This window comes from Ammospiza nelsoni, chromosome 1, assembly GCF_027579445.1.
Source record: "Ammospiza nelsoni isolate bAmmNel1 chromosome 1, bAmmNel1.pri, whole genome shotgun sequence".
Taxonomy (NCBI): Eukaryota; Metazoa; Chordata; class Aves; order Passeriformes; family Passerellidae; genus Ammospiza; species Ammospiza nelsoni.
The window spans coordinates 8,370,601-8,441,610 of record NC_080633.1 but is presented as its reverse complement, the minus strand read 5'-3'; the positions used below and the strand labels follow the sequence as shown (position 1 = coordinate 8,441,610).

At 42.4% G+C, this 71,010-nt stretch overlaps 2 protein-coding genes and 1 long non-coding RNA gene across 3 annotated transcripts; 1 reads left to right on the top strand and 2 right to left on the bottom strand.

Moving 5' to 3' along the window:
* Positions 1–2,263: 2,263 nt before the first annotated feature.
* On the bottom strand, positions 2,264–4,281 carry HTR5A (5-hydroxytryptamine receptor 5A). The gene is made up of 2 exons (XM_059486270.1): positions 3,541–4,281; positions 2,264–2,593 (listed from the first exon to the last, which is right to left on the bottom strand). The coding sequence occupies exons 1-2, from the start codon at positions 4,279–4,281 to the stop codon at positions 2,264–2,266; spliced, it is 1,071 nt and encodes a 356-aa protein (XP_059342253.1).
* A 20,203-nt stretch (positions 4,282–24,484) lies between these two features.
* On the top strand, positions 24,485–55,548 carry PAXIP1 (PAX interacting protein 1). The gene is made up of 21 exons (XM_059474624.1): positions 24,485–24,583; positions 29,491–29,625; positions 31,470–31,513; positions 34,041–34,104; positions 34,445–34,558; positions 36,404–37,051; positions 39,772–40,495; positions 41,312–41,406; positions 42,350–42,445; positions 42,762–42,899; positions 44,228–44,349; positions 45,308–45,492; positions 45,616–45,659; positions 48,034–48,101; positions 48,467–48,569; positions 50,746–50,914; positions 52,464–52,564; positions 53,721–53,855; positions 53,939–54,014; positions 54,521–54,585; positions 55,066–55,548. Exons 1-21 carry the CDS (start codon positions 24,494–24,496, stop codon positions 55,075–55,077), a joined length of 3,228 nt encoding a protein of 1,075 aa, XP_059330607.1. The 5' UTR covers positions 24,485–24,493; the 3' UTR covers positions 55,078–55,548.
* Positions 55,549–56,502: 954 nt separating this feature from the next.
* Positions 56,503–58,760, bottom strand: LOC132083300 (uncharacterized). The gene is made up of 2 exons (XR_009419913.1): positions 58,654–58,760; positions 56,503–57,537 (listed from the first exon to the last, which is right to left on the bottom strand). It is a non-coding gene; the product is annotated as an uncharacterized LOC132083300 (long non-coding RNA).
* Between the last annotated feature and the right edge of the window lie 12,250 nt (positions 58,761–71,010).

Genomic DNA, 71,010 nt, shown 5'->3' with positions numbered 1-71,010 from the left:
TAAGAAGTAGTCTACTTTCAGGCACCACCAAGCTTAGCTGAAGTTCTTGAAGGCTTAAACAAGGAAGCATTTTTTCAAAGTCATTTTTGGCTAGACAGCCCTGTCACAACAAAAGCAGCAATTCCCAAACAGAACAACACAGCATCAGTGATGGACTGTCCAGAGAAAGCAGCACAGCCTTTATATAGTCAGTAAAAAAAAAGCAGTTCAAGAGTTTATTACAATTTTTGATACATCAGAGATGTCACTAATAATATTTTAATATATAAACAAAGAAAGAAAATGCTCTTTACTAGTTGGAAAGATTGGCCCACGCTTAGGGGGCAGGTCAGAGCCTCTTTCATGGGAGTTAGAAGATTACTCCCATCCCATCCATCTTCTCCTTGAATTAATTAACATTAAAAATATGTTTTTACAAGACAAGACATGCCACGTAAAAATCTGATTCACCAAAAAAATTCTCCTTTGCTTTCAATGAGGGCAGGGTTTTACCCAATATTTCTAACAGACTTTTATAAGATGGTGTTAAGGAAGATGTCAAGGGCTATCCTATTTCTCTTCTTGCCAAAAGGCAGGATCAACACTGTCCATGTCAGTGCTGATGGCTGTTTGTCTAACTGGTCCTGAAAGGGCTGCAACACTTTAATAGCACCTTGACCTCTGCTTCCATTTTCACCTGTCCAGACACAACAGAAGAAAAAGGGCTTTTATTTCCAACTCTGCCAGGATTTTGTCTGGTTTAAAGGACCAGCAACAATTTCAACATCTGATGTCTCATGATCTACTACAGATAGAAATTAATACTACCCAACCCTAGGGAGCTTTACCATCTTTCATTGACATCTTTCCCTTTTATCTCTTCTTGATATACCCAACATGAAATCAGGTCTTTCAGATTTCCATCTTGTATTTTTTCCACTGTTTTAATTGTGGTCTTATTTCAGTGGCTGTCCCAGAACCAATTTAATACTAAAGCTTTCCTTTATCTGCAGACCCATCAGTCCTTCAGTAGGGCAGTATAAAGTGTGTAATAATAATTCTAGGAGTGAAATGCCAAGTATTATAATTAAGTTGGCAATGTGGAAAGGCAGGGAGGCCACAGAGCAGTAACAGCCACGTGGGATGGAGCCTTAGAGGGGCAGGCAGAGAAGGACAGGTGGGCAAAAAAATAAATATTCAAGCCTGGTCCTTGCAGGAGAAAAGCTCCATGGTTTGATTATGCTTCCAGAAAGAAATGTCACCTGCCATTAACTGCCCTTTGCTTGCAACCCAGTGCTCATGGAAATAAAGTGGGGTTTTTGCTTTGGTTTCAAGTTCTGGATTGCATTCAGAAATAGTAAAACACAACTCCTCATTGAAAGGCAACTCGAAATACACCCCTTGCATCCCCTGAAACTACATGAAATCTGCCCACAGCTGCTCAAAATACATTAATGTTTTAAAATGGGAAACAACAGGCAGGAAGATTAGCATTTACAGCTGGTATTTCTGAACATAAAGGTCTGAGGCAGATGCTCGCATGTAGCAGCTGGGGAAGGAGAGGTGAGTTTCCCATGCATTCTCTCTCATTCCAGGGTACACCATGCATTAAGCTTTCACAATTAGTTTGTTTTTATAAAAACAACAACAACCCTGCTACATAGAATCCAAAAGCAAAGAGACACAATTTGTTCTTCCCAAAGTATGTGAGAAAAAGCTTGGTACTTGTAGTCTGCACTTAACCCTTACCAAGGGTTTTATTTCCCAAAAAAACCAACCACTTTGCAGTCTTTACCAGTGAAAGACAAGACAAACCATGTTTTCAGCCAAGCCATAAAATGTGTACTCTCATATGTAATCACAAAACCTCCTGATGTTATAGGGTCCCAGCTTTGCACACGGGACAAAGGTGATTAAATGCTGGGAGATTCCAGCAGTGGCCAAACCAAAGTTTCTTTGCCATTGGACTCTTCTGCACCTTTGGTGCCACCAAACAGAGCATCACTGGGGAGGCAGGAGGAACACAGCAGGGCACTGGAGCGAGGATGCCAGGCTGCTGGCAGGAGAAGCCCTTACATGCTACTTGCAGGAAGAACAGCAGCTGAGAGGCTGGGATGGAGAGCCTGCCTAGGGACTGGGACTGGGTCTGGGACACACGACCCGTGGCGATGCATTTTTGGCATCACCTCAGTACCTGTGGCTTTGAACTTCCTCAGGAATTTGGTCAGAATCATTGACACTTAAAATCAGCTTCCTGGGGCAGCAGGAAAGATTTTTCTGCTCACTACTGCCTAAAGAATAGGTTCCTGAAGGCGTTGTTGTAGTTTTTGTTGAAAGCAGTGTAGATGAGTGGATTAAAAAAGGAATTTGAGTAGCCCAGCCATAGAAAAATGCTCTTCCAAACGGGTGGGATGTCACATGAGCAGAGCGGGTTGATGAGCTCTGTGATGAAGAAGGGGATCCAGCAGAGCACGAAGACCCCAATAAGGATGCCCACCATGAGGGCAGCTTTCTTTTCCTTCTGCTCTCTCCACGTGTCTCCCTCCGTCTGGAACGTCACCGTGGCGTGACGGACAGTGAAGACCATCTGTGGCTGCTGGGCAGCTTCCTTCACCTGCCAAACACAAACACGAGTTGCACCACGTGTACCCCAGTCAGGGGAGCCCACACAGCAGGCACAGAGCCCAGCAGTGCAAGCAAGGCCAGAGCTCCAGGGAAACACAGACAATGCAGGTCACACTCTAACTGAGGGCAAGGTGGCTGTGTAACCTCTTCTGGGTGATGGAGACTATTTAAGTGAGATTAGAAACTAGAGTACTGAGGGCACGTGGGGTTACTCACAGTGCAGCACAATAACATTACTTCCCTGCTTACAATCTGATCAGCAGAACAGGCACACACCCACATGCCGTGCACAGAAGTCTGCTTACTTCCTCTAAATCCATTGAGTTTAAGAGTTCTTGGTAGGAGAGGAAAGAAAATTAGCACACATTTGCTTCCTCTCTGCAAGAAATCTTTACAGTGCAGAGTCACCGTGCCTGGGATGAACTGACACGATGCAGTCATGATTAGGAAAGATTTCCAAGGACATTCTGCTCAAGTGCTTGCTGTCTGGGTAAATTCACAGAGTCCCCAAAGCCCCAGCTAGTTGCCAGGGTATTGTCCCCAGCGGACACAGCTGCCCATCCATCCACTGTCCCCTTGCTTCCCCAGGGGAGGGACAGTGACCCCTTACTCATGCTGGTGAGCACTGATTCAGCATTCCATGGGGGGACATCTGTGAGTCACCGCTCGCCCACGTGGAGCTCAGGCTTGCAGTATGTCCCAAAGTTGTTCCAGCTACACCTTGAGTGCTCACACACAGCTGGGGGCTCAGATGGAGCCAACAGACTGGGTTTGCAAGCTTTGCAGTCTGCCTTCCCTTGGAAGCCTCCAGGCTCCACAGGGCTTTGGTGGATCACTGTTCACTTGCACACTTCTGGTTTAAGTTTGCCCCACTTCTACAAAGGGTTGCCGGCTGTTAGTGCTTGACCTGAGCAAAACACAACCAAGCTGACCTACCTCCAGTGCTTCTGGGGTCACGGGGGTGATGGAGTTGCTCTTGCGAGATCCGACTCGAAACTTGGCAGCCCTGTAGATTTTCCAGTACACAAAGAGCACCACGCAGAGGGGCAGGTAGAAAGCCCCAAAGGTGGAGAAGATGGTGTAGGAAGGCTCCCGGCTGACTTGGCACTCTTCGCTGTCCTCTGAGTAAGTCTCTCCCCAGCCAAAGAGCAGCGGGGCCAGAGAGATGAAGGCGGAGAGCGCCCAGGTGAGAGCGATCATGATGTTGGAGATGCGGCGCCGGGTGCGCAGCGTGTACTCCAGGTGCCGGGTGATGGACCAGTAGCGGTCCAGGGCGATGGCCGTGACATTCCAGATGCTGGCAGTGCAGCACAGCACATCGAAGGAGATCCACACCTGGCACAGCGACCGGCCCAGCCGCCACCGCCGCCCGGACAACTCGTGCACCAAGCTGAGGGGCATGACGAGGGCTGCCACCATCACGTCGGAGACGGCCATGGAGGCCACCAGGTTGTGGGGCACCCGGTGGAAGCTGCGCACGCGGAGGATGGTGGCCAGGACCAGCCCGTTCCAGAGGAACGTGGCCACCACCAGCATGGCCAACAGGCTGAGGACCAACACGCTGAAGACGGAGAGGTGGGGGGCCTGGCCGCCCTCGGGGCCGCCGGAGGACGCGCTCCTGTTGCCGCTGTCCGGCGTCGTATCGGCGAGGCAGCTGATGTTGAGCGGGCGCTCCATGCCGGGGCTGCGGGCTGCTCCGGGCTGCGGCGGCGGCGGCGGGAGGCGCTGCCTGCACCGGCAGCGGGGGAAGCGCCGCCCTAGCGCGGGCGCGGGGGGTCCCCGGCCGCCCCGAGCGCCGCCGGCCGCGGGGGCTCCGGGCTGGCGGCCGCCGGGAGCTTCATCCCCGGCACGGAGAGCCCTGCGCCAGCCGCGGCTGACGGCACCCCCGGCCCGGCCCGGCCCGGCGGCGAGAGGCGGCGGCTCCGCGGGCGCGGGGCTGCGCGGCTGGAGCGGAGCTGTGCTGGAGCGGAGCGGCTGGAGCGGAGCGGCTGGAGCGGAGCTGTGCTGGAGCGGAGCTGTGCTGGAGCGGAGCTGTGCTGGAGCGGAGCGGGGCGGCGCTGGCGGCGGAGCGGCCGGAGCGGGGCGGAGGAGCCTCGGGCGGCCCCTGCGGAGGAGCCGCGCCGCGGGCTGGCGGGGCCGGGCCGGGCGGGCAGGTGAGTGCGGGAGCGGCCGCGGAGGGAGAGGGAGAGGTGCTGCTGCTTAGTCATGTCCGTGCGCGGCTCGGAACCGGCACCGGGCCGAGCGGGAGGGCAGAGCCGAGCCGCCGGTCCCTGCCCCGGCCGGCTGTCCCTGCCCGGTACGTGCCGCCCCTGCCCCTAGCGCAGCCCGCTGTCCTTGCCCTGCACCGTGCGGGAATCAGCCCCGGCTTTGTCTCCCCTCCGGGCGTATTCCGTGCCAGCCGCACAAAGTTAGCATCCCTGTGAGATTGTCCCTGGGCTCCTCTAAAAATGTGTTAGTGAGGCGCCGGGGGAATTTCCTTGCCCCCAGATAGGCTCCAGTCTGCGCCCAGGAAAGCTGTTAGTAACGCTGGTTATTCTGCGTAGGGTCAATGTGGCAGGGGATTATTTCTTTGAGAACTTCTGTGCTGGCATTTCCTAACTTGTTAGCAATTGTCGGGGCTTTTATTAGAGATAATAATACACTTGACTGCTCTTATTAATTGTCTATTTAATAACATCAGCTATTAATGAAATGCTTGAGCATTTCCTATGGTTTTTAGCACACTGATTGTGATGAGTAGTGAGATTCTGGGCTTCCTAGCAGAAGTCAGAATTTAACCCCAGCGAGCAGGATTCCCTGTGCCCCAGCTCCATGCAGGGATGCCAGCTCCAGCCCACAAGCCTTGGATGGCATCCAGGCAGGGCAGTGCTGGTGCTGGCACTCTGCTCCTCCAGACAATCCTGGGATAACAGGTCCAAAGAACTTTTGGGTCAGACAGGTGAGGTGAGAAGCTGGCAGGCACTAACGTGGGGCTCACAGCTTGCATCTCATGGGGGAGAGGGAAGGAAGGAAGGGCATCTGTGTTCAGATCAGGTGACAATGACATTTGCTGGTGAACTGCAGTTTGAGAGAGAGAGATGGGGGTAAGACACAAACAGAGATGTTCAGGGGTACCCCATGCATCCCATGCTTGTGGTATACAGAGGGTAAGCTGAACTGGTGCTTCCTTCTGCCTCTCCTGAATCTCTCTGGAATTTTTAATGAAAACAGCAAGTAACAATAACAAAGAGTAATGAACAAGATGTTTTCCACTGCTGCTGCTCGTTCCTCCGTGCTACCAAGGGAAATGCAAAGCAGCATATCCAAAACAGGTCCAGGACCTTGTTTTGGTGGGATGGGATCTTCCCCATAAGAATTTATTCAGTGCTGTGCTACCCATTCTCAGAACCAGGGATCCTATTGTAGTACTGGAACAAATGCAGCCTTAGAGACTATATCATCTTTTGGAAATAAACTGCCATCTTTTGGGGGGGAGAAATTATTATTTTATCTTTTATACACAAGAACGCTGACAATTTTGGAATGAGTAGGTTTTTTATTTGCAACTCAAAGGACAAATAGGGTTTGCAGCCTTTCATAAAGTCTCTTGATTTAAAATTCCTGGTTTGTAAGGTGCAAAACATCATTGATTGTCATTATATTGATCAAAACACTTAGCAGCTCCAAGGCTGAGAGCTTTTTGTTGTGTGGGCTCTTCCTAGAAAAAAAACCTATGACCCAGAATTAATAGAATCAACCACAAATAATAAAATGTGTGCTCCTGAAAATAGATTATTATTTTTTGTTTCAGGAACAAATAGACAAAAATTACATTTAAAGGGAAATGAAAATAAAATGTATTAAATCTAAAGAAGTAAAACTAGATTATGTTCTCATGAAAATTCATTAATACTTTCATTATTTTACTTACTCAACTTTAAAAAAAAATATTTTTTTATATATTCCAAAATTTAGTTGGAGCTGAATGGCTCAGTTGAAGGAAATACAGAATATAGACAAATATATATATATATATTTATGTGTAAGTATGTATATGGAAAATATACATATTTTCCATATACATGTGTAAGTGTGTATATGGAAAAGCAAAGGTCTGCACCTGGAATGGAACAGAGCTAAATAAGACTACAGGCTGGGGACTGACTGGGCAGACAACTTTGAGGACCTGATGAGTCTCCTGGACACATCCTGGAGCAGGAGCATCCTGGCCTATATGAGCAAGGTTGTGTCCATGAGGTTTGGGGTTATAACCATTTCCCTCTATCCAACAAACCCTGGAATTTTTTGTCCTATTTGCGGTTCCTCACCAGGAGAAGTCCAGTCAAAGGTAATCAAGGTGAGGAGCAGACTCATGTGTGATGTGTAAAGACAAAAAGAACTGAGTTTACCACTCCTAAAAACAGAAGTTTAAGGGGAAAATCTTACCGCTGTCTCCAGTTACCTCAGGGGTGGGCATAGAAGGGGTAAAAGCAAACTCTCCTTAGAGGTGCACAGCGATCGGAGGGGATGCAATGAGTGAGAGTCACAACAGCAGCTGCTGACTTGGGGCTGTTGGTTGGTGAGGAGCTCAGCATGAGCTGGGAATGTGCACAGGCCACCCAGAAAGCCACCTGTGCCCTGGGCTGCACCACAGGCAGCTGAGCAGCAGCTGGAGGGAGGGAATTCTGCCCCTCTGCTCCACCTGCAGTGCTGCATCCAGCTCTGGGGCTCCCAGTGTGGGAAGGACATGGAGCTGTGGGAGGAGTCCAGGGGAGGGCCAGGAAGATTTTCCAGGCACTGCAGCATCTCTGCTGTGAAGGCAGGCTGCGAGAGTTAGGGTTGTTCAGCCTCTGGGGAGGCCATATGGCACCTTGCAGGACCTAAAGGGGCTACAAGAGAGCTGGAAAGAGACTTTTTAAAAGGGCATGAACAAGAGGTCAGAGCATTAGGATGATGGAGGGTAGGTTCAAATTGGATTAGGCTAGCATTAAATTGGAAGGAATTCATTCCTGTGAGGGTGGTGAGTCACTGGAACAGGTTGCTCAGAGAAGTTGTGGATGGTCCATGCCTGAAAGTGTTCAGGGACAGGTTGGATGGGGCTCTGGTCTGGTGGAAAGTGTCCCTGCCCATGGCAGAGTGGTTGGAACTAGATGATGTCTCAGGTTCCTTTCTGCCTAAACCATTCTGTGATTCTACATTCCAATTATAAATTAAGAAATAAATATTCACTTGGGGAGTGGTCTGAAATCAGTTAAAGCAGCTGCGAAATCTCCAACTTTAGCAATGTCCAATATTCCAGTGGACATCACTGTGAACGACCTGATCTGACTTTGGAGTTATCCCTCTTCAGTGGAGTTATCCCCTCTTCAGATCAGGTTGGATCTCCAGAGGTCCCTTCCAACCTGCCTCATTCCACAATTCTGATCCTGCATTTTTTAGGTGTTTTGGCTGAAAGCACCATATTCAGGAGGTGACTAAATATTGTTGTTTTTAAGGACAAAATGCTGTTTACTTTACACAGATTATTAAGACCATTCATTTTCTCAAACTGTTGATATTACGCGAGCAGAAGGCCAAGATCTTTAGTGAGTGGATAATGCTTGTGGAACGATCACATCTGTGAAAGTCTCTGAGAAAAAGATCTATGTTACAAAGTCAGGGTTATCTCACATCTTCACTGATGGAGCCAGAGGAACTAAGTGACAGGACTTCCCTGGGTTTAGCAGCATCCACTCCAATAAAGACATTAAATGACGCTTGCTACTAAATGCCACTTACTGGAGGTACCTTCCAATTCAAAATATGTATCAGACAGTTGGAGGTTAGGAGGGAATTCACAATGTAATCTGTGCCACTGCCTAAATGCACATCCAAGTATTAGCTGCTCCTGAGCAAAGGGTGAATGGATTTCTGTTGTTAATCTCTATGGAGATCTTTTGAACCTCTGCCCTTATAACTGGCAGCAAAGGGAGAGGAGAAGGCTCAGGAGTTTTTGCTGGGCATGCTCAATGAATCAAAGAGAATTTCAGTCTCCAGGGTAGGTGGAGCTGCTAGGTTACACAAGGATTAAAGGAACACATATTCTCACTGTGTGTACACAGCACTACTGAAAGCTGTGCTCAGTTCCAGCCAGACTGCTCAGTAAGTGTGCATCCTGTCACAGCAATTCCTAAACCTCAGGTATTCTCCACTTGAATTTCATTTCACTTTCAACCAGCCTCAGTCCTGCTTCACACCACATCCAGCCATGCTTTTTGAACACCCTGGCAGACCACCCACTCCTCTCCTGTTGCAAAATGGTCAAACATGATCACAGTGAGAATGCACAGACTGTGAGGCTGTTCTCATACCCTCAGAGCCCATCCTCAGCTCTGATGTCACTCTAGTCTTCTCAAAGCAAGAGCTGAGAATCATAGAATGGTTTGGGTCAGAAGGGACATTAAAGATCATCTATTTCCAACCAAGGTTCAAAGCATCAGAGCTCAGGCTATTGATCATCATGATGCTTCATAGCTCATGGAAGCATTTCCACAGCCAAGCAGCTGGCTGCTCTGGGTAGGTTTCTGGGTAGGTTTCTCTCTTAGGTTTCTGGTGCTGCAGCTGGTTAACAATCACATATTTACTGGAGCTTGGACTTACTTGAGGTTTTCTCACATGCCAGCCAAGGGCCACAGTTGGAATCACCCTTTCTCTCTACTTACTTCAAAGTGGAGCAATTCTCTGACTGAGAAGCAGAGATGAATCCTGTTGTGTGTTACTAGGAGACTCAGTGGGATTGTGGGAGTACCTTGGAGCAAGAACAAGAGGCACCTGAGTGCCCCACAGTGTCCCACTGAGTGACCTGTTTACCAACCTGTTTACCTGTTACCTGTTTGGGTTCTCTTGGTTTGAATGCTTATGAAGAACTTTGAGAAGTCTTTCTGTCTGGGGAAAGAAATTAAAACAATGAGTTGGAATCCTGTTGGATTTTTGTTTGTACGACTGGAAAACTATTACTCAGTCAGGTCTAATCCAGTTTAGGACAAAATTTCCTTTAGGGAGCCACCAACTGAATGACTGTCATCCCTTGAAGCCACTTGCTCCCCTCCCAAGTGAGGAAGAGAACTGGGGGGGGGAAAAAGTGGACCTCATGGATTGAAATAAGAACAGTTTAATAACTGAAACAGCAATAATAATGATACTGCTGCTAGTACTAATGAAAAAAGAGAGGAAGAGGGGAATGAAATCCAAGAGACACACGAGATGCACAACACAATTGCTCAACACCTGCTGATGGATGCCCAGCCCTGAGCAGCAGTCAGTGCCCTCAGCCAACTCCCCCCAGTCTATACACTGGGCACAATGTCCTGTGGTGGGGAATGTCCCTCTGGCCAGCTGGGGTCAGCTGTCCTGGCTGTCCTTGTCCTGCCTGTCCTGGCCGTGCTCCCTCCCAGCTCCTTGTGCACCTGTTTGATGGCAGAGCACAGGAAGCTGAAAACTCCTTGACTTAGGGTAAGCACTGCTTAGCAACAACTAAAACATCAGTGTGTTACCAACATTTCATCCTAAATTCAAAACACAGCCCTGTACCAGCTACTAAAAAGAAAATTACTGTGTCGAGTCACAACCAGGACAATGATTTCAGTGACATAACTAAGGTGTTGTTTAATTCTGCAACAGGAACAAAGCAGAACAAGAACCAAAGCTGTTCAACAGAGCAGCCTCTTGCCTTGCCTAGAGCATGGTCCTCTCTGTGTAAAGTCAGTGGTGTCTCAGTGCTTGTGTATTTTGCATGTGGCCACAATTCCTTTGGCCTAGAGGCAGGATGGGCTCTGGTACCCTGCACTGGGTGTATGTCTCAGTAAATGGACTGCCAGGAGTGCTCATCTGTCCTCTGCCTAGCATGAATTAACTCCTGCTGGAATTAAACCCTCTGTTCTTGCATAGTGAGGAAACATGTTCATGGTCACAGGGCCAGCTGGAATGCGACTCAATAAAGTCTGAGGGCAACTCCCCCATCATTCCCTGCCACAGTTAAAAGTTCCATTCTGGGTAAAGAAACTAAATGTAAATAATTTTATCTCTTCTTTCATACCTTAAGGGGCAACATTAATCATCTGTGCAATTTCAGGGGAGTCAGCAGAGTTATGCTAGGCATCACATGGGCTTTTAGTCAAAGGTGCTTTGCAGTGAGCAGTTATGACAGTAATGCAATAACTTGGAGCCTGCCCCGGGGGCTCCTGCCCTCATATGGCATCTGCAGTTTTCATTTATTACTCTGGTGGTAGAAATACTTCACACATACATACACCAGCACCTGTGATCTCTGTTACCATGGTCAGTCCCTGAGAAGTAAGTCTCCCCATTGACTCTGATAGACTTGGTGTCTACAGGTGCCTTACAAACCACCACAGAAAATTATCCATATTTCTGATTAAAAAGAAAAAAGCAGTTTAAAAATACTAAAATATATTATGCTTCTGGGAGTACAGGGTATCCTGCAGTTCTGTGAATCATCTAGAATAGCAGGGCCATAGAAAAATAAGAAAATGTGTGTGGGAAGACTAGGTAAATCTAACTTAATACATGAGCTTTGGCAATCAAAGCTGCCAATGCAAGCTGTCAGGACTCTGCCAGGGAGACAGATGGCACGATGACAGCAAATGGATGGGTCTCTAAAACTCAATTACCATTTCAGTTCAGACCCTTTTTCCATATGCCAAGTTGTGGAAGAGCTTTGTTTATCTTGAGCTTTATGCATTGTGACAGATAATTTGCATAGGTGTGAAGCTATAGGGAAGGCTGTTACAGTGTGAGGCTGAACATGAGTTTTTCTGTTTGGTGCTTTCCAGGTTACCTTTCTGCTGCCTTGCAGGTGGCAGGTTTCTGAACCTTTATTTACATAAATCCATCCATAGTCTAGAAATGTTCTTTTGAGTTAAGAGGCAAAACGTTTTAGGATCTGTTTACCACAACAAGAATATAAATCACTCTCAACAGTTTTCTGAGCCAGAAGTTCTTCACCTCTTTTTCATATACCTGCTTTCATCCCCATTACATTCCCTTTGACTCCTTGTCAGTGTGTTTCCATGCCCACTGGGCCGCCCACTTCCATTGGCTGCAGTGCCTTATTCCCAAACCTCCTCTCACTTTAACATCCAGGACTAGTTCTGTTATTGTAATTAGTTGGTGATAGGTGCAAAAATTAAACCACTGATGCCATCTTCAAGGGATGTCTTTTCTCCCACTCCAACAGCCTGATTTCCTTATAGGCCTTTGCTTGCTACCTTCTTCCCTGGAGATCTCTGAGCAGCCACAGCCACATCCCTACCTGTGAAAGGAAGCACTGGCACAATTGTACAGCTTTCTCAGCTAGGGTACCATCTCAGTCTCAGATTCATAGTCACATTATGCTTCCTTCCAGCTCTGGAATACTTTCTTCCCCCTGGTTATTCAGTGTAGCTGGATGTTTCTGTGCCCCAGCCTACCCAGGTCATGCAGGTCACCAGAATGGGTCTTAATTTAAGGAAGGTAAATTCCCAGTATTTTCAAGCCATACAACATGGCAGGTCATTAGAGAAAATACAAAAGCTGTGGAATTTTGCTTATTTGTATTTCATATCTGTGTTGCTGGGCAAGTGAGAGGTTCATACAAATGAGAGGAACTATTTACAAGTTTGAAAAAGTCAAATGGCAGGTTGTGACCACATACTTTCTGTCTGCAGCTAAAATGAGTCTGCTCCCATGTTTCTGCAAGAAAACTACTTGCAGATGTCTTCTGCAGGCTGATAAAGAGCTTGCCCCTGGATCATGGGCATGACAGCAAACTTTCCCAGCTATTTGAACAAAGACAACCATTTTTAGGGGTCCCCAAACATCATTTCTCTTGTAGAATTTGAAAGTATCATGTTAGAAATATCTTGTTTTGGTCCCTACTACCACAGCAAGCACCTGATCAAGCAATCTACTTGCTACTGCCATAAAATTTTCTGAGCCCTTGGGATGGAAGGGGTTGTATAAATGTGTCTAAATGTCTCTGTTTTTCCCAAGGTTTTTTATTAGTAGCATCATTATTTTTAACAACCAGTATTCGCTGCTATAACAGCAAAATGTTGCCAGACCTTTTTAATTGTCTAGCACTGCATTTTATTAAAAACACCAGATTTTTCTTCTGGCTGCTGATCTGTGATTCAAGGTTGGTAGATTGTGGCTCAGAGGTGGTGGCCCAGTGGTGTGTGAGCTGCAGCATCTCCCTGTGCTTCATGCTCAGCTCCCACTTTGGGGACATTTTGTGTGACACTGGGAACATGCTCACACAAGAGCTGCTGATGGGAAAACCTATGCAGCAGGAGGGGCTGAGGCCAGCATCTCTGAGCCACCCTGGGGTACAGCTGTGTGCCCTCCTGTGCCTTGTCACATGCTGAAGCCACCAGGCTGCTGGCATCTGCCACCAGTGAGTTTCTCCTTTCCTTTCAGAGCCATTCTCTCCCTTTCTTTGGGTTCCTCCAGGCAGATGCAATGGATGATGTAATTCTTGTCCCTGCAGAGACTGACCTGAGGCAAAGGACCGGCTTGGACTTGGTCAGCTGGTGGCTCCTGTAAGCTCATCTTTTGTAGTTAATTTTCCCACCTCTTCTCTGGTTATTTTCTGCTTTTAGATTTTGTCTGAAGCTTTTTTTTTTCCCTGATTTTGTCAGGATTTTGGTGTAAATTAAGTAAAAAATCTTCCATGTTGACACTGCTGAATTATTCAGGGTCTGATATGAGCATACTTAATGGTGTGTCTTCATTAAAGGCATCTGCACAGAAGGTGGCTTTGTGTAGTTAAAATCTTGTCTTAATTTGGAAAGACAGGTGTCTGCTAAGGAAGGCAGGAGCCTCCCCTAAAATGGAAAAAATGTAAAAGCTCTCCCTCAGAATTGTTATAAATTTGAAATTAGGGGGGCTCTCAGGCAAAAATATGGGAGTAGGAATAACAGTTCATTATTAGGGAAGAAAATAAAAAGATAAAATAAACAATGCAGTACACTAGAACAACACTGCCAGAGTCAGAACACAACCTGACACGCTGTGGGTCAGGGTGTTGGCAGCAGTCCCATTGGAATTGTGGCTGCAGCCCTCCTGCAGTGTCAGGGGTGGTTCTGCTGGAGCAGGGATCCTGTAGAAGGATGTATTCTTCCTCTGAAGATCCAGTGGGAGAAGAGACAGCTGCTGTTCCTCTGGGGAATCCAGTGGAGAAGCCGTGCTGGTGTTCCAGAATCTCCAGATTATATCCAGGTAGCAATGCTTGGCTCCTCCCTCTGGGCAAAGCATCTCCCAATGGGACGCTGTAGTTCTTATCAGCCATGCAGTGACATTCAATGGCCTGTTATCAGCAGATGTCCCCTCCCGAGGGAGGATTGGGTGTGGAAGAGATAAGGAAAACTGCCCAGTGAACAGAAGACAACTGCCATAGAGATGGCAAATAGAATACAATTTGCTTGGCAATCCAGGACAAATCTGAATTTCATTTTGGAAATAAATCACTGGTTTTTGAAAGGACTCCTCATCTGACCTGATACAACTTCAGAACTTTCTGGGTAGGCTCTCAATGTCTTTCCTCCTCTCCACATTTCAGCATCTTCACTGTATGCTCCTGTGTCTCCATTCTTCTCTGTTTTCCTGACCACTATAGTAGTTAATGTAAGCAACTTTTACTACATCATCACTAGCAACTGATTTGGCTAGGGTTATAAATGCAACTGCATAACCATAACCAAGAATTCAGTGGAATAAAACCCCAAACCCCACCAACATTTGCATGTTTTAAAGCCTTCCATCCAATGTTCACACATATGACATCCCCTGTCCCTTGCTTTGACTCCTAGCTGTAGTCCCAGTCTTGCAGAGCTGCCCACACAGACATGTGCTTCCCATCCCTCCAGTTTTGGTGTCACTCCAGCCAGTCTGGCTGTGGGTACTCGGTCCTTCTCCTGCCACTTTCCCTTCTGCAGCTTGATGGGAGGCTGCAAGTGGAGTCCTGGGCTTGAGTTGCACAAAGACAAATGGTCTCTCCACAGTGCCTGTTCTTCATTTCAAGAAGGTTTTCTGTTTTCATGACAGCTGTGACTGTAAGGAACCATAAATCCTGGTGTCCTTGTCCCAGGTAATCCCTCCTGCCCAGAGAGACACCTTTCCCACTAAACACCACATTACAGCCTCAGATTAATGACAGGTGTTACAAAAGAGCACCACAGGCCATGGAGAGCCACGGCAGCTTCCTAAGGGTGCATCTTGCAAACAATTACCAACAAACAACCAGCTGGACTGTTCTGCAGAGTGAGGTTTACTGTACAGGCTGAGGCTGTGCAAACAGAGTTAGCCATCCATATGCCTAGCATTTATAATAAAAATTTATGGCAGCTGCTTTCTGTGAATGTCAGTGAAATAGGTGAGGAAATAGATTTTTGGAAGCAATCTATGGCTCTAGGTGAATCTCTCCCATTCATTTCAAGGAGAATTATTATTCTGAAATGTAATAAGATTTTTTTTTCTATATTAAACTGAGATGTCTAAAATGTAGATATCTAAATCCTGTGGACTGCTTAGTAAATCTCAGAAAGACATCCCTATCTGAAACAAGCTTTCTTTTCTTTAGCTGAATAATAATACTCCTCTACTATCTCTTATATCCTTTATCATTTCAAGTGAAGAGAGACATGCTTTTGCTGTACAAAAGCAAGACCACTCTCCAAGGTATGTTCAGTAAGCAATCAAGGCAGCCTATTATGAGAAATTACCCTCCACAAATGTAGATACAGTAAAAGATGACATATATCCTTCTGTTCTTGTCAGCTTAAAATGCAAAGAGGGTTAGACCCACCTCTCTGCATGTCTCTCTTCCTTTTTTTGCACTGAGCCACAGCAGGGGTCAGCCCACAGAACCAGAAAGGCAATGTAACCTTCTGATATTTACCAAGTGGATTATTTATGACTCTGTGAGTTGGCTCCAGCACGCAGGAGAGTCATGTGAAGCTGGGCCCTTCTGGGAGAGCAGATCTTCTCGTGACCTGTGGTGGACCTAAATATTTGCATTGATTAGATCCCACTTTGATGCTGTTATTTCATCATTATGAGCACGGTGTGACTCATAAATTATGAGCTTGTACTATACAGCACAGGATGTGCAGGGCACCACAGCTTGAGGTGGGCATGTCAGCCTTTGGAACGTGGCCAGTGGATCCTTTTTAAGCTGAACTTACTTCAGGAACTCATCCTGATTCATGAGTGTTTCATTTCAAGTATGTGCTTTAGTCCTATCCAAACGAGCAGAGTTTGAGGATATGCTTAAAGCTAAGAATGGGATCTTGAAGTATCCCTGACTCAAAGGCAAAGCTTGGGAAAATTTTCACAAAGTTTGAAGGCAAAAAGATTGGACTGTAGAGAAATGTAACTACAGGGAAGCCCCCTCCCTTTTAGGGGGGGGGATACATTTCCTTTTAGGAAAAAAGTGTAGAAATGTATCCACTTCTCTGAAAGCAGACATTAAGGAAAATACTGTACTACACATTTAGAATGAATTAAATCAATTGACAGCTATCCAGCCACAGAGAAAAAATAATGTAATTGTAACTGAGCAGCCAAAATGGTTCTGCCTAATAGTTAAACATCAGTGAGCTCCACTGTGTCTAATAAAATGCAGATCTCATTATCTGTTTGTTATGTGCATCGAGAGATAACTGTTCAAGTTGAAAAGTATAAAAATTTGATTTAATTCAGTGACATTTTGGATACAAGAGGGTCAGGTTGGTCTTATAAGAAATAACAGCTTGGGGCATATGGAAGGGAGTGTAACTGAAGATAAGGCTCTAGCAAGATGAGTGGAAAATGTAATGAGAGTTCAAGGATACATTAAACAAATGCACCCTGGCCCTCACACAGTAATCACCTACGTGTGCCATAAGGCAAGCAGCAAATGTAATTGACTCCCTGAAGGAAGATCATTACAGCTTTAGTGCTTGCTGCCTCATGCCACGATTTTTACTTCCATTTGCAGCACTGAGAATTCAGATATGGGAAGTCCTGGGATCCTGAGGGGTTATGTAGGGAATAGAGCCAGCTCTAAATAAACCCAGAGACCTTTTGGTGGCTTTTTCAAAGGTTAAGCAGATGTCTGTATCTGCCACAATGTCAAAGATTAAAAATGACCAACACTGACATGAATGTGGCTGAAGCCTCAGTGATGAAAGAGGTCCTTTGAGGAGGAGGATGGTCCTTAAAGCAAATGAGAGAAGTAACAAGTTTGGCTGAAATAGGCCAAAATAAAAAGAAACCACTTTGTAGCCTGGTATCTTGAAGGGGTTCAGTGTGATCACAGTTTCTTGTGTGTGGTGTGGCACTTGTCCTGCTTTCCCAATTCCTGGGCATTTAACCATTTCATTTTAACCATAACCAGATCTGACTGGGCTGTAGGGGTATCAGGGACATGGCAGAGGTGAAAGACCTCACCAGACACTGAAGGAGCCACACAGTGAACTTAAACCTTCCTTGGCCTCAGCCAGTTCCCAGAGGAGCTAGACCTGGGGACATAAATGGATTGTAGGCTTTCCTGGTTCAGAGATCTATCTGCTCCTATTGAGGGAGCTCTAGCATATCACAGAGATACCTTTCAACTAACCAAAACATTTGGAGGCTTACAGAGTCTTTATTTCCCTGAAAGCTTCCTGTGAGCCAAAAAAGAGGATTAGAGCCTGAACTGGTCTAAGAGTACAAGCAGTTTACCTGCATTTGTCCTCAGCTTAGGCTCTAATGAGAAAGTCCTGACAGTGACACGTGTTTGTCTGAATCCCAACTCCTGCTTAGTACTCAATAGCTGAAATCAATATAATAGACATATTCTAGATATCAAATCAATAACTTTTTTTTTTTGCATTTAAGAGTGGGAGACAATTAAGTAACAAATGCCTCATTTCATAATGTTTCCCGCTCTGTTATTAATTAAGGTGGAACCAAGGTCCTGTTAAGATTGATCAGTTAAAAGCAGCAGTGGATTCATCTCTTGATGTCTTCAGATTAGGACTCAATATTACCTTAGCTCAGAGAAGGAGTATTTGGGGTGAAATTTAAGGGCAAATTATAAGGAAAACTGACTGGAAGAACTACTGCTTTCTTCTGGCCTTGAGGCCATTATAAGAATGCTGTCAAAACACATTTTTCAAGACTGTCAGTTTAAGTTCTTCATTTCATTCGAAAATACGTGAGAAACAGAAATCAGGTTCCTTCTACAGAAAAGGAATGTGGGATTTCAATCCAGCAGCAATAATACTTGTCTGCATAGTGCAGTCACATCCATGTCTAAGCACTGAGAGCTTCCCAAAGCTGCAGCCACAAACATGTGACAAATACATTCAGTTTCTCTGTTTGTTCTGTATCACAGGCAGATAATTTGCCTACCTGTGTCTGCATTTAAAGATGTGCAGGCACCTGTCTTTCAGCCACGCTGAAAATGCTTCTCTAAGCGTCAGCATTTGGGAAGGCCATAAAGCAGAAATGTGCTCCCAAGCAGGGGCTGCTTTTAGGGACAAACAATGGGATGATCAATTCTGCTCCCAGTGCTCCATGTGGAAGGTTAATCTGAATGGCCTTCTGGCCTTACACTCAGTAATTGGAGGAACTGCTCAGAAGATGATGCAGTTGCTGTGAAAATACTTCAGCAATGAAATATTTTTCAATAGGTTTTAGCACTAAGACCCATGGCTACATATGAATTTCCCTGGTGGCACAGGTGGGCTGGTGGAGCTGCTGCCCTGTGTCTCTGCTCCAGAAGGGGAACCCTGAGTCACTGCCTGCTCCCAGCCAGCACTGGGTTAACTGAGGCAGGAGAACCTGAGTAAAACCAGCCACTTTTAATGGGCTGTGCCCAGAAAAACCAGCACAGGTCACCCCCGAGACACTGGAGCTTCTGTGTGAGCACAGTGATGCATCCTCAGGCAAGGGTCTTCTGCCATTCCTCCTTCTGGATGTAAAGGGAATATTTAACTATCTGGACAACATACAGAAAGAGAGAGATGGGATGTCAGTGTTTTATCAGTGCTAATTTATGGTTTTCACTCTACTCAGAAGCACAAAGCCATAAATGAATCCTGGAGATCATCTCAGAGCAGTTCCCAGGCTCACTCTTCACACTGTTCTGTAATATGCTCTGCAATGCCACCAACTTTAGTTGGCTTTTTCTGCATTTATGCATTAATAATGTAAAAATAAACACAAGTGTTAGTGTTATTTGAATAACAACAACAACAATAACAAAAAAAAGGATTTGGCACAAATAATGCCAAATTTGCTCATTTCTAGAAAAATTCATTTTGGTTACTTTGTGTTTCATTAGCTTTTTTCAAGCCTGCATGACTGAAAGCCCAGGCTCAAAGGAAAATTTGCATTCTCTATTGTTTTGCTGATACTAATTTACCCCAATGGAAGGCCTGTAAATGATGTTAATCTTGACAAGCTACAAATAAGGGCTACAGGGATAATTACCCACCATATTTCTCAAATTCAGAAAATGCACAGAAATTGGTAGGTACCTTAGTTGGAGCAGAAACAAGGACTTCTCTTGAGGTGCAAAGAATGGAGTCTATAAATTATACTATCACATTTTATTTGTGGCAAATGTATTTGTTCTTTCCCAGAGCACTGGGAAGACTTGCATTCTTCTTTGCTGGTGCAATACAATCAGGTCCAAAATTCATTAAGAAAGTGTTATAATGCTTTATATATGTATTTTAATCTTATATATAAATAAATATATATAATATTTATATGTATTATTATTATATATTATATATTATATATTATATATTATATATTATATATTTTTAATATATCTAAAAGTATGTATGTAATTTTATGTATTAATTATATGTAATTTATATAGAGGTGATTATTGGCAGTCTGAGGGAAAGACAGAAAGAATTTATTTCTAAAGTTGAATGAACCTTTCACATTCCTTAGCAGGTAACACAAAGGAGTATATCCCCTCTTTTACCACTATGTCTCACTTCTGGCAAAAAATATCCTTTCATTAAGATGTGCTAATCAAAACATTTTCCCCCCTGCTCCTTTATGCTCAGTTATAGTAAAGGTAGAACTTGCTACTTGGCACTTGCAAAAAAAAAAAAAAAGTATTATATTAAAAAGGAAAGCTGTCAAGCAAATGACAAGGGATTCTCAGTGCAGTTCTGGAATTAGAGGAGAATCAAAAATGAAACTACCAGTTCCAAGGGAGCCTTTTAGGATTCAGTGTTGCTGTACAGATAATAAGAAAGTTTTTAATTATAAATCATATTTGCCATTGCAAGTAGTCCCACTGAAGGAAGGAGGAAAAATGCATAGACAGCTCAAGCCAAAACAGAGCCCTCTGTGTACCTGTTTTGCACATTTTGATTCTGATTAAAAAGCAGATCTTATTCACGTTAGGAAATGGGAATGGAGATGATGCAGGCAGCATGTCTTTTGGGTTTTCAACAACTTTCCAGGCACACTGAGAAACTAACATCAGCTTCTGTAAAACACTGGGTACTTTGTGAAGATATATTTTGTTGGAAAAGTAACATCTAGAGAGCCAGCTGCTACCAAACAAGTATGTATTATTAACAAAGGACTCAGAAAGCCTTCTGCTCACAAGGGTAAAACATATATACAATTTAATCTAAGCTTCAAATTTAATTAACTACAAATAAAAAACCAAGCTGTTGTTTTTTCACAAGCAATTACACCTGAATATGATACTGTAGGTGCATATGAATTTTTCATATAATCATTTGTGCACACAAGTAAGGCATTTATGTAAGCACGCACAAATCTTGTCAGCTTGGTGGGCTTTCACCTTGTGCAAGCAACACCCAGTACAAAATTTAGATCACAGTTCTTCTGGAAACAGGCTCATGAAGTTCTCTGTACAGAGCTCTCATAGTTAAGAGATCAGAGGAGTGTTTCTGGCAGAGATGATGTGCTGTTCACATGGTTGTGGACTCTGGTGATGACAAACACTGTGCATGGCCAGGGTCACATCAGCAGGGACAGCTCCAGTGGCCTCACCCTGCTCTCCCTCTGGGGACACTTTGAGGCTGTGTGTGGTACCCTGGTTTGGGTTCCCATCTCCCTGTCTGCCCTGTGCTCCTCTGGCTTGTGGAGGTGGATCTTTGGTGGGCTGATGGTCCCTGGGATGGGCTGGAAGCAGCTTCAGAGGAGCTGGGCTCCCCCTGCTTCCATTTGTCACTGTGTCACTTGGCTCAGGCAGATGAGCTTTACCTCAAATCCATCTGAGGCTAAATACAGGTGAGCACTTTGCTCTACACCTGAGATCAGCCCACTGATCTGACTTATTTCTGTCTGCTGACATGTGAGCAGAAGCCAGAATTTATTTCTGGCAAATTCAGGGGATATTTTTCTTCTTCAATAACAAATTTATCATGTTCAAAACCACACTTTTTCCATCTCGGTTTTTCCTCGTATGGTCTGGAAACAAGATCACACACATGATGCAAAACTGGAACTATTCATTTTTGTTAGAAATAATCTAATCACTAGAATTAAAAAAAATTCTTGACAGGTGACTCATGAAATCCATAAAGAAGTAAAAAATATGTTCATTAATCTAATTCCTCTGCTTATTTAGAAGGTACTTAAGGGAAAAACTTGTGACTCATGGGAGCAGTCTTTTCTCCTGGGAGTGGTCATTTTGAAGACAAAAAAAAAATGTGAATAAAGAAAGAAAGCTATTTCTGTGTGAGAAGATTAGCAGCACTGCTGATAATACAACAACCTGTCTGTGCAATCCAGTAGTGAGATCTACAAAATTTTTTTCTGGGGCCATTAGAACTGTTTAAAGTGCTTTAAGGCAGGTTTTGTGTAGAGTTGTTGCAGTGCATTGTTTCATGGCACATAATGGGAACTCTATTATGTGTGTTTTGACTGTGCTGCACAGCTGGGCACCTGCCTGGCATCTGCTCCAGTTGGGCTGGATTTTCCTCCTGCTCTCACCTGCTTTTCCTGGGGCTTTGTCCAGAAGCTGCTTCATTTGGGTCAGGGAGGTTGAGATGGTTTCATTCTTCAATTTCCTATAGAAAGCTCTGTGGTTAAAGAACACCCAGAGGATTTAGGCATCCCGTCGCCATCCCTACCTTGTGCCTCTGCAAATTTACTTTTACTCCATTCAGGAAGAGGAGGACAGACCCAAAAGTCCATGTCCCACACCCCAGGTCAGGGTAACAACAACCTTCTCTTTGCTATACAGGACCAAATTTATAAAACAGTTTTCTTCTGGTAAACCTATTACAGTTAATTCTTAGCCTTTCTCTTTTTTCACATTTCATTATACTTCCATGCTGTGGATGGAACCACACTTTATTCTTGGATTTTTATCATAATTAGTTAAAACAATTTACCCTTAAGGATAATTACAATTACTCTCATGCATGGTTACTTTTTATTTGTAAAAAATTGATTTTGCAGTGAATTTCAATGATTTGATACAGTATTCTGACATTATATTTCTATAGAATTTTCAAATTGTTGTGATTTAAAACAGAAAATTCATCTCATATTCTTCTGATTTGACTAGCTGAACAAATGGGAGATCCAAGATGCAATAGCTGCAACTCCAGCTGAAAGTTTGGGAAGGAGCAATGAAATGAAAAATATGTGCAAGTTGTTTGCATTATGTTTTTGTTCAGTATTAGCATAACTCTTGTTTTGAAATGCTTGTGATCTTGGAGTTGTACAAAGAACCAAAAATTATGTGACTCTGGAAAAAAAATCCCAAGAATTAAAAAAAAAATATAGGCAGAGAAGGGAAATTAAGAGGACAAACCTTTGGAGGACAAAACTTTGGTTTTCTTTGTGTGGAGCTGGAATATGTGATAGTGTAGGGGCTTAAATATAAGGAAAGCATTCCTGTTGGAAAGGGCAATTTCTCAGTGATCACACAGAGAAAGATGAATCTAAGTAATGAATGGCATCAGGAAGAGGAAAGAACTCAGAGAAGAATGTGGAATAGAAACCTGAGAGATAGCTATATTTATCAAAGAAAAGAAGTGAAACTTACCAGTGCTGGAAGATGCAGATGATTACAGAGGCAATGAAATCCAACAGGAAAGGAAGCTCAGGAAGCAGTGGTGGTAATGAAATCTGATAGATCAAGAAGAATAGAAAATGTATTTTGCTGCAGGTGAAGGAACATTTTGGTCAAAGTAGTTCAGTTTGGTGTGAAGAAGTCAAAATGGATCAAAGATGGAATTGGAAAGAGTGAAAAGTATGGAACTAAGAAAGCAAAGGCTGGACATGGCAGCCTGGAGAGTGGCTATAAAGGAAACAGAGCTCAAAGAAATCTTTTCAAAGATAGTCCAGGAAACACATGGCACAGAAGAAAATTTCCCTGAACAAGGATTATGAGAAAAGATAGTGAGATGAGAATATGAATTGTTGAAAGAAAGAGCTAAATGGATTTAAAAGCAGATGGTTATTTCTACTTTTTTTTCCTGCCCCACAACAAAACAGTGCAGCATGTAAAAGTTAAGGACTTTTTAGTTTGATTTTCACTTTAAAATGTAAATTTCATTGGGAGGGTGGGCAAAACAGTAAAACTTTCAACCAAATGTCCTTTCTGGAGTGGAAAAAGAACAGGTGATATGTTGGGTATTTCTTGCATAGCTGGAGTAGAAAGGAGACAATGTCATGGGGAGATCCAGGGGACCTGGGTGAAGCCTTTACCCAGTAAAATTTTATCCAGTAAATAAAGTAAATAAATGACTTGTAAAACAATTTATAGTTTCTACCATAGTTTCAAGAATAACATAGGTAAGAAAAGAAAGTGAGACAGGCCTTGCAGGCAGGAGGGAAATAGTTGGTGTCCTGTATTTTTATTTCACTAAGTCTTGCAATGCCATCTCTTAACATTGCTCTAAGTATGAGAGGGAATCGTTGTCCACATCAAAGTATTATGAGGATGTTCAAAACTTTTGAAAACAGAATGCTTATTATATAGATACTATTATATTATCTAGTATTTGTATTTTAAGCATCCTTGTCAATGCAGCAATGCTTAAAATATACAACATGAAGCAGGCTCTGAAAGTGCTCGTTTCTTTCTGGTGACTCTAACCTATAGAAAGTGATAATTATTGTTTTCTGTTATCTGAAATGGGTAGGCAAGATACATCCCCCTCTAGGTGGGAATGCCTGTCAATGCATGCTTTCCAGTTTCTGAGGGAAAATACTTTATTTCGGTGGGGCTCGATGACCTTTTAGGTCTTTTCCCACTTTAGCGGTTGTATGCAATGATTTCGGGAGCAGTCGGTGCGCTCACTGAAGAGCTGGTTGTTGGAATACACACCACAGCCATCGGCTGCCGCTGCCGGCTGCGCGGCCCCGCCGCCATCGCCCGCGTCCCCTCACGGCGGGGCCGAGGGGCGGGGCCTGAGGGGGCGGGGCCTGGGCGACCCGAGGGGCGGGGCCAGGGGCGGTTGCCTTCCCTCCCCCGGCAATGGGCGGGGCCGGGTATCCCCGCTGCCCGCCTCTGTCGTTCGGGGCGAGTCCATTGCGTCCCGCGCGGGGGGAAGCTCCGGATCCGGATGCTGTCTGCCGGTCCGGTTCGGGGAAAGAGGGAGGAGCGGGGATAGCGCCTGTGGATCAGAGGCGGGCGCGGCCTTGCAGCAGCCGTGGTGGCTGATCGGGCGGGGGGAGCCGCTTTGTGGGGGCGGCTCTCCCCTCCCCCTTCCACCCCCCCTACGTCCCGGCGGGGGATGGTGTGTCCCGCAGCGCGCGCCTTGCTCGCGCGGTTCGGCGGCTCTGCGGGGGGAGGGGGACGGGAGAGACCCGGGCCCCGGTGGGTTTTGCAGCGAGCGCGGGGGAATAGCGGGCAGGGGGGGAGCGCCCGCTGCTGCCGTCCGGGACCATGTTGGCGGACGACGAGGAGGAGCTGAAAGTCCCGGAGGAGATGTTCAAAGACGTCAAGTTCTTCGTGGTGGGAGACATCGACCCCAAGGTACCGGGTCATCCCTTCAGACCATTCCCGCCTTCCCCTCCGTCTCCCCCCATCCCGACGGGGGGGGGGGCACTGTGGAATCGTCCGGCTGCCGCGCGCGGGCTCGAGGCTCGCGCCGCCTCACGGGGAAAGGGCGGGAGTGGGGGCAGCGCGCGCCGGAGGGACCGTGAGGGATGGCCGGGGGGGAGGGGAGGCGGCCGGTCCCGATCCCGGCACCGATCCCGGCACCGATCCCGGCTGAGCCCGCGGGAAGCGCCGCCGCCGCCGCCATGGGAGCCGCGGCCCCGCCGCGCAGGCCCCGCCGGAGCCGCCTGAGCGGAGGAGGAGCGGGCGGAGGGACTTCCTGTGCCGGGCCGGGCCGGGCGGGCAGCGGGGGCAGCGGCCGCCGCTCCTCCCGACTGGAGCGTTCCGCAGGCCCGGCCCCTCCCTGTGCCCGGTTCCGTGCGGGTACGCGGGGACAGGCCATGGGGAAGGCTCGTCACGGGGGGCCGGACTGGCTCTTCCCTCCCGCCCAGACCTTCCCGCCTTGGCGCGGCCCCGGGCACGGCCCTGGTACCGCCCCGGGCCGCCCGGCGCGGTGCTGCTGTAGCTTAGGCCGGGGGCCGCCCGCCCCTCTGCCTTCGCCCTGGGTAATGCAGGTGGCCTGGCCGTAACACTCGTGGTGGGCGAAGGTGGTTGAAACAAAGTTTTTGTGCCGTGTCCAATTAGGCAGGTGTTTGAAGTGCACCCTACGGAGCTTTAGGACAGCGGCTTCCTGCGAGCCGGTTACTGCATGCTTCACGCTGAAGTTAAAGTCTTTGCCTCTCTGGTATTTGCTGCAGTAAAGTCTCAGTTCAGCGTTGGGTTCCTTTAGCATCCTGTCCTGGAACTCACTGAGCTTCGGATGCCTGTAAGTGACCTGGAGACACAGGCACTGGCCTGTTCAGTTGGTTTTCATTCCTATTGTGCTAAAAGAAATACAGTCTGGGAAGAATACAGCTACAGATCAGGATGAAAACTTCTTTAGACAGTCTCTAGATATAAAATTTAGTTCTTAAGCCGTTAAGTCTTTACACATAAAATTTTTAACAGTGGCTTAGCACTCAGATAACAGATTCCTGTACTTACCAAAAAACTCTACAGCAGCAACGTTAGTCTGTGTATGAGGACAAGTGCAAAATTCCTGTAGCACTCTGGCACATCATTTGTCATAAGAGCAGTGTCCTGCAAAGCCTGCTCTTAGTTGTGTGTTGACATGGGAGGACAATGAGCAGATTTCCCATAGAGCAAGAAGTCAAGCATTCTCTTAAACTGGTTTTCTGTCTCATGTTAGATTTTATTCTTCTTTGCAGTCATTGTCATAGGGCTTTGATTCAGTGCATTGAATTTTCCTGTGCCTGGCTTGTGAGGCAGAGGTGTCAGTGTGAGGAGGTGAGCTGGGCTGGGCTGAGCTCAGGGCCAGCTCCTGGGAGAACCCTCTGTACCAGCTCAAGCCCAGCTGGCAGCTGAGCACAACACAGCTGCTCTCTCACCCCCACCCTGTGCAGTGTAATGGGAAGGAGATTCAAAAATTAAACTTACAGGCTGAGATATAAAAACAGTAATAATTGAAAACCAGGTAAGGTACAATGTTAATGGTAAATAATAATGGTGAGAAAAAGGGAAAGAAAGGAAACCCCAAGCAAGTGATGTGCAGTACAGTTGCTCACTGTGCACTGACAGATGCCAGACTTCATTCCTGACTCCAGATCAATCCTTTTTAGGGGTAACTCCTCCAGTTTATATCCTGGGCATGACCTGCTTTGGTGTGGAATATCCCTTTGGCCAGTTTGGGTCACCTGTCAGGGCTGTGCTCCCTCCCAGCCTTTTTTGTTCCTCCTCACTGGCAGAGCATGACACAGAGAAATAGTCCTTGATTTAGGATAAACACTGCTTAGCAAAAGCCAAAACATCAGTGTGTTATCAATATTATTCCCACTCTGAATCCAAAACACAGACCTGTAGCAGCTACTGAGAATAATTCTTTTCCTTGCTGAGAGCAGGACACCCTCCTGTGAGCATCCTCTGGTACCCTGGGGCACCTGAGTGTGAGGAATATTTATCATTTATGTGTTTTGAGCCAAGACAGAATGCAGGAATTGTAAATCAAACTCAAACAGTTGAGTGAAATTTGTCCCATGACTGATATAAGAATACAAAAATCTTTGGCACTTTTTACTGCTTCATATACCAGTGGATGCCAACTTGATTTTTTCCTCCTTCATCTTCTGGGGAGGAGCACACTTTGATCAGCTTAAGTTTCTAAATGGCTTCACAGAAAACCAGTTACTGTAATAAATATTAAAACAGACCTAGCACAAGTGAGTATGCTAATCAAAACAAATCCAAGAGCAAGAGGAAAAAAAGTTTTTTTTTTTCAGGTGAATAACTGCATACCTGCTGCAGTTATTAAACTCTGCCTCTTAGAGCATGTGCAGCATTCATTGGAAGGGAAGCAAAAGTCTGGAATTGTGCTGAGGTGTTCTCTGGCAAATGAGGGAGAGCTGGGCTGGCTCTCAACTTCACATCCATTCCATTCCATTCCATTGGGTGCATTTTGCTCCCCACACCTTACTGAGGGTGAGCAGTAGATGTCAGCTTCTCTTTTTGTTTTAATAAATGCTCTTCCTGCTTTCCTCAAACGTAAAATCCCAAACCAATGTTTTGGAAACACCAGTTAAAATCAATATTTCCTTCAGAAAGAGATAAAAAGTAATGCAATGCAGCACAAGGTCTTTGAACAGGATATTTGGGATTTGGTTATCTTGTTTAATTTATTTTTATATGCCCATTGTCTTAATTTTGAACTATTCCTCTTGCTTCTTCCAACACAGATTTTAGTGGGAGAGACCAAGATAAAAATTTAATTCTTCCCTTCCCCTCCCAAAAAAAAATTAATTTAATGGGTATAAACCAATACTTAAATGCAGGATTTTTACAGTGTTCATATTAAGGCATTTCAGCATTATGTTTTCTAGTTACAGGTTCATATTTTCTGGTTATATGGTTGCTATCAATGTGAGTTCTTTAATTGTGCCAATACAACTTTCCAATGCAGGCACTACTTAATCTGAAGAAGTTATGTATTCTGAGAGGAGTTCTGAAGTTGATGTGAGCTAAATTAGCCTGAGTCTTTTTTTCATGACACATAAAATAATCAAATGCATTATTATCTATCATATTTACAGTGTTTAAACTACATGAAATCAGTGTAACTTTTAGTGTAAGGAGATGCTTTGCACAAGTTCTGTAATGCAACATTGTTTTGATATAAAAAACTCATACTTTTGGCACATTATTCATAGCTGCTTTGTGATGCTGTCAGATTTGGGTTCTCAGTTTTCATGACGTTCACTCCTTTTTTAGCCTTCCCCTAAATGAGCAGTTGAATGGGATTGTAACTCAGGGGGAGCTGTGTGAGACAGGGAGCTCATGTGCTGAGACTCTTCTTAAATGCCTTCTGTTTTCAAAGTGTTATTTGGATTTAGCTTCTCCCTTTGGAGTGATACTTCTTTATGGATTTCATGAAGGAAGGTGTATCATGTTTTAGGGGATTGGTGTGCAAAATGGAAACATTCACTCCTGTTTCTGGCACTGGTGAGAAGGACAGCAAGCTCATGATCAATTTTCTTGGTTATTTTAGAGCATTTCTTTTGGTAATATTCATCCATTGCAGAAAAAAAAAGTTGACTTTTGTTTTCTTTAATGGAGTTTTAAAGTCAGGTACTTCTGTCAGGAAGTGCCAAAATTGCCTCCTCAGTAAGTGGTGATTTTTCTACCCCTGTTTTTCTACTTGGCAGAAATGCTTTATAAAATAGCTTGATGCTGTGTTTTGAGAGTCTCTTTTTCAATGCTTCTTTGTCCTGGTGAGTGAACAGGGTAGGGAATAATTGCTTAAGGACCAATTAATTTATTTATACTTTGTTTGGTGAATGCATTGCCTTGCTCTGTGCTGTTCACTGCTGTGGGCAGAGCTCTGTTTTGAAGGGAATGTCCAGGAGGTTTGCAGGGACAGGCATCTGTCCCTGGCAGGTTTTGGGAGATGAACATCACACCAGTTTTGTTTTAAATCAAAGGGCAATGAAACAATGATCTTAAATGGCATTTTTAACTTTTGAACTCTTTTAGACTATAATGTTTTAAATAATTTTTCTCTTCCTCCCCTCTACACCCCACTACCTCTGTTACCTTCTTAGTTTAAATGAAAGTCCTGGTTTTGGGGGTGCAGGGCTCATCACACAGATATTACAGCAGAGCTGAGAGAATGCTGAACTCCTGAAGCACCACCTGCTATTTGGTTCTTGCAAATTGTGAGTGAGCTGAGCTTTGGTAGCAGGGAGGTGTTTTCCATTCTCAGGGCACAGCAGTGGAGTGAAGCACTTCAGTTCCAGCTCCTCAAGGTACTAATTTAGGGGAGCATGAGTCCTACTTGTTATTTTTCTTCTGTATTTCACAAAATCACTTAGTCCTTAGAATTCAGCTTCTTACTGTAAAGTATATTCAAGCACTTCCAGAGCTACCCTAAGCAAAAACAAACACTTAAGAGACCTTTCCTTCCCTGCATGAAGGAAAATTTTTTTAATATATTTTTTGAGGAATACATGTTTTGGAAAAAACTTTCAATTCCCCAATTCCTTCCCCATCATCAATATTTTGAAAAGTAGCTCTTCAGATGCAGTGATGAAAATGTAGTAAGGATGTAAACCTTTGGCAGTCAGGTTTTAAATGTGTTTGGCAATTTCAGGAGAAGTTCTGGCACCTACAGGAGGACAGCCAAGAGAGAAGGTCATATCCATCCATCCAGTGTCAGTGTCTTCTGGCAGGAATGTTTTTCTCAAATAAAAGTTGCTAAAAATTGCTGACTTCTCCCTGTCCTCTTTTGGATTTAGGTTATCCAACTTCTGAAAGCTGGGAAAGCAAAGGAAGTTTCTTACAATGCACTGGCCTCACATATTATTTCAGAAGATGGGGACAATCCAGAAGTTGGAGAATCTCGAGAAGTTTTTGATCTCCCTGTGGTAAAGGTGAGTGACTCATCCATGATATTGTCAAAGTACTGACATAGATCCTTCATTCTTATAACAAAATATTCATCTTTTCTTGAAAAATCTTACATTCTTGTGACACAAACTTTTATCCTGACTTGCAGATTCTGTTACAGTTCTGTTCTCTCCTTGTGCTTGTTGCTCTGTATCTATCAGTGGTGTTGGGTAATTTTTAGTGCTCTGATTTGGATTTTTTTCAGATTTTTTTTTCAGTCATCTGTGAGATGATGTCCTGTTCTACTTTAGAAGTATTTCTGAAGGAAAGGTTCTTAAAAGCTTTTGGCAGTAGAAAACAATTTAGAATAAGTAGTAGCTGAGGAAGGTTTTTTTAAAAACACATAAAATTGGCTAAGTGCAAAATAATTTTGTTCATTCTGCATATATGTACTGTGCTAATTATGGACTATAGAAACTTGTAGAAAATTAGGGGGTTTATTCCTCCTTAGTTTTTTTATGGATTTTTTAGTATTTTTTCCTTTCTTACACTGGAATTACCAGTATTTTGTTACTACTTTCCAATAGCAGGTATTTGTCAGTGAAAAATTATGGGCTTCATCTTTGAATATGTGAACTTGTCACTCTGAAAGTCATGAGAGAGATTGGAAGAAATAACACTGGAATTTCACTGCTGATACCTTTGAGTCCATGATTTTGGGTTATTTTTTCCATACAGGTGCAGGTGGCAGTAGAGAATTTTGATAGGTTTTGTCATGAGAGCTCACCTGACAGTGCAGAACTGTGAATTAACTCCAAAAAACGAAAGGTGCTTGGATAGGAACCTTTATGGTTACACTGGGTGTACTGGTTAATTTGTAGTTCTTTTTTCTGAAGTGGTTTTTGGTGTAATTTTAATTTCATAAGCCAGGAAACTGCTGCCATTTTCATGAGAAGGAAGGACATCAACATTGTAGAGAGCACTTCCTGCTCTCTAATGCCACTTAAATAATTTAATTTGCTTCATAACTGCCAACTCATTTGCTGGAGGAGAGCAAATCTTTCACTAATGTCACTTGGCTTGACCTGAAAACATCACAACATGATCTGTAATCAAGAAGATCAGACTAAGTATTAAAGGGACTGGAAGTCAGAGGCAGAAGTAGCTGGTTATAGGGAAAAAGGAAGATTAAAAACTTAAGGGAAGAAAACATCTTAATTTTTTTTCCAGAGGTGTTAGAAGTGTTTTTAGCTCTTTTTTGTATTATGCCTTATAGGGGAAGGAGAATAACCAGAACTGGACCACCATAAACACAGTTTCCACAATATATTCTTTTGTTTGTCTTTTGAGGAAAAGTAATTCCATTCTGAATGTGATGTCACTCTTTGCCCATTCTTCCTTACGTGCTGCACTGGGACCAGTGTCCTACATCTCCTCCACTCAGTGCCACCTCCCTGTGTCCCTTTGGGCCCTCCTGTCCCAGAATACTGTCAGAGAGGTATCACTGCTCAGCAGCCAGCATTGTTCTGTCTTTAGAAAACTCATTCTGTGTAAGGCTGTGGTTCTGCACTCCTTGCTGATGAGTGTAGAGTGGGATTGTCTGAATTATTTTTTCTTGCAAGTAAGAACTGCAAAAAGGGGGAGGATGAATAAATAATGGAAATGGCATGAGAGAAGGGGTTGCTGCACAACCTGTCTTTATGTGAATTCTTGCAAATAAATGAAAAGTATTTGCAGACTAAGTGCAATGTCTGTGAAACACTTAGACTTCCAAAGCTAGGACATGTATATTAAAACTAGCCAAAGCATGAACTTGGAAGGTAATTCATATTTTGTGCATGTAGAGCAAGGATTTTAATGTCTAAAACCAGGTTTTTGTTTTTTTCAGCCTTCCTGGGTGATCTTGTCTGTTCGCTGTGGAGCTCTCCTGCCGTATCCTTTTTCTGTAGAAAACATGTTAAAGTGGATACCAGTGAAGGATTCAAGTCTGTTTCAAATAGGTTCTGCTTAAACTTCTAAAATGGTGCTTTGCCTGCCAAGCTTGCAGTGTGCTGGGAGCTTCTTTGTGCTCAGTTTTCCTGTCCTTTTGCCTATTTTGTGCTTCATAGGCACTTACAGGACAGCTGTTATCAAATGGAAAACAAGAGCTGGTAAGTGCTAGAATCCAGGTGTTCATACTGGGAATTCAGGCCTTAATGTGCTTCAGAGATTCAGAATTCCTGTTTTATACCCAATAGTTTAAAGTGTGTGCCTTTGCAACTTGCTGTGTTTCTGTGATGTCTAGGCTAGTGATTTTGGTCATTTGTGTGTGGACATAATAAATGTGTTTGTTGTGCTTTCATCATCAAGGGTGAGTGTTTAGTTGCTTATGGTACATGTCTCTAAACCTTCTCCCTGTCCATGAGGAGTGTTCACAAAAAAAAAAAGCTTGGAATTAGCTAGATTTTCAGATTTAAGTAACCTAACGTTGATGTTAGCTTTATTGATGTTCTTTCACATGAAGAAGTTGCACTATTAAAAATTTGTTTTCCACCTGCAACCAGTTTTTTTTAAAACGATACTCTAAGAGCTGATGTTATTGGATACCCAGAAGAGAAATAAACAGATGAGACAATGGAATGGTGCAGTCCATAATTAAATTGTAGCTATAAATGTGGGAATGTAGCTCTCAATGGCTATTGCTCAGGAAGTCTTTATTGTGGGAACATTGGAATGGCCAAATGAAAAGACCAGGTCTCAGTAGTGACTTGTGCTTCAGCTGCATGGGAGAAGGAAGTTTTGCACACTTGTGAGCAATAAATGTGTCCTTGGACCTTTGACTTCCTAGCACTTCATGTCCTTAGAACATGGTGGGTTTAGGTTTTACTCTGAGACTTATTGTGCTCACTAAAATGTGTTGTTAAGTCTTTACTTCGTTTTAGCCTGTTTCAGTCTCTTTATGACTTCTAGTGCAGTGACATCTGGCCTTTCATGAAGGATTTAGGCACTGCCATAATGAAACAAATACAGTCATTAATAGGAATAGCTTAGCTTTTCTAGCTGAATGCTTTTGTTTGAGATTCTGCATTTTTGTCTTTAGTTCATGTTTTAGTTTGATAATGGTCAAAGTGGTCATTGAATTTTTGAAGAAGCAAGTCCTAGGAACATCTTGTGTCAGTTAGACATATGGATCTAATAAGAGCTTTAAGGATTTTATGTTGCCTTACCAATTCTGGTGCTTATTTGATGGGCATTTTCCTGTCAGTTGCTAAAGGTAAAGTTTAATATAGAAAGATTTAATTCATTGTAAAAGCACAGTAATTTTTTTTCTATTTTAGTGGAAGTTGTTTTCACCAGAGGGAACTTAAGATGGCAGAATGTTCTCCTGTGCTCTGCTCACTGATGTGTGCAAAGTCTGACTAACCTGCAGTGGAAGGGAAGGGGCAGAAAAATGAAGCAGACTCTGAAGAAGGAAAGAGTTTCATGTGTGAAAACTGTGGCTATAATGCCTTAAAGAGGGCTGGCAATTTCTTTTGCAGCAAAAGCAAGAGTGAGGAGGGTGTGTTTTTCAATGGTCTTGTATAGATTAAAAAGAATCAGAGCACTTCTGAGCTTTTGTTGATGGCAGGAAGAAAAGTGAGTTTTGCTGTATTCCCTCTGTTTTATTTTATTGTTATGCTGCTTGTAACTTTTAAAAACGAGTCTCTTTCACTCCTGTTCTTTAGAGAGTGCAAGCTCCAGGCAAACTGCTGGACCTCTTAAAAGTTAAATACTGACTGTCTCTGCTTTATGTGCTAGCAGTAGGTACTCAGGCAGGGAGTAGACACACGTGCACTTTTGAAAGATCCAGTACTGAATTTCTGCCTTGGATGAAATGGAGAACAATTCAGGATGTTCATCAGGCTTGAACTTCTTGAGGTATTCTGGGTTTTGGCAGTAATTTATTCTGAAGTTTTAAAGTGCTCTCAGCTTTGTCATCAGCTTGCTGTGTGCTGTCTCTTCTGGCCCTCAAAATGTGAGTGTTGCTGGTGCATCTGTCAGCATCAGAGGGAAAATAATTTTGTTTCATTTAAAAAACCTCTGTCTGCATGTGACACAATGTACACCCGTTTCTGTAGTCATTTTTTTGTGACAAATGTGCATGGATCTCAAACACAAGATGATATGAAAGTGTGGGAAATAGGGGCAAGTTGCAGAAGTCTGACAGTCCATATGTCTTTCCCAGGTTAGTTCTGGTTTAGAATGTTGCCAGAATTGATCATAGGATTGATGGTGTTCTGATCCAGTTTGTACATCAGGTTTTTTTCTTGATGCATAAACTTTTATTGCAAATAGACAATGTGCTTTCAAAGATGAAAGTTTTGGAATGGTCAGGTACTTGGTATGATCTGAGAAGTACTGCATAGACTGTTTCATTTCCTTCTGATGTCCCTCAGGAAACTTGTCTGATTATTTTGCATCCTTGACACCTGCTTTCCAGTGTAAATGGCTTTTCTCCAGAATCATGTCAGATCTTTTTTGGAGTCACTGCTTGTCTCTCTCAGGTAAGAAGTGAACCATATTTCAGTCTACTCCAGTGTGCATTATATGTGGGATGTTTGCTTTTTTTGAGGAGAGATACCAGTCTTTCTGTTGTACTATGACTTTTTTTCCCTCTTTGTTTCCTCTGTCTCTGCAGGTTAAAAATTACTCTTTAGTGGTTTTTCTTGTGTGTCTTTGTCACCCTTTTTTTCCCTTTATTACTTTCTTGCTAATTTGGTATTTAAAAGTGATAGGTAATACATTAGCCAGCCTTGTAAATAGTGTGCTGTGGATTACTAAAATTCTTGCAGCTGAAGCCAGCTGGGTGCACAGAGCTAAAAGGCTTTTCCACTTTCCTTTTAGGTTTCATCTGAAGACCGAAGTACGCTGTGGGCTTTGATTACTTTTTATGGAGGGAATTGCCAGCTGAGCCTCAATAAGAAATGTACTCACTTGATTGTGCCTGAGCCAAAGGGGGTAAGAGTTTATTACATGTACAGTTTTTGTTGTAGCTCTCATTTGCTTTCAAGTAGTCAAAAATTTTCCATCTGCCTGAAGTTAGAATTCTTAGCACTGTTGATTAACAACTAAATTCAGCAAAATTAGGCATTGCAGCTATTCAGTTTGCACTTATTTTCTGCATGGCTTTAAGCCTGATTAATTTAAAGGATGTCCAATTTCACACTGGTATTTGAATTCCAGTTTGAATAAAGAATTTTATTCTGTATCTTGTTTGTCTTAGCCTAATTTTGATATGTCACAGTCATTAGTGATTGTGATTATATTATAAATCCACAGATACAGAATCAGTGAAGAAAAACAAGGGACAAAATTGAAATATTGAGGAATAAAACATGGGCTGGCACTGGGAGAAGAGAAAGTGTGGCCATGGGAAATGAGTGCTTTTCCTTCTTTAAAATATAGGAAGCTTTGTAGGGCTTGGTTCTTTTTGCTGAATATGTGTGTGTGTTGTTTTTTTTTTTAATTAGGTGCTTGATATTTCTTCTGTGGACTGTTTAGAAGGGTGTATTGAAGACCATTCTAGTTGTCCCTTTCATCACAATAAAATATAAAGCTTGGGCAAAACTTTATTGCCTAAAATTTTGTTTGTAAGAATCAATGAAATGCCTTCATAGTAGCTTACTTAAAAGCTTAAATAAGAAGCTTTTTAGAACAAAGGATGTTGTCTTTAGCTTGCCAGTCAAGAAACTTAAAGAGGTTTTAGCATTCTCTGTCTGTAGGATACAAATATTTTAATGCACACAATCATGGAATGGGAACAATTTTATGGGATTATTACTTTCTGCTTCCAGTCCTGCTGCTCTGATACACTACAAGGGAAACTGCAGCAGTTTGTAACAAGAACATCTCTTTCACTATGAAAACTTACATGATTGCTCTGAGAGGATTACAGGATGAGAAAACAAGATTGTTAATAATTCTTACCAGAATGAAAGAATAAAATCTTGTGTTGCCAAATAAACTGGATTATAACTCCAATCTCTTTATTGTGCATGAATGACACTTTCATTGTAGGAAATAATTTCAGAGAATCACTATATCAATTTACTCTGAATGTGCTTGTTGTTAATTTATGTTGTTTGACATAAAAGCTCAGTCATTTCTAAATATTAGATCCTGAAATAAGTTTCAAATTTTTGAAAGAAAGTTTTTCTGTACTGTTTTGATGTATGTGAGGGGTTTCCATTAAAGAGGATATTCAAATAAATAGGACACTGATTCTGTGTCTATTCTATTTATTAGGAAAGGAAACAGTGAAACTTTAAGATTTAAGATATATTCCTGCTGAAGTGCTTTTTTTTTAGTGATCACCTTTTAAATTTTTGTCTCTATTCTGAGATTCTGACTTTTTCCCCAAATGCTCTTTCGTAGTGGGACTGGGGTTTTTTTTACTTTTTTTTTTTTTTAATAGTGGATAAAACATAAACTGTATTGTGACTTGCCATTAATGTCCTCCTAAAATCACATGCATTTTAGTATTGACCATGATGTTCCTTGCTGCTGGGTTGGAATATTTTGATGATTGGGTTAGAGAAGAATTTTGCAAGTGAAGACATTCATCATTTGCAGTTGTGCCTTCTGAGTCCTTTATAGTGTAAATGTGGAGAATTTGTTTTTTTTCATTTTAATCTCTTGGAACTTGTGGTTCTGCACAGTGTAAGTCCTGTTGGATCTGGGCAAGATTACTCTCTGGTATTGGACAGTGTCCTTGTAATCTCCTTCTCCATTCTCTAGCCCTGATCTCAGAGAACTTATTTGTGATTGTTTTTGTCTTTAAATAACTTTTTTTTTCCTCCTCAGGAAAAATATGAATGTGCTTATAAACGGGACAGCATTAAAATTGTGACCCCAGACTGGGTACTGGATTCTATAGCTGATAAGAGTAAAAAAGAAGAGACTCCTTATCATCCTCGTTTAATTATATACGAGGAGGAAGAGGAGGAGGAGGAGGAGGAAGAGGAGGAAGAAGCAGAAAATGAAGAACAAGATTCACAAAATGAGGCTAGTACTGATGAAAAGTTATCAAGCCCAGCATCTTCTCGAGAAGGATCACCTTTGGGTGATCAAGCTTTTTCACCAAAATCTACTCCTGCTGATAAGGCAAAAGGGGAACTGATGTTCGATGATTCTTCCGATTCCTCTCCAGAGAAGCAAGAAAGGAATTTGAACTGGACCCCAGCTGAAGTCCCACAGGCATCTGCAGCAAAGCGTAGGTTGCCTCAAGGGAAGGACTCCGGGTTGATTAATTTGTGTGCCAATGTCCCACCAGTGCCAGGTAACATTTTGCCTCCTGATATGAGAGGCAACCTCATGGCTTCAGTGCAAGGTGCCCAAAGTTCTGACCGCCAGGAAATGATGGCCACGTGGAGTCCAGCCGTGCGGACGTTAAGGAATATTACTAATAGTGCTGATATTCAGCAGATTAATAGACCATCAAATGTAGCACATGTAAGTGTTGGATTTTTAATTTATAAGCTATTGGACTTTTTCTTAGGAGCTATAGTGTCCAAGAACTTCAGTTTTCTTTTGCTGTTCTTGAAATACCCAAAGTTAATGCTTCCCCTTATTACTTAAAATTGTAGCCAAATTCGTAATTTCCTTGTAATAAGTAACTTAATTTCTACCAAGTTCACAGAATGCATTTGGCAAAAACATATACACAGCTTTACTCTTTCATAACTGCAGCATGGTTTAGGTTTGCAGTAAGGACTTCTTGGTAAGAGAGGGAAAAACATGAATTTAGAATTATTTTGCTAGTTCAAGAAACCTGGTTTCCTGTCCTTCTAGATTCTCAGTCACTGCAAGGAATTATTTATGCCATAGACACATGAAATTGTGGAATTGATTGTTCCCACAGCAGATTCAGTTCTATACTGCATTGTTCTGCTGGGCATTGTTAGGTTGTTATATAGTGTGCATATTATGATGGAGAGGTCCTAACTTACACTTCCTTATGCCACTTGTGTAGTTGAAATAATTGCTGCTCTTGTGTTGAATGTTTTTCTACAAGATAATAAAAAGCAAGTGAGCATGCTGCACCTGCAGCATTGAAATGCTTAGATGTTTGTGGGAAGGGAGCATGAGTAAAGGAGGCCCTGGTAAATGTTAGACATTTCTTTCATTTAAATAATTGCATTGGTGCCTTTCTTCATGTTCATCTGATGGTAAAACTTTGAAAGGTGCCAGAGCAGTATAGAGGCTTCCAGCCAGTACTTACACAGTGTGGAGTCACTCAGAAATGTTGATTCTGTGCTGATTATATGACATATTAATACAAAATGGAAATACAGGCTTTATTTGAAATCTGATTAGATTCCTCTTCTCAGTGCCTTGAATTGTTTAAGGGCTGAGACTTCTGGGCAAGGCCTGAGCAGAGCTGCCAACCATTTGCTCAGTTGGCCAGCACATCCTCTCCAGCCCAGTCACTGTGCCATCAAATACAGCAGTGGTGTCTCTGTGGAAGTATTTCTCTGTCAGCAATATTTGCAGAGCTACAGGGCACTGGTGCTTGTGTGCTTTGGCTTGTCTCTGTTCACCCAAAGTCTGCTGGAGCAGGGGCTGGATGATGATGTGTGAGGGCTGTACCAAGCACCCTCTCAGGCTGCTGGGCCAGCTCCAAGGTTCTGCATCTTAGAATTGTGAATCTGCTTCCTGGAGGGAGGAATACCTGTTCTACCTTTTCCTCTATAACTTCTCTCTTTCTGCCCTGAATGAGAGCAAGTCTCAGTGAACATTACTGGGAAGTTAGTGTTTAGTTTGAATCTCAGATTTCTGCCAAGTAGCAAAATCTGTCATCATCAGGTGTTTACAGATACAGTTACTTTCTGAATGTAGCCATAGAATGCTTTTGAAGGTTTTAGCCCTTTATTTTGAAATACATGTCTAGAAGCTTCTGTCATTTTGGCTTTTGCTACTTATTGTGGGGAGAAGCTCCTCACACCGAGCCATGGAAACATTTTTTGTGTGTGTTATTTTTAGTTATTGAATGTTTCTACTGTGGTGCTGCCAAGACATGAGCGATGGGTGGTGCATTGATAATCATGGCTGCACATGGGATGCAATACCAACCACATCGGAATTATTTATTGACACCTGAGGTGTTTTGATGAGCATTGTGCAAACACTTGAGCCACCTCTGATGGAGAGTTGATGAATGGCTGAGAGGATACAGTAATTGGCTGTGTGCTCTGGTGATGGGCTTTGATTCCTCTCACACACGTTGCTGAAGGTGACGCTGTGTGTGTTGAAGTAGTGAGGCTGAAGGAAACAAGCTTTGCAGGGTTCATCAAAGCTGATTTCATGTTTAAAAGACTTTATAAATGGCAAGTCTAGAATTTCCTCTTGCTCCTTCTCATTTGTAATAGGTAGTTTATATTAAATATTTTAATAAATATGTAGAACTCATCCTAATCTATTAGAACTTTGCCTAATTTTCCCTTTTCTGATGCATAAAAATTCGCTGCTTAACTTATTTCTGCTTAGTATGAAATGATTTTTCTCTTAACAGTGGGTTATACATTTAAAAATAAAATTAAATTCTGGATTACTTCAGTACTCTATAAACCTAAAATCTAGAATTCTTAAGTAGGGAGGTTAGGTTGTTTTGGTTTTTTTCCCCAAGAAACCCTTAGTGCTCAGCAGATCAATGTTTCTTTGCTTTTTGGTATTGAGATTAAAACACAAGCTGTATTTTTCTGAATTGGTTCAAAACAGCACTAATTAATGAAGGTTTCGAACAGCACTAATTAATTAAGGTATCATTAGCAATTTTTAAGTGAAAATAGGACTATGGAACTAAGCTCTGAATTTAATGGGCCAGCGGGATTTTAAAATTAATATTGCAGTTGATCAATGTAATTATTAATATAGTGTTAATAGTCATAATGCTGTTTGAAAAATATTAATAATACAAGGATGGGCTTTAATCTTAAATTTAACTAAAATGTGCATTGCTGTTTATTAGGAGTCACATGCAGCTCCACTCTTCTCTTTGTGTAAGTCCTGTCTTTTCATTTTGCTATTAGGCACTTAAAGATTTTGTTTAGCTCACAAGGTATTTAGGTGTAGGGTTCTTTTCTTTTAGGAATTGTATTTTCCCAGTAGTTCTTTAAATATTTTTAAAACCGAATGACAACCAAAAGGTCACAAAAATAATCTTTGTTTTCTAGATATTACAATCACTTTCAGCACCTACAAAAAGTTTAGAACAACAAGTAAATCATAGCCAACAGGGACATCCAAATGTGGTGCTGTTTAGTCAAGTGAAACTAACACCAGAGACACATTTATTGCAGCAGTCACATCAAGCACAGCAGCAACAGCACCATCCTCTTTTACACCTTCAACCTCAGCAACTTATGCAGCTCCAGCAGCAGCAGCAGCAACAGCCCCAGATCTCCCAGCAGCCTTTCCAACAGCAGCAGCCTCACCAGTTTCCCCAGCAGCAGCAGCAGCAGCAGCAAGTCCATCAGCAGCTCCAGTTCTCCCAGCAGCAGCTCCAGTTCCCGCAGCAGCCGCTCCACGCGCAGCAGCAGCTGCACCGCCCTCCGCAGCAGCTCCAGTTCCAGCAGCAGCATGTGCTGCAACAGCAGCTGCAACAGCTGCAGCAGCAACAGCAACAGCTGCAACAGCTGCAGCAGCAGAACCTGCAACAGCAGCAGCTGCAACAGCAACAGCTGCAACATCAGCAGCAGCAGCTGCAGCAGCAGCACTTACAGCGACTGCACCAGCAGCACCAGCAGCAGCAAATGCAGAATCAGGCAGCGCAGCACTTAACTCAGACACCTCAAGCACTACAGCTTCCAGTTGCAGCCCAGCAGCCACAACACCACCAGCAGCAACAGCAGCAACTGCAGCAGCAGCCGCTTTTTGGGCACGATCCAGCAGTGGAGAGTTAGTAATCATTGCCTTCTGATCCTGGAAAAAAGTAGCTAATGATATGAAGTGGGGTATAATATCAGAAAGTAACGCTGTGTTTACAGGATGGGATTGTAAGAAATGCCACTCCTGGCTCAGAACTGTTTTTTCTGATTTTTAGGCAAATACTTATATAACATCACATATAATATTAAAAAATATAATATTATTATAATTAAAATATTATAATAATACTTATTTTTATTCAAATAATAGCTAATGATGATTCAGCAATCTGAAAAGCATGAGAGTACTGAGAACATTCTCTTTGCAAATATACAGTTGATACCACAACCACACAACCTATACTTTCAGAACAGTGTTAGTAAATGCATAGGACAATTGTTTCAAAACTTTCCCTTGGAAGAGGGGGAGGGGGAAGCTTTCAAACAGCTACAGAAATACCAGTAAATTATTGAAGATTCAGTTTTGGAAAATTGTTACACCTTGCTTTGAATTAATAGTAGAACTGAAAGCTTTATGATTGTTTTGGCTGTTCATAGCTGATCTCTATAAAAGATGAAGTAGTTTTATCTTTTCTCTCTGGTGACCCTTTAGCTCCTCTTCATCCAGGAAAAAAAAAATACTCTTAACAAAATCAGACTGTGGGTTGAGCTGTGCCTTAAAGGCTTTCAGCTTTGGAATTTTGGATCCTACTTTTTCCAAGGAACTTAAAAAGAGGTTTATAACCTGGTAATAGGAGGAGGTCAGTGTAGCAAATGTATTTTGAGATGAATTCTTCAGACTTTGAAGTTTTTAATTGTTTGTTCTTTATGTGCCAAACTATTGCAGTTCCAGAAGAGTATTTCCTACTGGGCTGTGTCTTTGCAATTGCTGATTACCCAGAGCAGATGCCTGACAAGCAGCTGCTAGCGACCTGGAAACGGGTAAGATTGTGCATAATATAATATAACATAATGTCATAGTCCCTAAATTCTAAAAGAGAACATTGGAAGTACTTCTGTTCTCTCTTCTTTAGGCATCCTTTTGTGTAATTCTTCTGTTACAAACTAAAAAAAATATTCAACTGCTGCTGCCCAGAAAAAGTAATAGAAATACTTTAGGTGTGCAGCCTGGTTGAATTAAGTCTTCAATCAGAACATGATCTAAATAAGTTGCAGCCTTAATTATTTCCCAGTTATTTATGCTTTAATCAGGGAGCTGTAGTACAGCAAATGTAATATAGCATCGCTGTCTAGCTTTAACTTGATTGTATAAAACCATTCTTTTTTGCATATAATTTTGGCATTTAGTAGCCTGTGAGGTATCCACCTGAGTGAATAAGATGGAAGAATAGAGTGTTTCTATTTTTTTGCCAACTTCTATTTTTCAGAAAAATCTGATTGTATCCTTTCCTAAATAAGAGGACTTTGATGTTCTTCAGAAACCTCTGATGGATTTTATAGTTGAATTTTCCCTACAATTTTGCATAATCAAGTAAGCTGTTGACATTTTTAACAGCACTTGTGTTTATTGCTGAGATAGAATTGAATAGTTCATGAAAATTGTTTAATAGTTATACTGCAAAACATAAAAAACATGAGAAGGGTTGTTTTTGTTTATATATCTTTATTTTGTTTATTTTTTTCCATTTCTTCTAAAAAATAGACGTTTTGTTCAGTGAAAAGCCGCATATTTAATTTTCTGTTTTGTTTTCAAAATTGTTCTAAAGCTAGATAACAAACCTAGTTTTGGGGGGTAACTCTTCAGTGAAGTGATGCTAATGAAGGCAGTGTCCTAAAGGGTGGACTTTCATTTCAGACTTTTTGTTTCTTAATGTCATGTAAAAATAGTTATATCCTAGAAGTTCTGCACTTGCTCTCTTACCAGATCATCCAAGCACACGGGGGGACAGTGGACCCAACCCTCACGAGCAGATGTACTCACCTTCTGTGTGAAAGCCAAGTCAGTAACATGTATGCTCAGGTGAGCCAGCTGGGAACCTGCTGGGTCCATGCTTTCATTTTATCATGGAAAGGCAGGCCTTTGCACTGTGTGCTTCAGGCTTAGACAGCAAATATAAAGTTTCTCATTGTGTTTTTATGATTTGTGGTTTTTTGGGTACAAACTTTCATAGTGTGTGTAGTAGACGTGTTCCAGAGAGCACTAAGGAAGATGCTATGAGAAACAGGCATCTAAAATGTAGAGAAAAACAAAATCTAAGTTTTGATTTGTAGAAAAAGTATAAAAAGAAAAAGCATGTATTTTGGGTTTTAAAAGCTGTTTGTGCCTGTGTTCCTAGGCTTTAAGAGAAAGGAAGAGATGTATTACAGCACACTGGCTGAATGCAATCTTTAAGAAGAAGAAGATGGTCCCGCCTCATCGAGCCCTTCATTTTCCAGTGGCATTTCCACCAGGAGGAAAGCCATGTTCTCAACATGTAAGAAGGAAAAGCTTACTTTGAAAGAATGCTTGCTTCATTCCATGAGCAGCATTAAAACAGAGCCAGAAAGTGCTTTACACATTTCTTTTGCCTTGGAAGAAAAGCTTCTGTTAATCCTAAGGTGCTGTGTTGATGTGGTGGTGCTGCCAGGTGTTTGGCAGTGCTTTGCAAGTCTCCCTGAGTTCAGAGTGGTGAGAGTAACACCTGCCTTTGTGAGTTACTCTCAGACACTGAGGGGCAGAGATTGCCTGACTTACACACAGCAAGGTAGCAGCAATCCAGGCTGCACATTTATAGCAGTAGCACATTGAGCAGCATGTGCTTCCTCACCATAACCCAGGATTTTGAGAGGATTTTTAAATGTTTTTCTTAGTCAGTGCTTAGCAAATACCTAAAAAGGAAGCCTGTGCTGCTAATCAGAGGATAGGAGGTCACAGTTCCATTGCCTGTGCAATGAGGAGCTGTGAAAGTGGAATTTTGTGGAATTGGAAAACTTCAGTTCATTGAGAGGCATCTTGGAATGTGCTATGCTGTATTAACCAAGGTGCCAGAGTATGTCTTGGCACTGGATTTCTTTGTGCTGGATGCAGACATATGGGATGATGGCCTTGCTAATAGCCTGTCCTGACTGGCATAAAAAGAAATACAGATTTGGGAAAATTAGAGTATAACAACATGTGTGTCTACTCAGTGGTTAGTAGTAAATGTTATATGCAATGTAATAAACACAGTTTTAAACAGAAGTACTGTAGCCTTTCCCTAAAGAAAAGGTGAAAATGGCAAAACCAAAAACCTGTCAGGATTAAAGATAATAATGGAAGATATGGAATTACAGTTCACCACCTATGATCAGCTAGCAGAGTTTATTTGGCTAAATTGCAGAGTAGAGCACAGTTTTCAGATTTTTAGAGTAGACCAAGTAAGTAAGTGTTTTTCCATATTAATGCAAGTAAGCATTTTTTTGTGTGTGCCTCTATGTAAATTGCAGCAGAAGGAAGATGGCAGACATGTGAGAAGCAAATTAGCTCTGAGCTCTTCCATAATAATGCTGTGGTCTGTGCAAATAAGAAAAAGCTGACCAGAAGAGTGAAAATTATTCTTTTTAAGTCAGAGCTGTTGCTAGAAGCCTCAAATTTTTCTGTATAAACAAATGACTTTTAAATTGTACTGTTTGTATCCTACAAGCCACGCTTTAATCGAGTGCTTTATACACCATGCTGTGCATTTCATTGTAATGTAAAAAGTCATGGAAACATATTTTTCATGGGAGTGTTTTATAAGTGCCATCAATGTTCAGTTACTTAAAACTGTCTTTCTGCCTGCAGATAATCTCAGTGACAGGATTTGTTGACAGTGACAGAGATGACCTCAAGCTCATGGCCTACCTGGCAGGTGCCAAATACACGGGCTACCTGTGTCGCAGCAATACAGTTCTCATCTGCAAAGAGTAAGTGCTGCACTCCCCAGTCCCTGCTTTACAGTCCTTGCTTTCTCAGCAGCCTCTTGCCAGGTGGTGCCTCTCTGAATGTGAGGTGTCACTGACATATTTTATAGAAATCCTTTTGCTAGGATTTTTCTACTGAGAAGCTTCAGAAAAGTAATGTAAACAATAATTATCTGATGGCTGTGGAATGTGGTGTGGATATGGTTTACCAACAGGTGCATCTTTGGTTGTATGTGAATTGTTTTTAATTCATGGCCAATGACAGCCAGCTGTGTTGGACTCCCTGAGTCTGTCACAAGATTTTGTTATTCATTCCTGTCTAGCTTTCTGATGTCTCCTTTCTTTAGCACAGTTTTAATATGTAATTTTCTTTTAATATAATATATATCATAAGATAATAAATCAACCTTCTGAAACATGGAATCAAGTTTCTCATCTCTTCCCTCATCCTGGGGACCTTCAAACACCACCACAGTGAGGTGCTACGTGTGCTCATTATAAGAGTGTTAATTGTAATCAGTTCTGCAGTTTGTTAACAATAAACTTAGTGGTGTTATTTCTTGAACTAATTTACAGCATATATTAAGTGATAATTTGGCCTTCTGAACACAGATGAAACGGAAGTAATTTCTGGCATTCCTATTTTATAATGTTCCTAAGTGATGCTGACTCTTACATCATCCATAAATAAAATACCTTTTTTAATAATTGTTCTAAAACATTGGAGGAGGGAAAGTTTAAATCCAGGTCTAAAGTTTCCATTTTCAGCAGAAGTTCTCCCCTGACTGACTTGTTCTGACACATACAACAAAACCATTTTTTGGAGTATCTCCTCTGTCACAGTTAAAACAAACAATAGACTGATAAAAACCACCGATATTTTCGTTTTATTATTAAAAATTCCTACTTTTACCAATTTCTTTGCAATACAAATTCCTTTTCTCCTTCTCTGCCCACCAAGGGCCAGCGGGCTGAAGTACGAGAAGGCCAAGGAGTGGCGGATCCCGTGCGTGAACGCACAGTGGCTCTGTGACATCCTGCTGGGCAACTTCGAGGCGCTGCGGCAGATCCAGCACAGCCGCTACACCGTCTTCAACCTCCAGGACCCCCTCTCCCCCAGCCAGCACCTGGTGCTCAACCTGCTGGGTAAGAGTCACAGAACCCTGTGTTCTGCAGCGTTTTATGTGCCTGTTCCATCAGCAGGAGTGTTTGCTCTGGTGTAAATAATTGGGCAGTGTTGTCATTTTTGTTCTGTTCTCCATTCCCTAGATGCTTGGAGAGTCCCATTAAAGGTGTCACCAGAACTTCTAATGGTATGTTGAATTATTGTATATATACAGCTGTTTTGATAAGATCACTCCTTGCCTGTGCTGAAGCTCCTGGTTGTACCTTTTTTTTTTTTTTTTAGGAATCTGAGAATAATCTTTTGCAAAATTAAGGAATTTTAGTGAGATACACAAAATTAAGTTACAGTTGACACACCTTGGGCTAGATGTTTCACTCTTCAATTTCTACATCAGACCTTAATACTTTTTAAATCAGTACCTAACACTCTGCATGTGAGACCACATAAGGGTTTTTAAGATAGAACACCCCAAATCAGTAAGAATTTTGTTAGAGTATTGGCTGAATTTTAAGTATGCTACATAATGTAAGTTAAGGGTGCTACTACATCATATCATCTCTCTGATATATAGTAAGAATTAAAACCATGGGCATATATACCAAGTATTTTAAAATTTAAAAATATATCATGCATACTAATAAGTGTAGTTGATAACCCTGAAATGTCAGCAGGAATGAACAGTGGAAAATTGAAAAACATACAAGAGAAGTAAATTTTTGTTGTGAAGGGTATTCTGTGAACCGTGCAAAATGTGAGTTTTCTGCATATTCAGATTAAGTTGCAGCTTTCCTGTGAGCTCTTACACCTATCTCATGTTTTTGTGTTGTAAATTTTCTTCCCATTTCCGATTTATACTCAATTTTTCACAGTATGTCTTGATGTAGGCAAATTTGTACTACAGGGGACTCTCAGATGGCATTTTATAATTCACAAAAACGCTTTGCCTCACCTCTTGTGTTTGGATCATTTGTATCTCAGTCAGTTTGTAAACTCTTCAGAAAAGAGCTGCTCAGTAACTCTCAAAATGTAATTTGTAGCAATGTTTTAAATGGGGATTCTGGGCACTATAGCTTGAATACCTTTCAGCTCTAGCAATAAGCACTACTGTTTTCCTGACCCTAAGTTTGAAACATTCTTCTTACAGACCTTGTGGATTTGTTTCATGGGCCTGTAGAAAACTGTCATTTAGAAAACTAAATGCTTGTAAAAGTTCGTGGTCTTCATATTTTCCTGAAGATGGAAAACATTCTGCTGTTACAAAAGAAAAAAAGTCCTTGAGAAGGTTCAGTAACCAGTATTAGGATTTAAAATAGCTTTTAACTAACTCAGTTTTGGTTTTCTTACCACCCCTCTTTGCATTCACATAGCAGTTGAGCTCATCTTAAAACTGGATACATTCTTTGTGTGGGTCAGTCACAGCAGATTTTTGTCCATGTTTTGTCTTGTGTAGCAAATGGAGACCTCAGAGATCTGATGGGTGATTTAGTACCTTCCCTTCTGTATTTTTATGGGGACCCTTCTGGCCCATGTGAGGTGGGAGTTTTGTGATTCAGATTGAAAGGAGCTTCTGGGCACAATCTAGTCCAGCTGCCCTCTGGGTGCCCACACAGGAATGTGGTTTGGTAATAGAAAATGCTGGGCATGTGGAAGTGTCAGGGAGGACAAGGTACTTCACTCCTTCACAGGAGACATTTCTATTTGTCTTGGGGTTTGGGGTCCTCTTCTGAGGACAGCTGTCTTGTCAGATGCTGTTGATGCCATCTACCTCTTGCATTTTCATAGTTGAAATGTCTATCAAAATGTGAATATGTGCACTTTTCTTTCCAGCTGCTCGTGCTATGGGCTGACTAGCATAAAAATGCCAGGCCTGAGAGCAGGGAACAAACCCCTGTGGCTTGTTCCTCCCAGAGGAACATTCTCACAGCAAGGCTGGTACAATGCTGCCTGTCTTTCTGGTCATGTGCCTCTTAGCATTCTTCATTAAATTTCAGGTATTGAAGGTTAAAAAGAAATAGATGTCACACACTCCTCCACCTGAGAGCTGTGGTTTCAAGTTACTCAGACCAAGGAGAACCTAAAAGCTACATTTGATCACCCCTGGGCACATGCTCTGGGGGCTGATCTAGTACTGAGGAGATGGCACTTTCTCTCCAGCTTCTGTTTATGTAGTTAAGGAACTTGAGTTTATAACAGTATTTCCTGGGATATTACCATTCCATGAAATTTAGCACCAGAAAGAATATTGTATTTTTCATGTACTTAACAAATGGGCAGGCTTTAGTCTCTTTCTCATTTAATTAATTGGCTTTTCCATTGATAATTAGCAGTGTTATTTAAAGGAAGAAAATCCCACAATATTTTATTTGGTGTGCACTTTCAGAGTTACCCAAGTTTGTGGAGAAGCTTTGGCTCAATCTCAGCATTGCTGTTGGCCCTGTTGTGTCAGTATTGGGTACCCCATATACAGCAGCAGGGTGTAATTTTTATTTGTGATTAATTCTGGACAGAAGTAATTTTCCCTGTTTAATTCAGATCTAAACATGTGACTGGTCTGATTTCAGGGAGTGAGGTTGCCTTTGAAACCAAAGCAGAATGAAGCCAGTCTTCAGCCGTCTTCCAAAAGAGCGAGGTGAGAACAGTGAGCACTCAATGCCCCTTTATTGTCTGTTCCTCAGAAGTGTCAGCTGCACATCAGCCTGCACCATCCTGTGCCCTGCTCACTGAAATTACTCTCAGTGGGCTTTGGATGTTGCCTGTTCCTCAGCTGGCAGGGCAAAACAATAACTGGGAGAGTTGGGAGAGTGCAGAAAGAGAATATTTCATGTTCTCTGCATGGTGATTTTTTCTTTCAGAAAAAGTTATGCCTAATTCTTATTCATCTGGGTCATTCCATTGGTAAAACTTGCAAAAGTGTGCTTGTCTAAATTTCAAAATTACAATTCTACAGCCTTGTGCCCAAACATCACATTGTGCTGTATTTCCCATTTTCTGTAGGATTGAAGACCTGCCTCCACCTACTAAGAAACTCACCCCTGAGCTGACACCAATGGTGCTCTTCACAGGATTTGAACCTATGCAAGTGCAACAGTACATTAAGGTGACTTTCAGGCTTATCTCTTGTGAGCTACATTGAAACATCTGACAGTTTTTTATGGATGTTGAATTTTTGCTAAGACTTTTGATAAGCATATACCTAGTGGATAAAAACCAGTACTTCCCAGCCCTGAGGTTAGGGTAGGTTTATGTGAAATGATTTTTATTTGGTAGCTGTTCTCCTTTAATTAACTACTTTACACTACTGTACGACTTGCTTTTTCTGTCTGTAGGACTGCTTTAAAAAACAAGAATGCCCTTTACACATTTGTTTTTAAATCAGCAAATTTCATGACCAAATTTAGGTGAGAAAAATAGTGATAGTTGTACTGGAAAAGACCCAGGATTCTTCTAGTGGGGTTGCTGTCTGTAGTACCAAATGCTTCAAAGACAGCTGATGACAAAGCTTACGGCAGGTGTGAGATAAGTTCCTGGGGAGGTTTTGTTCTGTTCCCTAATAAAGCTCTGCTAAAACTTTAAAGTAAATTATTTATAACATTCAGATAGTGAGAAGTAACTGAGGCTTAGTTTGGGTTACTACATTTCTTAGAAATGTATATTTTGATGTCCTCAAAAATATAAAATATTTTCTTCATTATACCTATACTTGGTTTTAAAGTGGTTCAGCTTCAGAGGTCATTTTTCCCTTGCAGTGTGTGCATTTGAAGCTTGATATTGAATATTTTGGGACATAAAATGTTTTTCAGTGTATCCCATAAAGTTCCAGTATCAATTTCTTGTTCCTGTCTTGTTGGTTCCAGGTTAATTATCTAGAGAATCTGTTTTGGTAACAGCTATGGCTCAGAAATTTAAAAAAAATCAACTTCAGCCTCAAAGCTTGTGAAGTTCAATGTAAACCTGTCAGCACTGATGCTAGGAAAACCATGCAGAGTTTGGGTACCTAACTGGGGCTGGGTACTCCTCATCTTACCGAGATGGAGGAGTAATCTTTGTGCCTGTATGGCCAAAGGGTCCCTTCTACATCAGGGTGGAAGCCTTGCAAGGTCTGCACTCATGAGTGTGAGTGCTTGAGGTGAACATAGAAAAGCAGCCTTTGCCTTTCAGGGGTACAATGTCCTGTTCACAGAGTGTTACCAGGAAGGAGGAAACAGTGGAGAGGTTCAGTGTCATTAAATAATATTTTTATGGGTCATCTTTATGCTAACCATCAGAGCATGGTACAGAAGAGCCACAAGAACTGTCCCTGTCCTTTGTGCTCATCATTATCAGAGCAGTGGAGTGCACAGAGACCTCTTAGGCCTTCTAATCTAACCAACCCTTAGGCCTTCTTGCTTTGGGACTCCCAGGCATTCATGCAATAAAAACCCTAGTCTGTTAAATATTTATACTTATAGATATTGGTGTGCGTTTTATTTATCTGGGCCAGTTGTTTGTCTCAATCAGAAGTCCAAGGTGCATGGTTACTAAAGCTGTCCAAGTATTTTTTTATCCTTGAAATCTTTATGAGGGGAGCACTCTTTATCTCTGACACCTGTGGTAATCTGATGTGCCTCACCAGCTCATTCATTGTGTCACTCATTCCTTCACATAATGACTGGCTTAATTGATAAGGTAGCAACTGTGAGGAGCTAGTTTGAGTTAGGTGGCTTAACCAAGGAAAAGGGAATAGTTGCTCAGTATCATCAGAAATACTTGTGGAAAATGTGGTTTTCATGAGATGCTTTTCTCTTCAAAGAAAACCTAACAAAATTAAGTTTGCTGTAGCTACAGTGTATACTGCTGTAGCTGCAGTGTGTACTGTACACACCTACAATGTGTGCTTCCCTAGAAGAGAGCAGAATTATTATATATTCTTACTATTGCTTACCTTTAATTTAATATCCTTTTTCACTGAAAAAAAATTTAATTTTTATCTTATAGTTAGTTCCTTGCTTTAAAAAAAGCACAACCCAAAATCAAAAAACTGCAGAAGTGGGAAATTGTTTTTAATCTTGCTAGGTGATGTTTATGTCTGGAAATACCTGGATTTTCAGTGGCTGTAAATTCTATCAAAATTAATCAGCTTGAGTAAAGGAAGCACTGCAACACATAAATCTATATTTACTCTTTCATTAGGAGCTTAGATTGATTTGATGAGATGATATGATATAAAGTTTCTTTTTCCCCTCTATTTCTTTAACAACTATTCCACTCTGGTTTGTGTTTTGTACAACTTTCAGAAGCTGTATATCCTTGGGGGTGAAGTAGCAGACTCTGCCCAGAAGTGCACCCATCTCATTGCCAGTAAAGTGACCCGAACTGTCAAATTCCTGACAGCAATTTCTGTAGTCAAGCACATAGTAACTCCTGAGTGGTTAGAAGAGTGTTTCAAATGCCAGAAATTTGTTGGTAAGTTAAATTAGTGTCAATTCCTACAGTAAAATAAATGTTCATTGACATATTTAAATACACTTTGTTGTTTTGTCTTCTGACTTCAGTATTTCTTACAGTTTTCTAAGGAGTTCAGCTTTTGAAAGGAGAAATTCTAATTCTACAACAAGTCTGATTGTCATCATTCGCACCTCTTGAAGAATAATTTGCAAAGATTTTAAATACAAAGCTAGTTTGTACTCCACTTGAGTTAGAATGTTGTCTTGTTCTTGTGACAGCTTTGCTTAACCGTACTGTGTTTGATTTTCTTTCTTTAAATCAAGTTCTCTTTCAGCAGAATATTTTGTTTCATTTCATTTTCATTTGTTTTAATACAGTTTTTTTCCCCTTAAATGGAAGAAAAACACACTTAAAAAGTTAGTGTTAGGGTGATTAAATGATTGGATATTGTTAAATACTGTGTTTCTTTCTTGTGTAGCCATTTTGTAGATTTTTACTTGTGGCTGCATAATTTTTTAATTCACCCTTTCTGAGAGGGTGATTATTTGGTTTATGGTGATGATTGTTTTGTGCATATATAATTCTAAGAAAAAATGTATAACATCACTGGCTAATCACTGTAAAAACTTGAATCTATGGATCATTAACTAATAAACCAGCAAACATTTTTAGAAATCTCAAGAGGGCAATTTGCTTATTTCACATCAGTGAACTGAGAAACTGATTAATTTGAAAACTCTTAGAAGATGAAGAAAATCAGGGATTTAGGATGGCTGTTGTGATCTAGTACTTGAAGTACTTTACTTGTTTTCTGAAATTAGGTTGATTTGTAGCTAATGGGCTGGTTCCAGCTTTGTCCCTGCTGTAATGATGGAAAATACAGCAGTTGTTTGCAAAAATTTTCCTAACTGTTTCTTTTGTCCTTTGGAAGAGTATTAACACTGTCTCTAACAAGTTGTCAGAATTGTCCTTGGGCAGACCAATTTGTTCTCTGTATAATTTTTTTGTTTTGATTTTTTTACTTAGAGGTTTTGGATTAAATTTGATATAGAAATGTGTTTGACGTAGTTTTTGTGGAAAGATAAAGACTGAAATTCCATCCCTAATAAAAGAAGAAAAATTGGGTGAATTGCAGGACAAATAAAACAGATGAAAATTTCTTTCTGTTTAAGACTGTGTGAGGACTTGAAGATAGTTCCTGGGCTCCCATAAGTGGTCACAGTAATTCCAGTTTAAACTTAATCCTTCTGCTTGATTATTCTCCTTTGCAGAAAATCAAAAAATAAAAATTTGCAAGTACCTCCAATAAACTAGAAAAAGGGACTTGATAGGACAGTGATTGTTGTTAGGTATGCAAGTGTAAAACAAAGTTTTAATTCCCCAAGTATTTGGGAGTCACCTTTGTAAAAAGCCTACTGAAGAGGAGGTATATTATAATCTTGTTAAATTCTAGTAGGTGTCTGCCAGTCAGAGCCACTCTGCCACCAGGATGTTCTGCTCAGATTCCATCCTGGGCCATGGGGATGTCTGTGTTTTGTGTGCCACATCATCAGTCTTTCTTTTTCAGATGAGCAGAACTTTGTGCTCAGAGATGCTGAAGCTGAGGTGCTTTTCTGCTTCAGTTTAGAGGAGTCTCTAAAGAGAGCACAAGTAGCTCCACTGTTCAAGGTATGCAGTTTACCACAGCATTTAAACACTTGGGAGTTTTTCAATCTGATTTTTCAGCATTGGAACTGCAGGTTTTATATCTGAAACAGTAGAGCAGGCTGGCATATAACATGAAACATTTGTTGTAAATTTTGGTTTTGACTTTATGCCTGTTTTCTGCCTAAGCATTGGGGTGGATGTAAACCCTCTGAATGACTGGATCCTGTAGATGTTAACCACGCAGGCTCAGAATATTTGTTCCCTTCCAAAATTCAGAACATTGCTCTGTTACTTGCAGAAAGCCATTTATGGAAAAGACTTTCTATTCTTTGTTTTCTCTTGTTTTTTACACCAGCCTCACAGCCAGAGCACTTGCCCATAGAAATGGGAGTGTGAGAATGAGTTTGCCCCTCAGCCTCAGGGAGTTCTGTTGTGAATCTCCTTGGAGACTGCCTTTCCACCAGGCTGTTTGCTAGGATGGTGGGAGATGTTTTTGTGCCTCTGGTTAAAATTACATTACAATGCAGAGAGGTTTCTGGAGATCTGAGTTGCTAAAGATTCTTCAGCCTAACTGAATTACAGACTGTTTATGGAGGTGAACCACCTAAAGCAGGTATTTTTTCTACCTGTAATGAAGAAGGATCTATGTCTTCTATTATGTCTAAATGCTACATTTTGCTCTCATTTTTGCAGATTAAATAGCAAGGTGTTCTCTGGTTCTTTTATTCCTAGCTGATAAACAGAGATAATCTACTTTGTGATCTGGTCACCTATCTCAGTCAAGTAGTAGAATAACTTTTGTCAGGAAGTAATAAATTGGGTGTTAACTAAAAGGTAAAAGTTCTTTTGTAACGCTTGAGATGTCCCTGTGCTCAAAGAAGTGAGGAGCATTGTTCTATGTGTCTCACCAAGCTGCAGTTGTTACTTTACAGGTTCAGAAATAGTCACACCTGAACTGTTCAAATTCATCAAAATTGTGCATTTGCCCCTCCAGGGGAAACATCAGTAGTAATTAAGGACAACTCATCAACTGATGAATCTGTGTCCATAAGCCCAACCCCAGCTTACAAAGCCTGCCCTGTTGTATAAAAGTGTCACATGACATTAAAACTTCATGTTTTACAGAAATCAAATAGCATAATAATGCTTTTTCTCATTCTTCCTTTTCTCTTTTTAGGGAAAATATTTTTACATTACACCTGGAATTTGTCCCAGTCTTTCCACCATGAAAGCCATTGTGGAGTGTGCAGGAGGAAAAGTATTGTCCAAACAACCTTCCTTTAGAAAACTCATGGAGCATAAGCAGAACAAAGTGTGTTGGGTGTTCCTTTCTAAAATTTATTTATAATACCTTACCATGTTTTTCTGAGCTAACCATTCCTTTTTTTCCTTTAGAGTTTGCCAGAGATAATCTTGATTTCCTGTGAAAATGACCTTCATTTATGTCGAGAATATTTTGCACGAGGCATAGGTAAGTACAAGCTTTTGTTGTGGTTGAACAGTATAACTGATACTTGGATTTTTTTTCTATTTCCCTGTTATTATTATTATTATACAGATACAGAGATCTTTTGAAGCTTTTAGGTACTAATAGAGGAATACATGGACTATCCTGCAAACCATGGAGAAATCTAAGCCAGCTGTTTGCTGGATATATCTAATAGTTATTTTATTGGCAGATCACCATAAATTTTTGAATTTAGCATCAATTGAAACTTCAGTGTATTACCAACATTATTCTCATCCTAAGTTCAAAGCACAGCCCTGTACCAGCTACTAAGAAGAAAATTACCTGAAACCAGGGCACCATCTCAGTATTCATCAACTGAGTTCGGGGTTTTCACTTCAGTTATTTTCACTTTAGTGCAGAGCCCCAAGAAATGCTGTATTTAGTAACAGTGCCAGGTGTGAGACACCTGCAGAATGAGGCAGAATTTCTGTGTAGAGTGTGAACTGTATGAATTTTGATATTTCCAGATGTCCACAATGCTGAGTTTGTCCTGACTGGAGTGCTTACTCAAACACTGGATTATGAATCATATCCTTTTTGTGTAAAGACATTCTGCTGCTTAGGGGAGTATGGTTTACTGAAAGTTTTTTCTTAATTAAGAACTAATTAATTGTAATTTTTTAGGATATGTAATGTTTACTTGGTAGGAGGGTAGTTTAACACCCAGGAAATTAACTTAAATTCAGTATGGAATTACTTTTTGATGGGAAATACTTCAAAGGAGAAGTAAGGCAGGGTGGTCACAAAGGAGTAGTAAATATTAGTAAATAATAGAATAAATTAGTAAATAGTAGAATATTAGGCAATGGGGAGAGAACTTGCCACTAAGGAAAATATTTGGCACAAGTTACTTTCAGATGAGGTAAGCAGCTTTTTCTGAAGATTACAGACCCTGTTTGGTAAATGCAGTGGAGGAACCAGTAAGGCCTCTGTGTCTTTATACATGTTTTTTATAGAATTTGTATTTTGCTGTCATTTCTTACAGTTGTTCTTCCTTAACAAGCTTACATATAAATTTACTTGATGGATAGTAAAATGCCTTACTGCTCCAGGATCCTTGGAGCATTATATCTAGCTGTTCAGCCATTGTACAAAGCAACTAGAACTTCCTGTGGATGCTGTTTTCCAGCTGTTTTCCTAGGGATGATGAGCAGTTTAAAGCAGGAAAGCAAAAATAAACTGCATCTTTTTTAGGATGTGTAATTTTATTATGCTGAAACATAATTTACTATGTTTTGTATTATACTACCATTTTAAAAGAGCCCACTTTAGGTATCATGATGAGCCCATTTTTAAGCATTTTAAAATAAATTATGGTACTTCAGCCAAAAGTGTAATTTGGATGTAAAAATGAAAGGGCTTGCTATCTATTAAATTATGGATGTCAAAGATGAAAATGTTTTGTACTTTATTTTTATTTCTTATACTCTATTTTCTTTTATATTGATATTTTGCCCACATTTGAAATAAATGTACTTTTAAATGTTTTACTCTATATTTTAGTGGTCGTTCATTTTTTTGAATACTGTGCAACAATAGCACTCTGGTAAGAGTAAATTACTCAAATCTTTTTCCAAGCAATGTGAAATTATTTTAAGCTTATTTTACCAGGTATGTTTTAATATATGAATCCCAGTGTTTAAAGGGAAATAATTGTAAATGTGTATATGTGTTTTTACTGAAGAAGAGAAGCAGCTTGAAGGAGAAACTATAACCCTGCATATTCCACTGTTGTGATAACCTTTTGTTTGTATAGTGAGTTTTACTAAATAAATATTAAAAAATCAGTCTCCTGAATCTATATTCAATGGTATTTCCTAAAACACACACAGTGCTAATAATCTGATTTGACCATTTTTATCAGTTTAGATTCCAGTAGATGGAAAAGTGATCCTAAAAGCATTTGTTTTCTTTCTGATCATCAAGGCAATTCAGCTCTGATGCTGTGTAAACAAGTGAGTATCTGCACTCCCCCATAAGGAAATTACTGATTTCAAATCTCTTTTGTGCTGTGGCTTAAATCCAGCTGCTGCTTGCATTTACTGATTCTCTTGCCTTTCTCCCAGTGCCTTACTTGAACAAAGTGCTTAAGTGAATGACAAATTGCTGCTGTAAGAACACAGTGGTAGTAAATGTCACGATGAGTGAGGTCCCTCAGAGGTCACTGTGTGCCTGTTGCCTTTTATTGCTGCCTCTGGTTCCTCTCCTGTATCCTTGTCCTGACCTGCTCCTGGGCTTGGCTTTTCTTTTGGGTGCAGTAGGGGCTGAGTGAGGATCACAGGAATGGTAACATTTCTACCAGTGTGACTTTTGTAAGGTGGCAAAGTGGGATAAATGAGAATTTTGCACTTTGGTCACATTGGTTTAAAGTGAATGAAAGGTTAAAAAGGTGTGGTAAGGATGGGAGGAAATGGTAGTTTTTCACAAATGCCATTTACTTATGTCAGGGTTCTGTGTTTATTCTTAGTGTGATGTTCAGCTTGCTGAAGTGCAGCTTCCTTTTCATTATGAGACAGATGCAGGAAAAGTCTGTAATGTGGAGACCTAAGGTTGGAAACTGGTTATATGATTTTGTGCTTTAACTTTAAAAATAGTAAAAAAAAAAGGAGGGTCTGCAGTGGGAGGTAACTGTTGGTTGATGAGTTGTGGTACAAATTACTTGAATTGTTCAGACGTGTGGACCTGGCAAGTCTGGTCTCCCTGTCAGTGGAGGAGAGAACATCTCTGAAACCTGACTTAAAGAGCCCTGCAGAGACACATCTCTCAGCAGTTCAGCAAAGTAGTTTAGTTATCTCACTCTTTTAGAAGACAGAAAATAAATAAAGTTAATCCCACCCTAAAGAACATCATAATACATTGCATGAATACTATTTTTACTGGAGAAAATAAATGCACCTTTTTTCCCACATAAGAATGTAATACTGAAATGATCTAAATCTGTGTTCATGTCTTTGAATGAAGAGATTTTCTTCATTGTACTCATTACCAAGGGACAGGAAGATTTGTGAGTGCCTTTTCCTTTAAAACAATTATCACCTGTTTCAGCTTTGAATGCTTGGCAGTTTGGTGGTACAGATCTTAACTTGGATGCATATTTGTACCTGTCATGCATTCAGCCAGTCTGCCTTCCTAGAGATGGGTTGTCCTATTATATATATCCAGCAAACAGTAAATGCTGCTTTTAGAGACAGGAGTGTTGTCAGTGTGTCAGGAGTGAGCTCAGTTGTGCACAAAGCCAGGCCCAAGGCACAAGACATTGCCCCACTGGGTCCTGGCAGCTAAAGAGAGCTGCTGCAACAGCTGGGTGAGGATGAGAGCCTCACTGAGGGAAAACAGGTTTGGTTTGTGGGCAGCTTCAGCCTCAGCACCATAGACTGCTCCACTCCATTTATGCTCATGAGTTCTCAGCCTCTTGCAGGATTGGCTTCCTCCACATTTTCTCCAATGAAGCAATGTTGAGGATATGTAATACCTTTGCCAAAAGCTGTTAAGAGTTAAGACATGTGAATGCAGTAGCATCTGCAAGGTAAATTTCCTTATGAAAACTATCCAAAATGCTGTCAGATCTGCATAGAGAAGCTTGAAGAAAACCAAATGTGATCATGGAACAAATGAACCCCTTGGGAAACATGAGTGGTAGTGCATCTGTTTCATGATCAGTGAAGACAGTGTGTTTATGTAGCCAACATAAAAGTATGACTGATTTGATTAACCTTTCAATTAGAGTGAAAAACACAACCTGCCAAGAAATAGTCTTTCAAGAACCACAGGAGCTGTCCAGAGCCAACTGGCTTGCACAGATGTTACTGTGTGTGTGATTAGTGATAGAGAAAGGGTTTTGATGGAGTATTCTGGTACAGCATTGCTGTTAGGAACATACTCAAGTGTAATACTCAAATATCTATGTGATTCTGTCCTCTGTATCAGGGAAAAAAGAAAAAGTACCTTTTCATGTTGTTGCAAAAGATCCGTAATAAAAACTACACAACTTGGGTTGTGTAGAAAACCTGTTCTGATAAAGTAGTTATTTAAAGGTAAATTAGAACATGTCTAATAGCAAAGACATTCCATCAGTTAGGACAGGTTGGAAGTCAAGCACACATGGTCTCCACTGGTTACTGTGCAGCTTTCCTTGCTGTGAGTTATCAGGTACAATTGTGGAACTGATTTCCAGAAACACATCTGGAGTAGAGCTCTGGAGATTAAGTGCCCAGTATCTCAAAGGATGGAGGTGCCACTTCGGTGGGCATTTTGTTTCTGCATTTTGCTACCCTCAAGAAAATAAATAAATAAATAATCTCTGTATTTAGTCAGAAAATCAATTGTTCCACAAGTAGCTGGTGATGCTCATTTCATCCCCACACCCTCTCCATCAGTGTCTGGCTCTCACATTCTTATTGTGAAGCACAAGAGGCTCCTCCCAAGGGACAGACATGGTTGAGAAGCTTCCTCAGTGGGACAGAGGAACTTTCCCTGGAGGACTGAGCCCTCGGGGGATGAGCACTTCAAAGAGAATTTTAACCTGCATCCTGTGTATGCTGACAAGTGTGAAGAGTGAGGGATGCTTGGAAAAATGCTCCCACCTTCACCAAAAGGATACATTTTTCTGATCCTTGAGCAGTGTTTTGTCAGAAACAGACCAGGCTGGGTCTGCCAGGGAGGAAGCACCAGTAACAGCTTTGAGTGGGTTTGTCCTTGTAGCAAGCTACACCAAAAAGAAAAGGAGTATTTTAAGCTCAAGAGGCCAAATTTCATTAATATGTCAGTCAAAAGACATATTAATCTAGCTCTATGAAAGACATGGAACAGAAGTTTCCCTCCCTGCTTTTTGTGTCTTCATAGGACAGATCCTCACTTAATTCTATTTAACTTGGAGTGTTGTGGGCAATTACACAGCCCTTTCTGGTTACAGGAATTTTCTCCGTATAGATACTGCAAACATTTCAATAAGCAAATAGAAAACCTCACCATTTTCATGGCTTTTGGGATTTGATACTTAAATTTGATAAACTCACAGCTTTTTATTGACAATAGCTATGTCATGCAGTCCCTTCCTGACTTTGTGAGAGAAGATAGAGGAATGTCTTTGTCAGAAAAAAATAACTATTTTAACTGTATTTGTGAAGGCTGAATTAACCCCTGGGGCCCCCAAGAATGGAGCCCACCAGCCTTCCAGAGGCCAGGCTGGAGCAGAGGGAAGGAAGAGGAGCTCAGTGATAAGAGCAGGCAAAGTCAGTCAGCCTTACCCAGAGGAGCCCTCTGAAAAAAAAAAAAAATACTTCAAAGCAGCTCAGAATTTTCCATGTTCTGTTAAAGCAATGGAATATTTTCAAAGGAGAAAGGGAGAGAAGAGTGTGATTTTTCATGTGATAATTGTGGCTTCCAGCCCAGCATGGAGAGAGGCAGGCTGGAGCCACCAGGCCAGCCTGGAGAAATCTGAATTGCAGGTAAGTCAGGAGGGGTTAAAAAGTTACTGAGCTGTGTCTGGGCTGGGAGCTGCAAGGCTGTGACAGATGGGACACAAACCAACTTTGTTTATGCTGCTCAGCTGGGCCAGTGCAGCCACAGAGCCCTTGGGTGGTGACTCAGCATTCTTCAAACCTGGGTGTGGCTGTGGCCACACAGATCCTGCAGGCAGGTGCAGGTTTGTGCAGAGACTCTGCAGATGAGACTGGAATGTGCTGGAAGGAAAAGGGAGGGATCAAAAACAGGCGCATGCTCTTCCAGTGTAGCCATGACGTTTTCTGAAAAATCCTTTCCTTAGGATTTTTACTCCTGAGAAGCTGGGAGGCCTCAGGAACAAAATGCAAACAATGATTATCTGCTGCTGTGGAATGCAACAGGTGCATCTGTGATTGGTCTCATGTTGGTTGTTTCTAATTAATGGCCAATCACAGTCAGCTGGCTCAGACTCTGAGACACAAGCTTTTGCTATCATTCTTTCTTTTTCTATTCTTACCTAGCCTTCTGATGAAATCCTTTCTTCTATTCTTTTAGTATAATTTTAATATATATCATAAAATAATAACTCAAGCCTTCTTGAGTTGAAACATGGAGTCAAATCCTCATCTCTTCCCTCATCCTAAACCCCTGCAAACATCATCACACTTCCAGCAGCCTTTAGCTGAGGGGATGCCCAGTTACAGCTCACACCACCTCAGGGGAGAGCTCAGACTGTACAGACTGTGCTGGCCTCTCCTGATTATCACTCAGCTGTTCTCCAAGGTATATTGAAGTCACCTCTCCAGCAATGTTTCAATCACAACAAACCTGTGCAATTCCACCTGGATAGAGTGAGACTCCCATCTCCCTGCCAAAACCAGCACCTTGCTTCTTCTGCTTCTCATTCAGTGAGTGTGTTGGTCAGTCCAGTGCTTCTAGGCTCACATTTCACACTGCTTTTGCCCCTTGCTCCATTCCCCTCTTTGCCTAGAGAAGTCTGTAGTAGCCATGAATTAAACTTTCCAGACTGTAGAGTTCTTTACCTGGCCTCCCCAATCTACCATCTTTCTGACAGAGCATCCAGCACAGTATGAAAACTAGCCAGCATATTAAAAGTGCTATTTAGGGCATTAAAAGCAATATATTTAGTGTCCTTGGCCTCTGAACAGTCTGTAACCCCTCCAGGCTGCTGTCTGCAGCATGAGCAGCAGCTCTCATTTCCATCTGTGCTCTTCAGCTTGGCTGTTCCTCACATGAGCATGGGCTCACAGCAGGGCTCTGGAGTGGAAATGGAGCAGTTTGCTCATGAGCAGATTCTCCACAGTTTCTTTGCAATGAGTATCTCAACGTGCTGGGTTTATAGTGCATTTTCCTCTTGGAAAAGATTGCAATTCACAAAATGAAATTCTTTTCTACTCCCATGGAACAGACAATATAATGAAGTCCAGTTATTAAAGACATATCTCTTCATCTTGATGGAAGAAAAGAGTGTTTGTAAAATGCTTTACAAGGAGAGAAGAGAAGGCCAAGAAGGCCTAGAAGAGATGACCAAGCTCTGAGTAATGTGTGCACCTGGAGAAGAGGTTTTGTGATTGGAAACTTGTTAATTTCATCTGGTGACTATCATCTGATTAAGTGACATCATCCCTCTCAGCGCAGGGCAAGCTGGGGCTGTGGGAAGCCCTGGGAGCATCAATCACAGCAAAAGAACAAACCCTGCCTGGGGGCTGGAGCTGCTGTGCCTCTCTCTGCAGATCAGTTTGGATGATGAACTATTTACAGAGCCATTTGAAACCCCATTCTCACGTGGGTGTGAGACACAGGGGCTTTCTGAGAACCAGGAAAGTTGTAAGAGCTAAATGAAATGCTGAACTCAATGGCAAGGGAATGCAGAAGATGTGAGGGGAGCTGAGCATCCCATGCAGGTGTGGTCTTGCTTGCTTTGAAAGATGCAGGGAAAACAGCAAGCAAGAGTGGAAATTTTTATGTTAGTGCCTCTGATCAATGAAAGAAAATGTACCCTGCCCAAAAAATGGGGGGTGTGTGGAATTTTGCAAGGATAGGAGCCTCTGGGAGCTGACAAATTAGTAAATTGTTCCATTTAAATTGATGTATATTGCAATAAACTTGATTTTAATGAAACTAGTTTGGGGGTTTTTTGACTAGAAAGGCAAAATGAATTATTGAAGTATCAAATGATAATGTAACTGATATTAAACTAATTGATAAAACGAAATGGAAACAAAACCACTATAATCAAACCTGCTGAGTGTGGGCAAACTGAAATGGGAATTCTCATTTCCAGCTTTGCAGCAGCAACACTTTATAACTGCTGAAAAAATTGTGCAGTTTATCCAAACCGAACAAACAAGGAGAGAAACTTTTGAACTTTTCCTCAAGCAGCACCCTAGGCATAAGTGTTAACTTACCACCTCCTCCTTGGCACCTCTTAACAGCAGGAGCACATCATGCAGCACTTCAGGGTGGTTCAGCCATTTATTTAGCTGATATTATTAATTGTTTAACCTTCAGTTGCACAGACCTCCAGAATTCACCACCTTCCCTCCACACACGAGCTGCAAACAGCCATGGAGCCCTTTCTGAGCCCAGGGGAAGTTTCTGTCCTGAGCATCCTCTAAGGGGTCAGAAGTGGAAGGAGAAGTTCATCCTTCAAAGGACTGTCAGGAAAATTACAGGTTTGATAGCATCAGCACATAAAACTTTTAAGCTCATCATGGGAAATATAAAGGCAGAAACGGGTCTTTTTTACCTATAAAGACTTAAATCAATTTCTTCTCCTTTGAGAAACTGCCAAACCAAACACCAGCTGGCACTGGGTTGTATTTCACAGTGGAAAAACATGATTCCTGGGCTTCTCTACTTTTCAAATTTGGCAGTGACAAAGGAGGTTGAAGGAGCTGTTGCAGCCAGTGCATCTTTGCTTTACCTTTTTCTGCAGAAAGTCTGGTTTGCTTTGCTGTGGTGAGTATGGCTCCCTGGATTTTGAGGAAAACAATATTACATCTTTAGGCCCCACGGAGAGAAGTTAATGGATCAGCAAAAACTGAGTTGCTCTCTCTGGGTTTACCCTTTAGCCGCTGAACCCAGTGAAGACAATCCAGGTAATGGATTTTCCCTGAATGAAAACGTGTTTAACATGAAGTGTGGGAGTAGCTGTACTAACCTCTCATGATTTATACCAAATTCACCAAACTTACACCAACCCCTAAAGCACCAGAGCAGACCCAGCCTGAAAACGAGCAACCCCGGCAGAGCCACAGCCACCTGCTCCCTGGAGAATGAAAGATTTTGTGAATCATAGAATGGTTTGGGTTGGAAGGGACCAGGCTGCTCCAAACCTCATCCAACCTGATCTTGAGGTCCAGGTTTCGTGCTGGGGGCCCCAGAGCTGGACACAGCACTGCAGGTGGGACCTCAGGAAGACAGAGCTGAGAGGGACAATTGTTATCATCAAATTGTAGGGGTTCCATACTGTTGTCTCCTTATCACAAAAGCTCCATACCTTCCTGGTGTTTCTCGTGGACAGCTCCTCAGAGCACTGACTGTTTCTTCTTCACAAAGCAGCCAGCTGACTCCAGTTCCTTCTCACCCAGCCACCCCACTCTTTTGTAGCATCTTTTTCTTCTCATTGGTTGAAGCTGTGGCCTGTCAAAGTCAGGCCTGTTCCTAATCTTTGATAATTGGCCCAGCTGCAACTCCTTAGGGGTGAGATTACTTTCTACACTTTCTTTATTTTCTTATATTCCATCCCCCTACTCTGTGCTCCCCATGCTGCTTGTGGTGCAGCCCAGGCTGTGTTGATTTCTGGGCTGGCAGTGCTCATTGCCATTGTCATGTCCAATTTTTCATCCCACAGGTCCTTCTTGGCAGAGCTGCTCTCAGTCCCTTCATTGGCTCTGTGTTGGTTCTGGGGTTTTCCCTGGCTCAGGAGCAGGATCTGCCCCTGGTGACTCCAGGAGCTGGAGCTGACAGTGGCACCCAAAGCACAGCAAGCTGCAGAGCTGCCAGCTCTTGTGATCTGCTCAGAGTTCCAGGGCCAAAGGAGAGCTGTGAGTGCTGCCCCTGTGGGCTGAGCTGTCACACAGGGCACTGAGCTCTTTATAACACATAGAGAACAGGATTGTGGTGGTAATTGAGTACTTCAAACACCAAAAAATCCTGTTGTGCCCTGGGTATGGAATACCTAATCAAATCATGTTTATTGCTCGGTGCTAGGCTGCTAATTTGCTTTGATTTAGAATTTATAAAGATAATTGTGGATGTGTGCATCTGCGTAGGGGGCTGTGAAAAGCCTTTCCCCCCTGTTTAATGAGCAGCACATTAATATGAACTGCCTACTTTTGTGTTCCCTTTTCCAGTAGGATTGATTTTAGTCCCTTTGTTAGAAGGGATGGGGCCAGGGAAGGCCACTGCTCCCACCAGAGTTGTGGGAGATGGGGAGTGAGGAGCAGCCTCCTCTCAGGGTCTGTGGGATTCCCCTTGCCCTGGAGGAACCCTCAGGGGAAAAGTAGGGACAGATGCTCACCCTTTACAGCTCTGATATTAATCTTCTTGGTGGCACTTTGTGGAAGCCACTTGCACATATTTACCCCTGGTTTAGTGTTATTAAAAGTGGAGTGAGCTGAAAGCTGGAGTACATGTGGTGTCAGCATAACACAGAAAATTATTCCTGTCTACCAGAACACTTTTCTTTAGGCCTAATTCCTAACTTCAGATGGTCCAAGGGATGAATCCCTGCTCCCACCTGCCTGTGCCCTGGTGCTGTTTGTTGCCCACCCTGCAGGAGCATTGTGGGGTAGGAAGGTTGGGACAGACGGACATGAGAGATCTCTGCAGCCAGGTCAGGAACTTGGGGTTTATTGTAAAGCGTGTGGGTGCAGGGCCCTGCTGGGAGCGGCCAGACACAGCCCAGAGCAGGCCCCAAAGAGGAGCCCAAAAGAGGAACCCAAGAGAAAGAGAGCAAGAGGAAAAGAGAGGATGAAAGAGAGGACAAAAGAGCGCGAAGTTCTCATTACAATACAATAAATCTTCTTCTGTGCTGAATATTCTAATTTTCACTAACCCAATCTAGTAAAAGAATGTCATAGGTTGACTATATGATGCTTTTGTCCCCAGTTGTCTTGTTTTGTTTATGCTGAATAATAAGTTTTGCACCTTTAAGACTTGTTCCAGAGAGTGAAGTGGGGACAGAACCCCTTTGAGGGTTCTCTCCAAAATTTGCCCTGAACCAGGACAAATACACAAATCCTACATCATTTACATACAGCCCATAAGAATCATTACATCACTATACTGTGTTACATTTTAAACCCTAGAAACTCCTCTTTGGGCCCCTTCTGCCAAGTTAGTAGGGTCTGCTCTGACCCTTGGGCCTGTCTGCAAGCAGAGGGTGTTGTTTCATCAAAAGGAGATTACCTTCAGCTGGCCACACCATTGTTTTCCTATTGTTCAGTAACTCAGGTATCTCAAAGCCTGATTTTATTTCAATCTTGCTTATAGTTTCTATATCCTCAAAATCTTTTGCCAGGCAATCATATTGATAAGGCTTTCCTGTTTCATCTTCCCCAACACTGCCCTTTGCAGCCTGTCACACAATCAGACACTGCCCAGGCTGGGGACACCTAGAGTGCAGCTCAGCCACCCCCTTTCCCCTTTTTTGCTGTTTATTTCATCCAGAATGACTCCACAGATCACCTTGCCTCCACCTCCATCCAGCCGAGGCTCCCTCCCAGGTACCAGCACCTACCTGGCAGATACCTGAGGTTTTTGAGTCTCATTAGTCCGAGCAGTTTTAAAGGTGAGGGAGCAAAGTTAATATGAGATCAAGTGTCTGGTGTGGGGAGCCTCCATGCCAGGCTGGTCAGCCTGGCCCCTCAGTACCCACATTTGTCAGAAAACACTAACTACAGACACCAAAGTGGAACAAAGGTGACAACTTGATGGCTGATCAACCCCCAAAATCATGGCAAAGGGGCTGGAGCAGCACTGCTGGCTGGGATTGTGCTGGCTGTGTTGCTGCAATAACCCAGAGTGGAGCTCAGGCAATTCTGCTGCTGTGTGTGCTGAGAGCAAAGCAGAAAAGGTAAAGGACATCCTGGATGTTGCTGTGACCTTTGTCTGCCCTCTCCTTCCCCTGCCAACACGAATTTTCAGTGGTCCATACAGGCACTGCTGCCATCTTCTCACATGGGCTTAATCACATACAGAAACAGGCATTAAAATTCAGAGATCTCCTTCCTTCTGATGTTTCTTGCAAAGAGAGAGGAATCAATGCTTCTGGCCTTCAGGGATGGAAGCTTTCTCTGGAGATAGTCCTTGTCATCTCTTTTCCACTCTGGAAATGGTGATTAACTCCTTCAACTTTCCCAAAGTGGCATAAAGTGACAGGCTGTTTGAAATGTTGTTAAAATCCCTGAAGTCCTTGGCCACTCCAGGAGAAGTCTCATCATCCCAGGGTGACATCTCAAAGTCAACTGATCATGGGCAGGACCCAGGATGAGATCAGCTCTTGTGCAGAATTCAGCCTCTTTGCCCAGTGCCAGGCTCCTCTCTATCCCTGTTTCCAAGATCTTTGTGGTTTTAGGATTTTTAAATGTGGATTTGGCAATCTGTGTTGAGGGGCGAAAGATCACCCCAGTTCAGCATTTGGAGTCACTGCTCCATTTTTAGCTATTCTCTCTTCCTGTAAATGACATTTTACCTAAGCTGGCCTGGTATCATTTCACATGAAAGTGGTGTTGCCTGAGGGAATTCCTTGTGCTGGGTGGTTCCTTGTCCCAGGAGCAGCCTGGGCACGGTGTGAGGGCAGGGCTGCAGCTGCCAGCCCCAGAGATGCTGCGCAATCCAGACAGGGATGCAGGGAGCAGCACCACGTCTGTGTCTGGGTACCCTTTAGAGTATGAAATTTTTCCTTTATCTATTTCTTCAACAGCAGGAAACAAAAGCACCACTTAGAGTGTCTGCCCTCCCCAGGGCCAGCTCTGAGCTCAGCCCGTGTCTGACACCTGTAAGAGATGGGCAGGTACAACTGTGTGACAGTGGTCACAGGGGTCTTTGGATGAGGGAAGAGACAAGGATCTGACTTCATATTTCAGAAGGCTTGATTTAGTATTTTATGATATATATATATTACATTATAAATATACTAAAAATAATAGAAGGAAAAGTTTCATCTTAGAAGGCTAGCTAAGCTAAGAATAGAATGGAAAAGAATGATAACAAAAGGCAGCTGTCTCAGACTCTGCCTGAGACTGCTTGGCCTTGATTGGTCATTAATTATAAACATCTAAGATGGGCCAATCAAAAATCTACTTGATGCATTCTACAGCAGCAGATAACCATTGTTTACATTTTGTTCTTGGAGCTTCTCAGGAAGAAAAAACCCTAAGAAAGGGTTTTCATAAAAAGGTGACTGCGACATAACTGTGTCTCCTAAACCTGGAAAAGAAACTGGAAAACTCCCTGTTCATCTGCAGGGAATGTGCATTCCAAGGGATGTCTGATGCCAGCCCAGACAAAACAAAACATCTGCAGCCAGTGAGGGATGTCCCCACAACTCCAAGCAGCAAAACCTTTTCACCATCCATAGGGACCACATCAGAACCTGAGAATCCCTTCTGCCACTTGCTCAGTCCCTGACTTGCAGCAGAACTTTCCCCTTGAATCTCCATTTCTCTTGTTCACCAGCAAAGCAGGATTTCCTAAGCCCTTACAGGAGTTGTTTCCCTCTGTGTTTTGCACAGGAATTACAGCACATGAAGCAGATTTCTTGTATGATGAGAGGATGTTTTGCATACATCCCTTCAGAGAGCTATTGCTGCACCTCTGGGGAGCTGGACTGCTATATCTAATAATACACCTTAATTAAAATAAATAGTGCTCCTAATTAGGTCTTGTCACACAGTTTGTACCCTATAATTCATCAGTGTGATGCAGCTATGAATAAAACATTAAAAAAATCTTCATATGTAATTTTACCCATACAAATGTACTGCTCATGGGCTTCTCACAGTGCTCTTAGTCTTTTATGAAGATGCTGCAGGTCATATCATGGTTTCCTTAAACTGTGCTTTCATAACTTTAAGGAGCTCTGATTCAAGAAGCAGTTTTGTAGCTGTGAGGATGCTGAGAGCCACGAGAACAGTGTCTCCTAACAAAATATATCTATTAATGGAAAATGAGAGGGAAGAAAATGAAAAGGGAGTTGCAATTTATAGCTAATGCCATGAATTAGGGCTACTCAAACAACAGGATCAACTTTCACAAGAATGAGCATCACAATCATTCCAGGACTGGTGGAAATAGCTGGCACTTGTGGCTTCAGAAAGGTGTGGATTCATCCTGCTTGGGATGAAAGCATCTTTACAGAGCATCACTTCACATCTGGAGTCTCTAAGTGATCCCTGCACTTTTGAGGGACAGCACCTCTGGGTCACTACAATGGTTTCATTTATTTGGGATTTAGAGACAGTTTGGGCTCCATGAAACTTCTGTCTGTCTCAATCCAGGCTCACCTGACTTCCTTATAGGAAAATAAAATAAAAAGCTGATTGAACACACTCAACCTAAAAAAGAAAATGAAACATATTGTCTGCAAGTATCTTGTTCCTTATTAGTCCTCCTACTGGTAGAGAAGAGGGACTCTTCAGTTTTCAGAGTAATCCAGAATTGTTTTTTATTAACTAAAGTAGTTTAGTACTCAAAGTATAGGCTGTAACACTGGGTGTGGTACAGGAGGATCAGTCTGATGAGCACAGAGGCTGCTGGAGCTGCACTCCAAAATCAGCACTGACCAGGCAAAGGGAGCTGGGTTTAACACTGGCTCCAACTCAAACCTACTTCTTGAGAAGAAAGGTAACAGTAAAAGGAATTATTAAGCCAATTGTTTTTCATTGCAATGGTCACTGAAGTATGTGATCACCTCCATGAAAATGTCATTGGGGGAGACACCTGGATTTGTGCTTGGCACTCCCTGCTTTGGAGTTTCAATCACAGACACCTGTGAAAGTCTCTCCTTTTGTGCCCCTCCCTTGACTGAGATGGGTTTTCTACCTTTTATTTACAAGAGGAGATTGGAAGAGTGACAGAAATAGTAAATTAGTTTGGATATCACGTCTCAAAAAGACAATGTTGTGCAGTAGGGGCAGCAAATCACAGCTCTGAGCTGATCCCAGGATCCAGATCTGAGCCCCCTCCCCAGGGCGATCCTCAGCAAACACAGATCTGGGCTGGAAGAACTAAAGGCAAATTTCTCTGCAGAGCCACAGGGGACAGCAGCCAGAGCCTGAACCCTGCAATTCCCTGCAGTGTTCCTGTGTCCTGGTTTGGGGCAAATCTGGGAGAAAACCTCCAAAGGAGGCCCTTCTAGAAAGCAAACCCTTCTCTCAACAGTTTGGGAAGGATTTCTCACAGAGAAGTCGAAAGAACCTGTTTATTTAACAGTCATAGCACCCCCAGGACACAAAATGAACAATACCAGATGACAGCACTCTGTCACTGCTCTGAAAAAGATGACAAATTCACAAAGTCTCTCTTGGGGATGGTTCCTCTGTTATCAGGTCCCTCTGGCACTGGGGCAGCTCCTGCAGCCACAGGGTGCAAACTCTCAGTGTTCCCAGGTCCCAGCCCGGAGCAGGCTCGAGTGGTTCCAAAAAAGGGAAAGGAAAAACAGTCCAGGGAAAATCTGGACTGCCTAGCAAGAGCAAGAGCAAAGTAAAAGCAAGAGCAAAAAACAAAAGCTGCACTATGTACTGCCCTGTGTCCTGCCAGCTGTTGGGTGTCACAGACATCTTTTATAGAAAATCCTTTCCTTAGGATTTTTCCTCCTGAGAAGCTGGGAGGCCTCAGGAACAAAATGTAAACAATGATTATCTGCTGCTGTGGAATGCAACAGGTGCATCTGTGATTGGCTCATGTGGTTGTTTCTAATTAATGGCCAATCACAGTCAGCTGGCTCGGACTCCCTGTCTGAGACAGAAGCCTTTGTTAACATTCCTTCTTTTCTATTTCTTAGCCAGCCTTCTGATGAAATCCTTTCTTCTATTCTTTTAGTATAGTTTTAGTTTTACATATATCATAAAATAATAAATCAGCCTTCTGAAACATGGAGTCAGATCCTCATCTCTTCCCTCATCCTCGGACCCCTGTGAACACGGTCACATTTGGGGGAGTGAGCAGGCTGATAACTGATAACTGATAACAAAACAAAACAAAGCTTTGCTCTTCGTAGCCGGTCTGGAAGGCACAGGACATAATATCCAGCATAAACAGAACCACGACTGGGATACAAGCATCATAACATCACGTAGGGCATCCTGTAACACCTCACAGCGTGTGACAGGAAAGGGAAGGGTGAAAGTGCAGGATTTCTGTCACTGCAGGGAGCTCTGAGCGGGGATGTGTCCCAGCAAAGCCTGCAGCACCCGCTGTCCCCCGTGCTCCAGCCCTTGCCCTCCGAGGCCGCAGCCCCGGGACCCTCCTGGGCGAGCATCCCCGACAGCTGCTCCCGAAACAGCGCCGGGGGACCGGGAAAAGGCAGGGGGTGACAAAGGCCTGGCACGCTGGCTGCTGTGTCCTGGGGACACCTTGTGCCCAGAGGGACACGGCGGATCCCGGAGCTCCACGGTGTCCACGTCCGTGTCCGTGTCCCTGTCCGTGTTTCTGACTGTGTCCATGTCTCTGTCTGTGTTTCTGTCCCTGTGCATGTCCGTCTCTCTGTCTGTGCCCGTCTCTCTGTCCCTGTCCATCTCTTTGTCCGTGCTTCTGTTCCTGTCCATGTCCTTCTGTCTCTCTGTTCTCTGTCCATGTTTCTGTCCGCGTCCGTGTTTCTGTCCGTGTCCGTCTCTCTGTCCGTGTTTCAGTCCGTGTTTCTGTCCGTGTCTCTCTCTCTGTCCGTGTCCGTCTCTCTGTCCGTGTTTCAGTCCGTGTTTCTGTCCGTGTCCGTCTCTCTGTCCGTGTCCGTCTCTCTGTCCGTGTTTCTGTCCGTGTTTCAGTCCGTGTCCGTCTTTCTGTCCGTGTTTCTGTCCGTGTCCGTCTCTCTGTCCGTGTTTCTGTCCGTGTCCGTCTCTCTGTCCGTGTCCGTCTCTCTGTCCGTGTTTCTGTCCGTGTCCGTCTCTCTGTCCGTGTCTGTCTCTCTGTCCGTGTTTCAGTCCGTGTTTCAGTCCGTGTCCGTCTCTCAGTCCGTGTTTCAGTCCGTGTCCGTGTTTCTGTCCGTGTTTCTGTCCGTGTCCGTGTTTCTGTCCGTGTCCGTCTCTCTGTCCGTGTTTCAGTCCGTGTTTCAGTCCGTGTCCGTCTCTCAGTCCGTGTTTCTGTCCGTGTCCGTCTGTCCGTGCCGCGCTCCCGCTCTCAGCGCGGCCTCTGGCGCCCTCTGCCGCCCGTCCCGCGCCCCTGCAGGCCCCGCTCCGTGTCCGGAGCGCTCCGCTGGAGAAGAATATTTCATAACTGGGTTTTCGCAAATATTAAAATGAATATTATATGTGTTATGTTAGAAAGTGAC

Excerpts from the sequence above, each read along its gene's own strand:
- HTR5A (XM_059486270.1), bottom strand. The coding sequence starts at position 4,281 with ATGGAGCGCCCGCTCAACATCAGCTGCCTCGCCGATACGACGCCGGAC. Across the intron at positions 2,594-3,540 it reads TGACCCCAGAAGCACTGGAG|GTGAAGGAAGCTGCCCAGCA; the intron begins GTAGGTCAGCTT and ends TGTGTTTGGCAG.
- PAXIP1 (XM_059474624.1), top strand. The coding sequence starts at position 24,494 with ATGTTGGCGGACGACGAGGAGGAGCTGAAAGTCCCGGAGGAGATGTTC. Across the intron at positions 52,565-53,720 it reads AAGTAGCTCCACTGTTCAAG|GGAAAATATTTTTACATTAC; the intron begins GTATGCAGTTTA and ends TTCTCTTTTTAG. Across the intron at positions 54,015-54,520 it reads ATATTTTGCACGAGGCATAG|ATGTCCACAATGCTGAGTTT; the intron begins GTAAGTACAAGC and ends TGATATTTCCAG.